Below are 72,089 nucleotides of genomic sequence, written 5' to 3'. Positions count from 1 at the left end.
AAGAATTTCCTTAGATGCTTCTCAGCAATTCGATATCACTTAATTGAGAATTCTTTGTTTAGCTCTGTACCCCATTTTTAATAGGAATGTTTGATTTTCGGGAGTCAAACTTCTTGTATTTGTTGTATATATTGGATATTAGACCACTATCAGATGTGGGAATGCTAAAGATCTTATCCCAATCTGTTGGCTGCCATTTTGTTGTCTTGAGAGTGTCCATAGCCTTACAGAAACTTTGCAATCTCATTAGATACCATTTCTTGATCCTTAGTCTTAGAGCACAAGAGATTGGGGTTCTGTTCAGGAAATTTTCCCCTATGCCTATATGTTCTAAGGTTTTCCCCACTTTCTCTTCTAATAGTTTCAGTGTACCTGGTTTTATGTGAAGATCTTTGATCCACTTCCACTTGAGCTTTGTATAAGAAGATAAGAAAGGGTCTATTTTCATTCTTCTACATGCTGAGTGCCAATTGAGCCAACAGTATTTGTTGAAGAGCCTGTCCTTTTTCCATTGAATGTTTTCAGCTCCTTTGTCAAAAATCAAGTGAACATATGTGTGAGAGTTCATTTCTGTATCTTCTATTCTGTTCTATTGATCGGCCTGCCTATCTCTGTACCAGTACCAAAAAGTTTTTAATACAGTTGTTTTGTCATATAACTTGAGGTCAGGGATGATGAATCCCACAGAATATTTCTTGTTGAGAATAGATTTCACTATTGAAATATATATATACACATACATATTGGTATTTCAGATAAATTTGCAAACTGCTCTTTCCAAGTCTATAAAAATTTTGATGGGGATTCTATTGAATCTGTAGATTGCATTTGGTAAGATAGCCATTTTTACAATGTTGATCTGTCCAATCTATGAGCATGGGAGATCTTTCCATTTTCTGAGATCTTCTTAGATTTCCTTCTTCAGGGATTTGAAGTTCCTGTCATCCAGGTCCTTCACTTGTTTAGTTAGGGCAAACAAAGGTATTTCATATTGCTTGTGACCATTGTGAACGGTATCTTTTGTTTGGCAATCCACTACTTGCTGTGGTGGGAGAGCTTGGTTCTGATGTTGCCAGGTTGTCTTGGTTTCCATTTGCTTACGTTCTTTTGTTTTCCTCTTGCCATCTTGTTATCTGTGATTATAAGTGGTCTTGTTGCTAATGACTGGCACCTGTCTCTCCTGTGTATCTGAGGGTCCATGGGCTCAGGAAGAAAATTGCTTCTGAGTGTTCGGCTTTTAGTGGGCAAGCAACCAGTTCTGGTAGCAGCAACTCAGCTCTGTCTTTGTGGGCTCAGGTGTGGAAGCTCTTGTGAGCCTGTTCTCAGAACTCAGCCTACTGCCCACAGGTTCTGAGTACTACTGGTGTGGACCTGGCTCTTTCTCTAGGCCAAAACAAACCATTTTCCAGAGAGCATAATAATCTCTGCTTTCTGAGAACTCCCAGTTTGCTCTCCCTGGGCCTGTGTGCCAGGTTCACTTCTGTTCCAGGTGTAGGGCCTGTGGATCTGATCTTCAAACACCTCATTTCCTGGTCAGACCCCGGTAACCTCTGACAAAGCCCTTGGCCTTACTGTGTGATGGAAAGGAATTCTTTCCCCAAGCACTGCCAAACCCTCTCTCTGCTCTGGTTACTCATGACTCAACCTCACCAGGCCTGTGCCCCAGGATATCTGCTGGTCCAGGTAGAAAAGAGTCTGTGTGTTTGTATTTTCAATTGATTAATCAATAGTAAAAATGTGTACATCATTATAAATACCCTAAATTATTTTCTAGCTTGCATGTAACATGTTAGAATTCCAATTTAAAAAAAATAAATAAATAAAACTACAGGGATTACAACATCTGAGGTTTATTATGCCTATCTTATTCAGAAAGCCTTATGAACATTCAAAGTGCAAAATTTAATTGAAATATATAATTCAAAGTAGTTATTCAATATAGGCAGTCTTAAGTATTCTACTGGAAGATTAAATGTGATCTATGCTATTAATTCAACTTAGTTATAATTTGGGTCATTTCGTTGAATCTCATTTTCTTTTGATACTTAGTTTACATTAACCTACTGACAATAATTAGCAAGTAAGACCTATAATTATTAAACCATACTCTTTCCTTTGTGTCTATTAAAAGCAATCCATCTACTTAAGGATAAATGCTACCTAAAAATTAAAACATGAATCTTTCAAATAAAATTCATCATTGGACAACTTAGGTACCAGGTGTATTTTTAATTTAAGCTATATCATTAATAAGTATGGATTATGTTATGGGTCAGAGCATTATTTTCTGTAATCCAAATGGAATGTCACCAAAATGTTACTTTTCTCCCATTGTTTTTACAATAAATGTGAATTATAAACATGCTATTTCTTATTCTAATCAGAGTATTACTTAAAGTACTTGAATTGTCATTGGGGATATCTTTTTTGTGATTCCCACATTTAATTTTTAAATTATCTCCCAGAGGAAATTAGTTTTATGGAATAACCATAGGTGTTCATAAAAATGTATACATATTTTCAAATATGAACTCGAAATTTTAATTACCAAATCGAAAGATTTAATAATATTAAAATTTATCAAAAGTTTAGAAAAAATAATTCATTTTCTGTGACTTTATATTTTGACACTTAATTGTCTATTCTACTTTAGAATTTAATTTTGATATGTATTATCTAGTCTACTATAATGGGAATGTTTGTCTTTTACTAAATTTGTATTGAAACATAATTGCTGTTATGACCATATTAAATGGTCGTAAATGTGAATTGTTTAATAGCTACTGTAAGGAAAGGATGACGGGGCACCAATGAAAAGAAAAGTCACTGAAAGCAAAAGTCACAGGGCACCAATGTGAAAAGATGACGTCTCGGGTTTCAGCACAAATGTTAGGGGAAGGATGAAGAGAGTGGAGGCATATGGCCCATGGAGGTGTGGCGAGGCCTGGGGGCAAGGGAGATGCCTTTGGGGGGTCCATGTTGGGAATCCCTTCCCCCTGAGGGACCAGCCACACAAAGGTAGAGTACAGAATAGAGTTTATTCAGGTCATGGGAGAGTTAAGAGGGTGGTAGAGGCAGAGAGAGAGAGAAGAGTAGAGAAGTAGAAGCCAGCCATGAGCACGTTGAGAGTGGGGGGATGGGAATGGGAATAGGAGGAATAGGGGTAGGAGAGCAAGAGAGCCAAGAGGCAAGAGAGGCCAAGAGAGAGAGGAGGGGGCAAGCAGCTCATTTTATAGTGTCAGGTGACTGGGGCGGAGCATACCTGGCTACTTCCAGGTAATTGAGGGGTGGAGTATACAGAATCCCAACAGCTACCAAGAACAGCATGTTCTTCATAGGCTAATGTCATTAGAAAATGGTGTGTTTAGACCCTCTAGCAACTCCTTTGTTTCCGCCTTTAACTTCTGCTCAGTAATGATACAGACTCTGGTCTTGCTAGGGTGTGGAATCCTAATATTAAATGTTTGGGCCTCCAGAATTATAAAACAAACAAAACACAATTCTCTTAGTTATAAATTACAGTTGCACAGGTACTCTGTTAAAACAGTATGGATAAACAAAAGTAGAAACTGTTACCAGAGACACAGTATTCTGTTGCAGCACATTCATGAAATTATGAACATGACTTTCAAACTAGATAATGCATGGGAACTAGAAGAATGTGCATAAAAGCAGGAAAGAAAAGGCCCAGATTACACACAATGTTTTTTTTTTTTTTTTTTTCTTGCATTTGAAGATGTGGGTTCTCAGCTCCTGATACTTTTTTAATAATTGGATATTTTCTTACATTTCAAATGTTATCTCCTTTCCCAGTTTCCCCACTAGAATCTCCCTATCCTATTTCCCCTTCCCCTACTTCCATGAGAGTGTTTCCCTACCCAGGGACCAATGCCCTCCTACCTCCCTGCCAAGGCATTCCTCTACACTGGAGCATTGAGTCTTCACAGGGCCAAGGACCTCTCCTTTCCCTGATGCCCAATAAGGCCATCCCCTGCTACACATGCCCCTAGAGCCATGAATCCTTTCAAGTGTACTCTTTGGCTGGTGGTTTAGTCTCTAGAAGCTCTGAGAGTCTGGTTAGTTAATGTTGTTCTTCCTATGGGATGGAAAACCCCTTCAGCTCCTTTAGTCCTTTTATTTTAACTTCTCCATTGGGGACCCCATTCTTAATCCAGTGGTTGGTTGAGAGCATCTGGACTCTATATCTCAAGATCTGGCAGAGCCTCTCAGGAGACAGCAATATCAGGCTCCTGTCAGTATGCACTTCTTGTTATCAGCAATATTGTCAAACCCAGAAGCTGTCAATGCCTTGTATCCTGCATGGTGCTATGTTTCTTTACAACACTAGACTTTATTCTCTTCAACTCTGAAAACAGGACTCTAATAAAAAACAATGCTATAATACAATACACTTCAAATTTCTGTTGAGACATCATTTTATTTATTTATATTAATCATTTCATTCATTTATATCTAATATTATATCCCACTTCCAGGTTTCCTCTCCACAAGCACTCCATCCCACATCCTCCCTCTCCTCTCTCCCCTTTGCCTCTATGAAAATGTTCCCCCACCCATCCCCTACCACCCTACTCCTTCAGTATCCTCCTACACTAGGGCAGCAAAACTCCACAGGACCCAGGACCTTCCCTCCCACTGATTTCAGACAAGGCAATTCTCTGCTATCTATGTATCTCGAGCCATGGATACCTCCCTGTGTACTTTTTGGTTGGTCTAGTTCCAGGGAGTACTGGTTAGTCTTGCCAGCTGATGCTGTTCTTCAGATGGGACTGCAATCCCCCTCAGCTCCTCCATTCCTTCTGCCAGTTTCCCCACCAGGGTCCCTGAGCTCTGTCTCCTGACTGGCTCGAAACAACCACATCAGTATTGGTCAATTGCTGGCTGAACCTCCCAAGAAGTCATACCAGGTTCCTGTCAGCAAGTGCCTCTTGGCAGCAGCAAAACAACAGTATTGTGTTTGGAATATGCAGACAAGATGAATCTCCAGTTATGGCAGACATCAGATGTCCCTTCCTTCAGTCTGTCCCATTTTGTTCCCGTTCTTTCTTTGGACAGTAACATTTCTGGGTTAAAAACTTTGAGATGGATGTGTGGCCCCATCCTACCACTGGGGGCCATGCCTATCTACTGGAAGTTGTCTGTACAGGTTTTATCTCCCCTTTTGTGCTAAAATCACCCCTGATGGGTCTTGGGAGTCATTCTTATATTACTAGTTGAAATAATTGACAAGTTCAGAATGTTGTAGAGGAATTATTTAAACTTCTTAATAGATAGGACTGTATGCAAAGAAAGGAAACACACAAAAATATTGTTTGGTGGGATAAATATATTGAAAACCATTTTAATTCAGGGGAAGAGTTGGACTGCCATTTTTTCCTATTGAATGTGTCCTCTGCCTTACAGAAATTTCTCAGTTTCACAAAGTCCCATTTATCAATTGTTAATCTTAGAACCTGAACCATTGGTATTCTGTTCTGGAAATTATCTCCTATATCAATTTGTTCAAGGCTATTCCCATTGTCTCTTATATGAGACTTAGGGTATCTTGTTTTCTATTGTGGTCCTTGATCTATGTGGATTACAGTTTTGTGCAAGAGGCTAAGTATTGATCTATTTTCATTCTACATGTAGGCATTCAGTTAGTCTAGCACCATTTATTGAAGATACTTTCATTTTTGCATTTTATGGTTTTGGTTTCTTCATCAAAAATCAAGTTTTTATAGGTGTGTATATTTATCTCTGGGTCTTCAATTTGATTTCATTTATCAATGTGTCTATTTTTGTACCAATGCATGTACAATGCAGTTTTGAAACTGAAAACAACTTAGATGTCCCTCAACTGATGAATAGATAAAGAAAAGGTGATGCATCTGCATGATGGAATAATATTCAGCTGTTTAAAACTAAACCAACCAAAGAGCACACATGGATGGACCCATGCCTCCAGCAACATATGAAGTAGAGGATGTCCTTATCAGGCCTCAAGGGGAGGAGAGGTCTTTGACTCTGTGAAGGTTCAATACTCCAGTGTAGAGGAATGCCAAGGTGGGGAGATGGGAGAGAGTGGGTGGGTGGAGGAACACTCTCATAGAGGTAGGGAGAGTGTAGATGGGATAGGGAGATTCCATAGAAAAAAAATAGGGAAAGGGAATAACATTTGAAATATAAGTAAAGAAAATACCCAATTAAAAAAAATATCAAAACAATAAAAACAAAGACACCATGAATTTCACAAGCAAATGGATGAAACTTGAGAATATCACCCTGAGTGAGGTAACCCAGCCCCAAAAGTACATGAATCACATATATTCATTTATAAGTGGATATTAGTCATAAAATGCTGGTGCAATTTTATACTCCATAGACCCAAAGAATCTAAACATAAAGGAATGCCCAAATGAAGAATCTTAAAGGGGAAATAAAATAGTTATAAGATCCAGATGGAGGGAGAAAAGGAGGACGAGGAGAATGGGGGTTTAGTATCAGATGTTAGGAAGGACAGGAGAGATTCATAGAGGACCTTGAAAATGAGTGGAAATCTGCAATTTACAAGGATGGGGAGGTGGGGGACATCTCTAGATGGAAAAAGAGAACTGGGATAAGGGAAGTACCCAAGCATCAATGAGGGTGAATGTAGCTATGTCTCACTATATTGAGGATATGGATCCTGAAGAGCCAATTCCTGTATTCAGGCAGGATCCCCAGTGGAGCAATAGAAATACCAACCCATGAACAAAACATTCACCCCAGAATTTATATTGTTGAAAATAAATGCACGTACAGGAATGGAGCAGAGACTGAGGTAAGGGCCAACCAACACCTAGTCCAAACTGAGACCTATCCCAAGGGCAAGCACCAGTCTCTAATACTATTAATGATACTTTGTTATGCTTGCACAAGGTGCATGTTGTCCTCTGAGAGGCTCCATCCAGCAGCTGACTGAGACAGATATAGACACCCAACCAAAGAAAACACAGGGAATGGACCTAGGTCTCCCCACACATATGTAGCAGATGTGCAGCTTGTTCATGTCGGTCAAGAACAACAGAAGCAACTGCTATTCCCAAAGCTGTTGCCTGCATGTGGGATATGTTCTTCTAACTGGGCTTCCTTATCTGGCCTTAATGGGAAAGGAAGCACCTAGCTTTGCAGAAACTTGAAGTGCCAGTCAGGGGTTACCCAGGTGGGCCCCATCTGCTCACTGGAGAACAGGATGGGGGATCCTAAAGGATGGTGAAAACTAGTGACCCAGGGGTGAGCAGTGAGCAGAATGCAAAGTAGATAAGTAAGTAAAAAATTAAATTAAATTTAAAAAGCAACTGTCAAAACACTAAAAATAACAAATTAAAATAACAGAAGCAAAAACAACAAACCTTTCATATTTTAGAAAGAAATGCGGAAATGTATAAAAAATTTTGAGAAACCAGACCATGGTATTCAAAGTGGAAATGTCCTTGGAAGGGATCTGCATTTCCCTCACACAGTGTGGCCTGCAATGTTTATTGTTATCTATTGTTTATGGATTGCTGCCATCTAGTGTACATGTAGAATGTGAGAGGTCAGTTCTAGAAATTTTCAGCCTTTTTGATTTTGTTTGTTTTAACAGTTAAAAACCAAAACCAGTAAGTACTAGAGAAGGAGCGCAGGACCTGACACTAAGCAGACAAGCAGCACATTGAAGCTTATACCCTGAGTGAAAGGACCATATCTTTAAAAGATTCTTCTGTAGATTTTCTCTTAGAGACTAAGGCTCCAGGGAAAATGCTTAAGTTAAAATATAGTGTAATTCCTTTCCTTTAAGAGAAATTCTTTTTAAAAACACATATATTTTTAGTCTATTTTATCTGAAATTTGAATTCAGACAACTCATTTAGCTTTTACTTATATACCTGTGACTGTTGATTTATAGGTTTTGGCTGATTTGAATGCCATAATACACATGAAAATACATTTTTCAGTTTATCTTGCTATTAAGTTTACGATATCCTTACATTTGTTTCATCGGATGCATTACATGTGATTATATACCAAAAACATTGTGTTTTCCAGAGACTTTCATTATCTTTATAGTGATCGAATATACCTACCTAGTGCATCCATAGTTAAGGAATTATGTTTAAGGTGCAGTCTCTTTAGCATAGCATATTTTAGATGTTGTGATCCTAGATTTTGAGATAATTCTATAGTTAGGCTACATAAAAAAATTTGAGGGTATTAGTACATGTACATATAGATGAAACAATTCATTTTTTACAAGTAAAGGTATACTTTGATAGTTTTAGGATACATCAGCAAATTCTCTAATATTCCTGTTTAGAGATGCATACTGACTTTTTTCCTCTTCACTGTAGCTTGAATTTAATAATTCATTTCTAAGGAATACAATAGAAGTGGCTTAAGAGACTTAGTAATAAAAGACACTGCAATTTACTTCTCATTCTTTCTTATATCACTCACCCTGGGGAAGTTAGGGACTGTGTTTCAATAGAAAGTCCTCTTTGAAAGGAATGTGGCCTCTTGTCTGAAACCCCAAAGGAACTGAAGCTTTGTGAAAATAGTTCCGCTAATGAATGAATAAATCATTTTAGAAGCAGATAGTCTAGACACAGGTAAGATTTTTGATGACAGAAGGTTGAACTGACATACTGACTCTGACGTCTTAGGTGACTTTGAGATAGAAGGGAGTTAAATTACTTGGAGATTCTTGACCTTCAGCACCTATGTGATATGGTTCGTTATTTTTTCAAGCTACTAACATCAAGGTGATTTTATATAGAAAAATACTGCCTACTTTTTACTTTAAGAGAATTGTTCATTATCTGTCTGCTTTGTGTGACAGTGACTGATTAGCTTTATAGCCTAGGTGTTTGGCAAAAAGTCCACCCTGTATAAATTAGGTCTGTTCATTGAGATTGAGTCATAGATCTTGAATTACTGTATAAATCTATAGGTTTATACTTAATTGACTGACTTAATATTTCTCCTGAAATCTAATTTTTCAAGTAGTTATTGCATTTGTATTATAGAATGTTTAAGAGTATGTGTTTGTGTTCATCATTACAGTTTCAATCAATGTTTATTGTTATTCTAGACTTCTAAGCAAGACTACTTCACAGTATTTGTAATAGATATATTCTTTGTATGATATGAAATTACTATTATCTTCCATTGTTAAATTTACCAATTAATGACTACATAATACTGACATCATAATCTACTCATCATTAATAATTTATTATCTTAAGTATTTCTAGAAAGAGGACATTCCTTTCTTTTACAAGTGCTTAATTTTTTTTGCATGTTGAAAATAATAACTTTCTTTAGTATAAATCATACATGTCATTGATGCATCTTGTATGTTCTATCATTATAAAATCATATCTTAAAATCTACTACAGTATTTATTTTTGTTACCACTGAAGAAGTTCTGTCATTCACCGGTGAAATTTGTGTCAGGTACATTCCTGATTCCTTTAAAATTAAGTTTTAGTTCTCTGATAATTTGTTTTTAGCATACAAATTATTTCATAATCCTAAATCTTCTTCTTGAGTTTGGGTGATTGTAACTATGTTTAGATGATAGACATATATCAAGAGCTAAAGGGGAAAACCCACATTCAATTTGTTCTTTCATATACTCAGGTTCCCTTAGAAATCATGTGATAGTTTGAATGAACACTGCAGGTCTAGCTATTTGAATACTTGGTTGTCAGTTGATGTAACTGTTCCTAAAGGACTAGGATGTATGACCTTGTTATAGTATATATGTCAGGGAGAACAGCCTCTGAGGTTTTAAAAACACAGGCCCCACTCCTCCTTTTGCCTGCTATTTGAAGATTAAATTGAAAGCTCTGAGACATTTACCCAGTACTATGTTGGCCTGTATCATCATGATATCCATAGACAATACTTCTGAAACTGTTACCTCCAAATAAACTCATCTTTAAGTTGCCTTATTCATATTGGTATAGAAGAACAATAGAAAACTAACTAAGACAGAAATTGGTACCAGAAAGTGGACTGTTGATCTGCCAGGCATTATAGTGTTGTTTTTTAAGTAATATAGATGACATTTTAGCTTTGGTCTAGGAAAGCATTTGGATGCTTTAAGTGAGACTTAATTGGTCATCCTAGTAGGAACTTGGAAGAAAATAGTTCTAAGAGCAATGGGGACTACAGAGTCCAAACTCAAGAGGTTTCAGAGGGGGGCTACTAATAGCAACTGGACTGGAGACAAATCTTGTAATATTTTTTCAAAAAAAAATCACTTCCTACTGTTTATAACCAAAGAAACTGCCTAAGGTATAATTGAAAAATAATATATTAATTTTATTGGTAGAAAATTAGTCATTTGTCTATCTTAGGGTTTCTACTGCTGCAATTAAATACTATAACCAAAAAGAAATTTGGTTAAGCAAAGGATTATTTGCCTTACACTTCATGCTGTAGTCTATCACTGAAGGAAGCCATGAAACAAAGCAGGAACCTGGGGGCAGGAGCTAATGAAGAGGCCATGAAAAGGTGTTTTTCCAATTAGCTTGCTCAGAATGGCTTTGCTCAACCTACTTTTTGATAAAATAAAATCTAGGTCCACCAGCCCAGGGATGGTACCACCCACAATTAGCTAGAGCTTCCCCATCACTAATTAAGAAAATGCTGCATATACTGTTTTGTAGCCTGGTTTTATAGAGGTATTTTCTCAATTGATGTTCGCTCCTCTCAGGACTTTGCCTTCTGTAAATTTAGCATGGAGCTACCATCCAAGCACATATCCAGGGTTCTGAGTTGGCCCACCCTAAAATCTGTATCATCTGTGAATGTTTGGGGCAAATGAAAGTCCCAGTACTGTTGATCCAAAGTTCTAGGACCTCCTGTGTTGACACAGGGAAACAGTTGAATAACTGGGAGGAATCCTGGTGAGTATCCAATATTGAAACAGACCAGTGACTCATTGCAATTAACATTTGAAGGTAAAAATGTTTGGACCTAGAGGTGTATTGTGGGATACATTGTGATACACTACACTTTCCACCCTGAGGTGCTTTTCTATATTTTGTTTTCTTTATTTGTACTCATTCTTCCTCTCCCCACTCTCATGTGTGTGTGTGTGTGTGTGTGTGTGTGTGCGCTCGCCTGTGCATGTGTGCACGTGTCCATTTTATGTGAAGGTGGAGGTTATCAGAGCAAAGTGGGGAATAGATGGGACAAGAAGATGAGAGGGACTAGAGTTAATGATGTGCAACTCACAAAGAATCAAAGAATCAATGAACAGTGGTGTGTAGCATGGCAATGGGGAATGGGGAACTTGGTTTAGCTTCTAGTAAGTCCCTCATGCCAGGAAAGCAAAAGGCTGCCAGTACCCAAAAGAGATGAGATTAGCTGAAATGGCCAAAAAAGGGGAGGGAGAACCTGTAGAGACCATATGCAGGCAAGGCTCCCAGTTGGGAGATAGGACACTCACTCATCTCCAAATTTTTAACCCAGAATTGCTCCTGCCTAAAGGAAATGCGGAGACGAAGTGTGAAGCAGAGACTGAAGGAAAGGCCATCCAGAGATTGACCCACCTGGGGATTCATCCCATCCACAGCCACCAAACCCAGACACTATTGCTGTTGCCAAGAAGTGCTTGCTGACAGGAGCCTAGTATGGATGTCTCCAGAGAGACTCTGCCAAAGCCTTACTGATACAAATTAACATGTTTGCAGCTAACCATCAGATTGAGCATGGGGACCCCAATGGAGAAGTTAGTGGAAGGACTGAAGGAGCTGAAGAGTTTTGCAACCCAGAGGAAGAACAACAATATCAACCAACCAGACCACCCAGAGCTACCAGGGACTAAAACCCAACTGAAGCGTACACATGGAGAGACCCATGGCTCCACCCGAATATGTAGCAGAGGATGGCCTTTTTGGGCATGAGTGGGAGAAGAAGGCCCCTGGTTCTGTGAAGGCTCAGTGCCCCAGTATAGGGGAATGCCAGGGCAAGGAACTGGGTGGGTAGGGGAACACCCTCATAGAAGCAGGGGGAGGAGGGATGGGATACAGGATTTCTGGATGGAAAACCTGGAAAGGGGATAACATCTGAAATGTAAATAAAATATACCCAATTAAAAATACATATTTAGTCCAACTTCAAAAATCTACATAATCTTTCAGTCTCATTACAGTTTAAAGGGTCGAAAATCTGTTCTGAGAACCAAGGAAATATCTTAACTATCAATCATTTTAAAATCAAAGCACAAATTTTGCGCTTCCAACATTCAATAACACAGAATATAAATAACCATTCATAATGAGAGGAATGGGGCATAGTAATGAAAGACTGGACCAAAGCTTTATCAAAATACAGCAGGGCAAACATCAATTCCTGTCTGATGTCAAAGGGCTTGTCTTTTCCCTTCTAGCTTTGCTAACTACAACACATTACTTTGGTTGGGCTAGATCTACCCTCTGTCTACAGCTCTTTTTGGCAAATGTCTCATGACGTTGTGATAGCTAACAGCCTGAGGTATCCAATGTCCTACATATTTCACTGTCACAGCTTAGGCAATTGCATCTCAGAGAATCCATGCAGGGACAATCTGGGTACATGCTTGGACTAGGTAGATATCCTTTACCACATATTAAGTCTCATAACCTTTTCATTCACATATTCTTCATGACTCTAAACCTAGAAACATGGGGATAGTGTGGCTGCTCACTTGGGATGGAGCCTGGCCTCCTTCAGTTATTAAAAAAACAAAACAAAACAAACACTTACCTTGTCATTACTCTTATTTTTTGGAGTGGAGAATTCCACAGCCATTGTAGTTGTAAGCTTAGCTCTCTGGGATCTTGCCTAAAGAAGCCCCTGCATTCCATTTTAGGGCAGGCCTTAATCATCAGATCTCCGTTAGTGGAAGTATTGCCTCTGACATTAAATTTCTTGGTGCTATTTTTCCTGATAAACTGTATATTTTGTAGTTATTTCTGCTCCATATAATTTTTATAATTGGAGACTTTCATAAAAGTGATTACTACTAATAAAGATAATGTGGTGGATATATATTTATTAATTCTTTTACTACACAGTCAGCCTTTGCACAGCTAATTTTAAGAATCTAGCATGCAGAATTTTGAACCACTAGTTGCTGCCACAATATTAATTCATCAAAGCAAAGTAGAAAACATCAGTTAGGAAGGAGTTTTGTATGAGTTATAATGACTCACAAAGTTTCCATTAACAAAACAGAGCATGGATATAACATTTAATAATGAGTGCATTTTGTCCAGTGGCCTGCTGATAAACAAGATAGGCAATTTCCAAAATTAACATTCATCTATTATATAAGTAATTACAGAGTGCCTAAGGACTGGGATATACTGACACAGAACCAATATAAATTCAGTGAACATTTGCATGACAACTGCCTCCTTAGTGGATCAACAATTTTAATGTAAATAATAACAGTTGTGATTACATACTGGAGTACTCTGGAAGAAAATAATGTAAACTATAGCTTAGATTATAGAACCTGGAAATGCTTCTCTGAGACTATCATAAAAATTGATTTCCAATAATAAAAATGAATCAGTTAATTGTATAAGGAGCTCCATTTACAAAGGTCTTTCAGGTGGAGTGGTGCTTACTTAATATGACTGGGGAACATAAGCAGGCTATTGTGTCTTAAATTTGGTGATACAGCAAAAAGTGGTGAAACAAAATGAGATTTGTCTTAATTTCTTTTCTATTGCTGTGCTAATAGACCATGAGCAAGGCAACTTATAGATGAACGAATTTATGAGGAGCTTATAGTTCAGAAAGTTAGAATCCATAACCACCATGGCAGCAATGGCACTCTGCCAGCAGATGAGAACTCCCATCTTTCTTTCTTTCTTTCTTTCTTTCTTTCTTTCTTTCTTTCTTTCTTTCTTTCTTTCTTTCTTTCTTTCTTTCTTTCTTTCTTCTTGTATAGTTCTAACATTTTATTGGATATTCTCTGCATTTACACTTCAGATGTTATCCCCTTCCTCCATCCCCTCCCCCTCCCCCTCACATTGCTTCCATGAAGGTACTCCTTCCCACAACCACCATCTCCCTCCTCAGCTCCTTGACATTATACTACACTGGGAAAACAAGCGTTTACTGGACAAAAGGCCTCTAGTCCCATTGATGCCAGAAAATGCTATCCTCTGCTGCATTTGCACCTGGAGCCATGGTGTGCTCATTGGTTGGTGTTTTAGTCCCTGGGAGCTGTGGTGGGTTTGGGAGAACTCCCATCTTGATTTACAAGTAGCAAGCAGGAAAAAGAGACAGAGACAGGGAGTAGCATGGTACTTTTAAAACCTCAAAGCCTGTCCTCAGTAATTCACTTCCTCCAAGAAGACCACATCTCTCAATTTTCCCCTAATATCTCCAATAACTGTGGACAAAAGTATTCAAACATATGAGCCAATGGGAGCCATTCTTATTCAAACATTACATGCCACTTTTACTTCCAAAGGCTTCTGGCCACTACCAGGCTCTGCTGGATCATGACAAACATAGAGGCAGATGCTTACAGCCAAACACTGAACTGAAAATACAGTGCTTCCCTAACGAATATCAAGTTCTAGATATAATTTAATAACCCATAAAAATTTAAAAGGCAAATGAGTGAAATAAAAGTACTACTTCTTTCAACTTTGTTTATAAAGTTGTGTCTAATTCTTTCTACTCTGGAAACTGGTCTTTTGGTATTTATATTGTCTATCTATCTAGGCTTGAACTGTATTTCTATAATAATTTTCTTATAACTCTGTAAACTTTCACCATTAAACTTATCTCCTTAAAACTTGAAACCTGGGACATATTGGCTACTACATATACAGTTTTTATGTCTTCTATATTTGTTTCACTGTAGATATATGTATAGCAACTATCAAATCATAAAAATAGGAAAAATATATCTATTCACATATCACCATTTTGGGCATCATTGGATAAAACATAATGTGACTACTGCTTGAGTATTTTTTGTGTTGCATTATGTCTTACAAGCAAAATATCATACCATTTCATATTAGTATTTTAAGTGTTCACAGATTTTGTTGTCCATGGGAATCTTAGAACCAGTTTCATAGAGATACCATGGGATGACTGTGCATTTAGCTCCATTTCACAGAACTCTATAATGGATCTGTATTCCTGCACAAGTACTCCTGCTATCATTTTTAGTCATTACTAAATCCGAGGGTATTAGAACAGAAAAATAAAACATTGTTTCACTCTTGCTCCTAAATCTTAACATTCATTGTCACTGTTTCAAATGCCATGGTGTGAACAGTTATTTCTTGATGTTTTCATATTTCATGATGGTTAACATAAGTGTATACTAACTTAAAATATTAAGAATGTCTGAGACTATGGGAGAAACAGTATATGTTCAAGAGGAAATTTGATTACATTTTAAAAAATATGTTCCTGGAAGTGGGGCTAGATCTAAGGGCTAATAGTGTTCTGTGTTCATTAACTTGAGCTGTGTTCATCTTTTCCTGTGTGAATACTTTTATTTCTCAAGTTGTTCAAGTGTTACAGAAATGACTAAATTTAGCAAACCAATATATTACTTTTCTTCTCCAATAGGGAACACACCTGAATTTTCCCTTTTAATCCTCTAAACCATGAACCTTTGTTTAAAACATACAATTATTAAAACCTCTTTTTGGAGTCATTTTTGTTAGCTTTTTAATATTTTTTATATTAAAAGTGACATATTTGAAGTTATCTTTCGATCTACCCAGAGGCAATTTAATAACCCTGTCACTATTTTTACCTGACATTTTTCACTATGACTCAAGCTCAAATATGAATCATAGGAGAAATAAAAATCCTATTTCTATTAAATTCTCTTGTATGTTAGAGATCCCTAAAACTCAAATCATTGTCAGTCAGTCATTCATTTATTAATTCAATACATATTTATTTGGTGGATATGATGTTTCCTGTACTTTGGGGATATGACAAAAATAGAAGTGAGCAAAACAGACACTATGGTGAATAAAATTCTTTTTTATTTGAAAAGCAAGTGTCCTTTACTTTTGTATAATAGCACAGAAAATATTGGATTTTTTTTCTAGGACCACATTAAATATAAGTTTAATATAATTATCATCTTTGCTTCTCTGTAATATTTTCAGAAAATATTGGATTTTCTACATTTTGATAGTATGCTTAGCTAAGTTGTTCTGTCTACTAATGATCCCATCAAAACTGTACTTTTAAATCTGTTGTAGTCTTTCTCATTCAATTTCTGGCACTTACTTGTAATTATTTTTCCAATTTCTTTCTCTAGTTTTTTTTTCATATTCTATACTATTTCAAATAAAGCAGTTCACATATTAACTTTATTTAGAAATTATTGTTTGTCAAGGCCCAGCTCTGCCACTCCTGGACATTTATCCAAATGGTACTCTATCTTACCAGAAGGCCTGTTGCTTTACTATGTTCATAGTAGCTTTATTTGCAATAAACAGAAACTGGAAACAACCTAGATTACCTTTAACTGAAGAATGGGTAAAGAAAATGTGGTACATTTACACCGTGGCATATTACTCAGAGGTTAGAAAAAGAAAATATGAAATTTGTAGACAAATGAGTTGGACTAGAAAATATCACCCTTAATATGGCACCCCACCCCAGAATAACAAACATGGTATGTGTTCACTTATAAATGGTTATTATCTATAAATTAAAGGATAATCATGCTACAATCCACATATCCAGAGAGGTCACATAATAGGAAAGTTTCAAGGGAACAAGATGAATTTCCTTGGGAATGGAGACATAGAATAAATATCACAGCTGGAGAGGGGACTGGTGGTTGTGTGAACAGACGGATCTGGTGGTGGGAAACATAGTTAAATGGAGTCTCCCAGGAATCAATGTGGGTGACCCTGGTCAAGAATCTTAGAACATGGAAAGACAGAGCTTGAATCAGCCCTCTTCTGCAACCAGGCAAGATTTCTAGTGGAGGGAATGAGATACCAACCCAGCTTCAAAACTTTTGACTTACAAATGTCCTTTCTATAAGATATGCTGTGGTAATGGTGGTCCAGAACTTGTGAAAGTGGCAGCTAATGACAGGACCAACTTGAAACCAATGCTATGACAGGCAGCCTACCCTTGACACTGATCTGGAGGGCCAGGAAATACTAGAGGTTGAATATCACAGAGACTTAAGGTAGAATCAAACAACACCAGCAATAAAAGCCGGTAAAATGATTCTTAATCTCTTACTGGGTTACCTTGCCCAGCTTTAATAAAAGGGGATGTGCCTAGTATCACTGCAACTTGATATGCCATGTTTGGTTGATAGTCCTGATATTCTCAGCCCTATTTTTGAAGAGAACTGGAGGGAGGGGTTGGACAGAGAGGAGGTGGGGGAGAGAGGAATTTGGAGGATGTAAGGGAGAAGAAACTGTGGTAGGTATGTAATATATGAGAGAAAAATCTATAAAAATAAATAACTTATGATCTGAAAATTTTTCATGCCTATCCTTATGTATCTCATTCTGATGTTTGTTAGTTTTATTAAAACTTGGTTTCTTACAGATATATTTAGTGGATTTTGTTTGAATGATGGACACAGTGTGCTTCATAAGTAGAACTATATGAATAATGGTTTTATAATGTATTTATTGAGGTGTGAAGAAATGGGGAATGAAGAAATGTATATATACCCATGTAAAAATAAATTATCAAAAAGTTTTAAAAATGAAAAAAATCATCTGTGGGAAACATTGTTGAAAATGTCAAGATATAATTTTTTTACAGTATATATTGTAAGGTCCTAAGATAAATGTAAAATCAGAGAAGAGTTTTTCCACAGTTAGAATGCCCTGGCGAGTTTAACTATCATACTTCCCTACCCACACCTACAACTGACTCATCAATATCAATCACATCTTGATCCTTCTCTAGGCATGGGTTCCCATGGAAGTTCTTTATTTCTAATTGCATTTCCATAATACATTTACCTATATGAATTTTTAATGTTAGTTAGATCAAATTTACCTATGTTCTCTGATGGATATAAGGTTAAAATTTGCTATTTCATGTAGTTCATTCTCCTTTTTATTTATGTGGGTAATAGAACGGTGATTTCTTTTGTATTTCTGTGTATATACCTTTTTACATATGTATGCTTATGTGCAAATATACATGTGTAGGCCAGATTTCAATGGCTTGTATCGTTCTTAGTAACTTGCCATCCTAGTTGTTATTTTTGTCTCTTTAATTTTCCTTAACAAAACCTTCCACTGAATCTGCAGCTCATTAGATTTGATAGACTTCTTAGCTAGCAAGTTCTAATAATTTGCATGTTTCTGTCTCCCCAGTTCTGCAATTCCATTCATACAATTCTGGCCTAACTTGCCTTCTGTTGGTATGATAAAACATTGACCAAGAGCAACTTGTGAGAGGGAGGGGTTTATTTGGATACAAGTTAGAGTTGAGAGAAAACAAGGAAGAAATTCAAGGCCAGAATTTGGAGATCCGAAACCAAAGCAGATATCTTAAAGGAATGAAGGTTAACTCTCCATGGTTGGCTCCGCTCCACAGGCTCAGACAGCTCAGGCAAGACTAATATTAGATGACTCTGTCTATGTCAATTAGAAGTAAAGAAAATGTCCCATAGGCATACCCAGAGACCAGTTGATGTAGGAAAGTTCTTAATTGAGATCCCCTCTTCCTAGATATGTTGAGCTTTGTGTCAAGTTGACAAAAACTGACATAAACACCATGCCCAACTCTGATGAGCACTGAAGATTTGAACTCAGGCTCTCATGCTAATGGCAAGCACTTTAATGGCTGAATAATCTCACCGGTTCCCTAGAGGAGTGATTTTTTTTTTATTTTAACCTTAAGTGTTTTTATCTGTCCATAGCTTCTGTTATGGCTTTTCTGACTCTTAAAGACTAAATATTAAATAAAATTGAATGTGGTAGCACATTCTTCTACTCATAACCCTTCAGAGGCTGAGGTGTGTAGATCAGGAGGATGATATGTAAGTTCTTTCCTTGCCAGAGAGGAAACATGAAGTGAGACTGTAGAATCATGATTTCAAGTTCTGAGGAAATAAGCTGTTACAAACTATAAATCTTCACCCTTCTTTAACATTTTGACATGAGTAATTTACACGTGAAATTGCACACAATTGAATTGCTAATGAACTAATGTAAGAAAAAGTGAACTTTGTCCAAGGATATTATTTGCTGTATCTGACTTCATTGCACAATATCTACATTCATACTTTGCCGAGAACTCTTAGTGACTTGAGGAAAATTAAAATTTACTAATAAATTTGTAAGTTAGTATCTCAGACCTATAGCAAATCTAACAGAAATTAAAATTAAGCATCATTTCCTTTTTTTCCCCAGTTTTTAGTCTGAATCTTAACACTAGTGATATTGATGATTGGTTTAAATTTGGAAAAGGTATTAAAAGAATATTAAAGTATCACACTGTTCCTCGTATCACATTTAGTGGTAATTATTGATATAAATTCCAGAAGACTGTATTACTACCCTACAGATAAAAATGTCATCATGATATGAGACAGCAGCATAAAACTTGTTTCCCTTATAGTGGCTGGTGTCAGAAGCAAAATGTTTTTAACACCAAGCTATTGAATTGCTATGTTAAAAAAAAAAAAAGGTAGAACTAAGATTACTCCCATAGTACAAATTGAGATCAGAAGTGCCTTTAAAAGACATTTTTACTTATTTATTTATTTATGTATTTATTTATTTATTTATACCATTATTAATCTCAGAAGCCTTTATTTTGTCTGGATTCTGAAATTTCTAAATAATTTTGGAACAAATTTCAGTTTGTAGTTTATTGCACATCAGATTCTTAGCTCCATCTGTATAGATATGAAAAATAAAGATGAAAAAAAACATTTAAGTTAAAAACTCCAAAATGTAATATTAATATGTAAGTTTTTATTATCAGAACCAAAATAATCCATTGTTTACTCATTATTTTATTTAACTTTTGTGTGTTCATTTTGTTTATACATGTAGGATTTTTTTCATCTGGTAGAGCTGAGATTGTGAGAGGGCACAGCATGCATGGGGAAGTCAGAGGATAATCTCAGAGGCCAGACTTTATCTTCCATCTCCCTTGCTTGCAGCAGAGTCTCTTTTATTATCCACTGCCTTTGTCAGCTGGGCTTTCTGTATCTGCCCTCCATCTTCCTTTAGAATGCACTGGGATTGTAGATACTTAATTACTGTATAGGACTTTTAAATGGATGTTAGGGATTAGTGCTCATGCCACCAAGCTGTGTGTACTTTGCGCACTAAGCTATCTCTTAAGACATGTATAAGAAACTTAGAAAGTACATTGAAATAACTAGTCTTATTTTACAGGATTGTTTGTTTTTATGTTTTATTCATTAGTACATATATTTATGATGGTGTGTGTATATAAAATATAAAATAATGTGAGTAAATAAAGTATAAACAATGTTGTATATCAATATATAATATATTGATATCTAAGAGACAAAAACTCAATGACTATAAAGATACATGCATTTGGCATAGCCAAGACTTTGTTAATGATTCAGATTAAAGTTTATCTTAAATAGGAAAGAAATCAGAGATGAGCAATCAGTCATCAAAGACTGCTATACATAGAAATAAGCAATACTGTAAGTATAAATATACTCTTATATATGAATCATAGACTTGATAGATAAATAGACTTGATAAACTGGTATGTTTTTTTCTTGCTGAAAGGGAACTACAGGCTTTACCTTAGGTCCCTAGGATATTTAGTTTTATGTTCTTGGTCACCCAAGCACTATCTTGTATTTGTTCCATATGGTTGAGTTTCATCCAAATCAGTTATTGGCTGGTTAATCACACAAGCTTTGTGCTACCACTGTTACTTTTAGATTAATATATGAATGGATGTAAACCTGGCAACTAAGGCAAAGGTTAACAACTAAATTTCACTTACACCTGCTGGGAGAAGGAAAATAGTTCCAACATATGATGGACGCTACAGTGTTTTGTGAGGTTTATTTTGTTATGTTTCTCTGCTGTACTTTTGTTTTCGTTTTTTTACCCACTTGCATGTTATTTTTTTTCATGTTTTGGGGGAATTATTTGTTGTTGTTGCACTCGGTTTTTGTTTTCAGAGAAAGAACTTTGAGTTGAGTGGTTAAAGAGAGAGAGAGGAACTGGAAGAAACTGATGTGTGGGTGGGAGAATGTGTAAATTTAAATTTTGTTTTAAAAAACAGAGAATTTTCTTAATTTTAGGGCATCCTTGAACAAATTATTATGTACAGAGCTCCAGGCAATTTAATTCAAAACATTTAAACTCAGATACTTCATAGATAGCTACATTTGTATACATTTTGATACATGATTTAACTTAACTAAGCTTCATTTCCTGTAAATTACAGGCAATGCACATACCCACAATGCTTTATGAATTATTATAATATTTCATTTCTTTAAATAATATGTTAAATTACTTTGTAAAGTGCTTAATGTATTATACAAACAAGATTATATTGCTATTAAGTTTGCTGTTAGGAAGCAAATAAAAATACATAATGTCTAGTTAAATTTTAATTTCTTCAATAACTATTCAAATTGTTTTGATATAAGTCTTGCAATGCACTTGATTTAATTAGCAGTTCCAATTAGTCTTTTAAAATGCAATATATTGTTATTTATTTGAGCCCATTATGCAATATATTTTGGTCATATTTACTCCCAACTACTCTTTGTAACTCCTCCAAAATTCACCCCCTCCACAAATGCTCCTAATTGCAGGGCCACTGTAGAAAATTTTAATCCAGCAACATGGCTGTTCTGATAAGGGATAACATCTGAAAGTGCATGTAGATTGTCCTAAAGCTGTTTGTATTTTAATGCTAATTCCACTTCCTAGTGAGGGGTTGGCTGCCTATTGAACATTCCGTTTTAATTAGTAAAATAAAGGAAAGCCTGTGACTGTGCTGGTCCAGGAAGGTGGAGAGCGCTGAGAGGTTTGAGGAGGTCAGAAGACAGAAGGTGAAGGGCGTGACAAGATGGAGGTTCCCAAGGACCAGCTAGATCCAGGTGATATTAATTGACATTAAATAGCTATGGACATTAAGGATTTTATAGGTCTGGTATCTCATACAGAAGGGCAGTTTGTATCTTTGTCTATTTGATGTAATCTTGTTGTGTAGAGGGCTTGTGGATTGAAAGTTGAACATATAAACCTGTATGAAAGCTATTGGGCTGTAGATTTGTATTCATGTGGGATTTTGGGGTAGAGAAATACCCCGGGACTGAGGCAGAAAAAATGTCATAGAAAACCACCAGGGAATGGAATTGCACAGACAATTTGGGCAGTGGTGGCAACTCAGACCGGGTGCCAGAGGTGCATGTGGCTCAGTATCAGAGTCAGGTCTGAGAATTGAGACCTCAGGGACTCATTTTTATTTTTTAATATTTATTGCAACAGATGCAGGTCTTTGTGATCCAGCTAGAAGGCAGACACACTATACACTTTTAATCCTTCTGGCTGGAATACAGTTAGAGCCTTAATACACACCTCTAAGGTAAAACTAGTTTGTAGAAGGAAGCATTCATGTTTGAAAGTGACATCTAATAGAGGACCAAAGTAACCAATCAGAGAACGATTTGACAGAATTAGTCAGAGATAGGATATGCCCATTTCTCACAGGAACCTCAAAGGAAAGAGAAGCTATTTAAGAGCATTGCAAGGAGAGAGAGAGAAAGAGAGTCATTCAGGTGGAGTCAGTGTGGTGAATGCAATGCAGTTTAGGGCATTCTTGAGTTTGTGCATTTCATTGATGGTCAGCAGAGGAAGTTGAAAGAAGAAAATAAGAAGAATACAGAGAATTAGAATAAATTGCCAGAGTTAGTTGGAGACCAAGCAGAGCAATTCAGTGAAAAGCTAAGAGAAGCCAGGTTGAATCTGTCATCTTAGAGAGGTGTTTGAGCCAGAACAACTGAGTTGAATCATCCAGAGTTCAGAAAAAAAGGGGGGGGGGATGAGCAGAAGTAAGCCTTCATGAAGTCAATTACATCAGGTTAATAAAAAGTTACTTTAAAGGCTTCATTGTTTTATTTTTAAAAACTCATTTTGTTTTTAATAACTCAGTGAGTTCAACTTATGATGCCTATACAGTAATAAATAGGTTTGGGCTGTCCATCTAAAATATTCCTGACCATCAACTAAAGGTAAAGTATACCAAATTTTGCTTTGGTATTTTTATTTGAAAACCTCTGGCTTCAAGCAACATAATCTCATGGATATATTAGTTTTAAAGTTTTGTCATATCTCCTTTGGTTTATTTTATTCTTCTCCAAACATTATCTTGTGCCCTAGTTTCTCTTGCCCCTCTCTACCTCCTTCCCCTTCTTCATCATTCTCTTTCTCCCTTCACACCATTTGTTTTCTACCATCTCCTCTTCCTTAATAGTCAACTTAACTCTACCTTCTTGAAGTCTACAGATCTCTCAACCCTTGTTAATCTAAAATTGGATAAGAAAGTAAACTAATGATATCAACTTCATTCTTCTTTATATTACATATTGTTAAGTGTTTCAAATCTATATTTTCACTAGATATTAACAAAATTGGTAGACCAGTGGTGATGGCTTATATTATATATACATAATGAAATAGAGCAGAAAATGAAGCTAAGAGAAATTAGATAATTTGCCTCAGATCGAAGAGCAGAAGAAGTAATTAGATTTGAAGCCTAATAAATTTATTTTGTCTAAGTTTTTCAATCATAAGACTGTGTTATTTAAATTATTGTTAATTTGTAGCTAGCCAGTCTTTTTTTCACAATGCAATTATTTTATTTGTTTTGTTCCTTTTTGAAAACTTTATGAATGCATTCAGTGTTGAGATTGTTTTTGCACACTGTCACCCTTTTTTTTTTAAAAATCTCCCTCACTCTTCTGCTGATGTCCTTCTTTCCACATAGTTCCACTCCTACTTTCATGTCTATTTTATTGTCCAGGACTTAGGAAAGTAGCCTCAGTTGCTGTACATTCACAATGGAAAAGGCCATGTTATACTCACAAGACAGCCTTTCACAGGACTCCTCTGTAAACTTCAGCTCTGATATGCTTTCTGTTCCCTTTATGCGATGCTCTCTGGGCTACAGATGTCTCATTTAAAGTTAGGCACCCGATTATTACTCACCCATGTAACTAGTTATGATTCTCTATATTAAGCTCAGCAAATTATAAACAAAAGCTTCATTACCATGTGGTAAGATTAGTACTAATCTGAAGGTACAGACAAAAATATTTAGAAGTTTGACATCATTTTCATTTAGCAAAATTTTGTAGTAAATTCCTCTGAAAAGTCTATGGCCTACACAGACATTGTAGACTTGTGACCAGATTTATAATACCAGGCATGAATTTCCTCCTGTACTACAATAATTTATTATTGTTTCTGGACAGTCAAACACAGAATTGATGAAGTGTAACTATAATTTAGAGCTTTTGTATATGATAGTAAATAAGGACTTTTAAAAAACTGTTTTACTCATGTAATTTCTTTAAGCCTGTAAAAAAAATCAGAACTGAGATAACACAAGATAGGAGATGTGTTTTGTATTTTGATTATCATGTTATTTTGAGAACAAAGTTTCTCTAAAATTTATAAAATATGTTCCCTTAACAAATTCAGTTTTTGAGGATTTCAATGTGCTTTAGAACATTTACTTATACAATTAAATTTACTTAAGCATAAGTTACATACTATAAAATCTATTTCAGAATTCTACCAGACTTTGAATGAGCATCTGCAACTAAAATTTTTTTAAATTATTGTGGAAAAATAAAACATAAGGAGCACTTCCAAATTCCTTCTATGAAGCCAGCATAATTCTAATATCAAAACCAGTTAAAAAGATAAGAGAAGAAAACTGCATGCCAATATTCTTGATAAATATAGATAAAATATTTTAAATATTTGCCAGCTGAAGACAAATGATTAAACAGTATCATACAACATAATCACATTGACATTATCTCAAATATTCATATAATAAGTGTACTAAATTATATAAATGGGTTTGAAAAAAAATCAAAATCTTTGGTCATCTTAATATGTGAAGGAAGAGCCTTTGAGCAACATAAGTGTGCTTTCATGATAAAAGTTCTAGATTAGGACCATGGGGAACATGCCTAAGCATTATGAAAACTATATATGATATATTCACAGTGATCATTATTCTAAATACATAAAAACTGAAAAAAATCCCATTGATAATCAGGATTAAGATATGTGTGTGCACTGCTGTTAATCATTTTCAATATAGCACTAGATCCACTAACCAGAGCAACATAGAAAGAGTAGAAAATGATACAAATAGGAAAATAAGATGAAATATTTCTATTCACTATCACTGCAGTGTTGAGTTAAAAACCTTTGATTTCTGATAGCAGAGCAACCTTTCATTCTGTAAATTAAAATTTACTGTGTGTTTGTTTGTATGCATGTGACTGTGTACTGTATTTCCTTGAGAATACCAAAACAAAATCTTATTTTATTTACAGAAAAAAAACACTAAAATTCAAAAGATGGCATAATGGAAAGATCACTTAATCTTATCATTATTTTAAATTCTTTAATCTTTTTTTTTTTTTTTTTTTTTTTTACAATCCAGACTTGCTCCCCTCCCTGACCACCCTTCAACTGTTCCAGATTCCATGTGTTCTTTCCTTCATGTCTCCAAGAGAATGTCTCCATACCTCCCACACCTCACAAGACCCCTCCACTCCCTGGAGCTCCAAGTCTCTCCAGGGTTAGGTGCATCTTCTCTCACTGAGGCCAGACCCAGCAGTCCTCTGCTGTATATGTGTGGGGGTCCTAACATCAGGTGGTGTATGCTGCCTGGTTGGTGGCTCAGTGTCTGAGAGACCCAGGGAGTCCAGGTTAGTAGAGACTGCTGGTCTTCCTATATGGCTGACCTCCTCCTCAGCTTCTTCTAGCTTTTCCCTAATTCAACCACAGGCGTCACCAACTTCTGTCCATTGGTTGGGTGTAAATATCTGCACCAGGTTCTTTCAGGGGCTTTCTGGGCCTTTTGGAGGGCAGTTATGCTAGGCCCCTGCTTGTTAGCACACCATAACATCAGTAGTAGTGCCGCCCTCCCACTCCCCCAAGCTGGATCCTAATTTGGGCCTGTTGTTGGACCTCTTTTAAATCAGGCTCTTCTTCATTTAGTTCTGCAGTTCATTCCAAGAAGAACAATACTGGTTCAGAATTTTTGACTGAAGTATGGCAACCCCATCCCTCACTTGATGCCCTGCCTTTCTACCGGAGGTGGGCACTTACAAGTTCCCTCTCCCCACTGTAGGGCATTTCATCTAAGGTCACTTTGAGTCCTGTTCATTTCCCAGGTCTCTGTTACATTCTGGACTCCCCCCCCCCCGGCCCCCACCTTCCAAAGTTGCCTCTTTCAATACTTTCTGCTGGCACTCAGAGCTTCAGTCCTGTTTAATAGATAATGAGTCAGTTTTAGAACAGGAAATGGCTCAGGGTAATCTTTGATAAATGTTTTCTTTAATTATAAGATAGAAAGTATCAACACAAAGCAAGTTACTGGAACTTAAATAGGGAGTTGATTCGTAGAAAAGTCTCATATAGTGATAAATTAAATCATGTAAAGCAGAATGGATTATTTACATTTCTTTACAGAAATAATATTCATGCAATTACATTGGAGTTCCTGACTCCAATTACATGGCAACTCAGCATAATCCTAGATTATTGCTATTAGCATCGAATCCTGTGTTATTTTTCTACCGCTTTCCTCAGAAATAAATTTTGTAAAAATTTTGCCTACCTGGTATCTTATCCTCAATACCAGTTCAGTTATAAGATGACACTTTTAACTTATTTTCTCCATTGTTACTCATTGTTTAAAAGCTAGAAGAAACATTCTTTTACTCCTATAATAATAGTAATTTCTGTTTTTATCACTACTTATTTTATTGAAAATGAATTAATTTTTACATATTAAGGTAAATAAATGAATAACAAGCAAATATTTTCTATGTTTTTAATGTTTTTTTGAAAAATTCAGAGACAATTTAAAAATCCTTCAATGTGAATTAAAGTTCTTCAAAAATACTATTTCCAATGTGACTCATTATGGTAGCTAGATCATTCTGAATTAATTTTCATTGTATATTTACACAGCAGGTAGTACAATATCAACTTAAAAAGCAGGGCCATTTCTATGACTTCACAGCTTTCACTGTGACTAGTTAGACAATGCTAGTTGAGCTGCTCATACTTTTGACTTAATTGTAATTTATGGCACCAGAAAATCTACATTAACACAGTGAGCTACTCCCAAGTGCTAAGGTCAGTTGTACATTTCATACTTCAGCTGCACAGAAAGAATTTTATTGCTTTTCATAGTCATGCTGCAATGAAAAAGGTTCTTTATGATGCCACAGACAATTAATTGAGGTATATTACCTAGAAATTTAAAAAGGTCATATGTGGAACATAATTGACACCTCATAACCTCTATCACTGATTACTAAAATGCAAATCAAATCTCCTTATTTTTCTGAGTAGCTCTATCCTTTAGATAGGAATTATATTTCTATTTGCTTTCATTCCTCAAACTTAAGTTTTTAATTCATACTTTCCAAGAATGTCAAATTTTAAATTGTCAACTTTAAAAAATTAAATGAATGCATTCATGTAAACTTATTTTGTATTGTGTTGTAATTATAATTACATAATTTATACATGGAATTTAAATCATAGTGGGAATTTATTTATTAGATGAATATGTCAAATTACTATGTTTATAGATACTCATGCACTGTAATAGGGAATACTGTAAGAACAGGTTGAAGAATGTGAGATATCCTTTTTCTTTCTGACATGCATGAAATAAAATCACCCCCAAGTATATACTGAGAGGTTAATCCGTGGTGACAACAAATGTTTTTTAGTGTAATCAGATCCCTTGAATAAAGTGAAAATATCAGATTAAATTCATTCTCAGCGTATGTCATTTTCAGGTGGAATGACATGGCTGTTTTACACATAGATGAAATGGTAACAAGGATTATGTGGGTGAATTCTGTCACACTGTGTTATCCGGGAAAGGCAGAAATTCTGATTTTGGTTTAATATCCTGAAGTTGCTTGTCTGGCCTGACACAGTCTTGAAAGACAGAGTGATATTTAATAGGTAACCTTCACATATACATAGAAATGATAGAGATAGGTAGATAGATAGACAGAACAAAAACTATTTTGCATTATGTATATTCGCTTTATTCTAGTATTCTGGGAGAAAAGACTGACAGGATTTCTTTCAACCACATCAATCCTTTTGCCTGTTCAGTTATACTCCTATTTTAACAAATGTAAAATCATTTACAGACTCGTTAAATGAAAACAGAAACAAAAACAAAATAATTCATTAGATCCAGAAGTTAGTGAAAATTTTGGATTTCTCAATTGAGTACCAATATTTTCTACTTTATGAACATGAATTTCTACTCGAAGCAGTGGTTTATGAACCTACTTTCACAACATAATTTGCACTGAATTTTTTTCATACATAGTCAAGCTTCAGTTTCAAAAATAATAAAACTTCCTACTACAGAAGTTCAGCCAAGTTCTACCTCCCAGCTCCATGCTTTCAGAAATAAAACCCAGACTCAAAATATATTTACAAATACCTTGGCCATATAGCTAGGCTTTCTCTGACTAGAACCATAACTTAAGGAAACCCCATTTATTTTAATCTACATTTTGCCACATGGATTTTGCCTCTGCTCAGGTACCATGATTTTATTTCCTCTTACCTTACCTGGGTAGATCTCCTGGACCTGGCTCAATCCCAGAATCCTTCCTGTGTCCTGAGTGTTCCACCTCTATTTCCTGCCCAACCCAAAGGCTATAGGCTTATTTTTTTTGTTTCTTTTTTTTTTTTTTTTTTTTTTTGTTTTAATTGACCGGTGATACATCCATACAATACACAAAATATTCTCTGTACATTCTGCCTTTTTTATTAATTTTATTCTTATATATGTACATGTTTCTGTCTTAATGTGTACATGGATCATGTATATAAGTGTCTGTAGAGGCCAGAGGATGGTATTGGATCTCCTGGAGCTGAAAATATAAGTAACTTTGAGACAACAATGTGAATATTTTATGTCTAGAAGACAACCAAACTCTTGTCTTCTAGAAAAGCAGTAGTAAGTCCTCTTATTGCTGAGTCAGCTTACCAGCAGCTTTTATCTTCTTTTTAAAGAAGCTCCCCAAATGTTGTATGTGCCCATGTAGCTTTGAGTGACTTAGACATAACACTTATGATTAAAAGCAAACAGATAGTGTATAAATTCCAGGTAAAAGATGACAAAGGTTCCTGGTGTATGGTAATGTTAATGATATAATGATATGGATGAATATTAGCAACATTCTAATATATTCTAATGTATTTTTGTGTAGCATAGGTCAACATATGACATGGAATAACAATTTCCTGCTCTATAGCCTTGAGAAAACTTCATATACTCTGATGCATGGAAGGTTTCAAATTCTCCTTTTAATAGAAACTCAATACTTCCACTCAAGTGTATATAGCTGAAAATCCTGTACAAGGTAACATATTTTGTATAAAATGTTAATATTAATAAAAGGAATGTTCCCTTTATCTGAAGACCTTGGCATTTTAAAGTCCATTGAATTTCTCAGTTACAAGAATATATTGTCATCCAAATATTCATATATAAGCCTTAGAAAAACACTTGAAATACAATGATGAAAGGTTTGGGATGAATAAAAGGTCACAATACTATTTCAGGAAATATTTGATTTGAAGACCTTCTGAAAGCACATAATGAGCTTTCTCATAAATGCAATGGATATTTGCAGTCATGGCATGACAGTGCTTCTACAGCAAGTAATTTTAATTACACTTGTAGACAGACTTCTTCTTTTCTATTTTCCATGTGTATATATGTATGTATGTATATATATATATACATATACACAGATATACATGTATATATATATATATATATATATATATATATATATATATATATATATATATATATATATGAATTTTGAGGAGTGGAAATTAAGATACTAATACTAATTAAATACTAATTCTTCTATACCATCTTTATAAGTTTGACAGTGACTGACTAAATTAGAAATGAAAACTAATATTTGTCTTAATGAATTTTCAGCTTCTCATTTGAATTTCTATAAGATGTGTGCAGATTTTTTTTTGAATCCCGAGTATAAAACTTAAGCCATGGCATATACAAAGCATGAGCTCTCTCACCACATTGCATATCCAGCTTATATGTCTAATTTTTATCCTAGTTATGGAATGCCACACTTTTTTAAATCAACTTCTGATGTTTAGCTTTATTTAAAGAGTATTTCAAATATATAACCTGATTTTTAAAAATTATTTATATTTTATTCCTTGAAACTACATTTTGTATTTCTGTATTATTGCTTCACCAAGAAATTGTGTACAGTTCTTTCTTCCTTCTTATGACATAAAAGTAAAATTTGGGTTAGACATTAATATAGCTCTCTAAATTTTAGATTATGTAATTTCCACGAATGTAAAACTTTTAAAGCTTGAGAGAAATGGCTCACCAGTTAAAAGCACTTGCTGATCTTGCAGGGGACCCGAATTCAGTTTCCTGTAGAGCCAGCCATCTATTGTCAGAAGCCATCAAGGAAAGGAAGGATAAGTCATGCAAGTGAGTTTCTTAGAGATGGCCCACCACCTTGCATAGCAACACTGGATGTACTGTGAATATGCAAGTTCTTTAGAGACTTCATCCTAGAATTGTTTCTTGCTAATGATCTACCTTTTCTGTTATGCTATATAGCCTAATGATTCCTGGGCATCAGATCACACTATTGGGTTCATTTCTTATAGAATTAATATGAAGATGTACAGCATATAGTAAATACTGTGTCAATGAACTTATAATTTCATAATTCCTGATAATTTTATAGAACTCCTAAATTGATACAAGTAATTTCAAGCCTCCTATATAATAAAATCTGCAGAGCTCTGTAAAATTCATATGTCATAGGCTAATTGCATGAGGAAAATAAAGCAGGTTTGGAACATATTTATGATCAGGGAAATCACTCCTAGGTTAGGAACAATGCCACTTTCTGGTAACTAAGAGTCATAAACTGGGAATGGGCAATTTAGGAATTTGCACCTGTAAGTGCAAGGAGATGAAATAAATGATGGACTAGACTATATATAAAGACTTCAAAATAACAATACATATAGATGATCTGTCTCTTGAAAAAAAAACATGCTAACTTATAACATAAAATTGTAGTTTTAAACTTTTTTGAAAATTATATTAACATTTTTATAGTGACCATATGCAGGCTAAATTAAGTTATAATTTTAATCTCATGGTAATTATGCTTGTATTTTTACCCTTTACAACAAGCTCAGTTTATGCCTAAAGTATTTCTTATTTAATAAGAAGTCATAAAATTAATTCATAGCAGTTCCCTCAGAATTGACCATCAGACTGGACAGCAACAAACACTTCTCCTAATATTCCCACACACTTCTAATATCCCCACACATATATGTGGGAAAAGCATATATGTGAAAAGCATATATATGAAAACACATATATATGAAAAATGTATATATAAATGAAAAATGTATATATATGTGGAAAACATGAAGACATATAAAACAAATAAATAGTCAAAAATCAGAAATGTTTGATTAGGTAGTGTGTTTCTTCTATTATTGTTATTTTTATTCTTCTTATGGTGGTTTGAATAGATATGGCCCCATGGACTCATATATTTGATATTTGAATGCTTGGCCAATGGAGAATGGCACTATTAGAAGGTGTGGCCTTTTGGGAGTAGGAATGGCATGTTGGAAGAAATTTTTCACTGTCAGGGTGGGCTTTCATGTCTCCTGTACTGAAGCTCTACCCAGTGTGAAACACATTCTCTTCCTTGCTGCATGAAAATCAAGATGTAGAATTCTCAACTCCTTCTCTAGCAGATGTCTACCTGGACACTGCCATGCGTTCTGCCATAATAATAATGGACTAAACCTCAGAAACTATAATTAAATATTATTCTTTATAAGACTGGTCATCAGAATGATATATCTTTACAGCAATGAAAACCCTAACCAAGACAACCCCCATTCCTAATCATTCCAAATGTGAATGTTCATTTAAATATGAAAAACACAACACTCACAATTCCCACGTCACATTTTACCAATGCTGGTCATTAACTATCAGTCTATGAGAAACAAAACCTCTAATGATACCTTGATTTCTGTGTGGTGTCCAATACCAGCAAACTTTAAGAATGCCCCACTGTTACCCTTTTATAGACACTGTCCACAACTTTTCATTTTATCAGAATTATCTTGGTACTTCTTTCTTCCTTCAGGACAATGGCATAATAGGAAACCAGTTTGATTAAGTATTGTCTATACAACAAACCAGTGAATAATAACCAGTTCTGTATAAATTCTCACAATAATATGATGCCATGTGGAAATCTAATTACACTTTCACAAGGGTTGTATATCAGATGCCCTATGTATGATCTATGTATGACCATTCACAAAAATAGTAAAGGTAAAATTAAGAAGTAGCAAGAAAGTAACTTCTTATTTTTTAGGTTACCAGAACATGAAAAAGTATTAGGGACAATGAGGATCTAAACTGAAACAATTGACAGCAACTGACCTGAGGAATATATTCCAAAGATGTTTGAGAGATATTATTTCTACATCATAGAGGTTATGTGATGGTGTATCATACTGAATACAAAACAGTATATACAGTACATATTTTACAGTGTTCTGAATTCACAAGTTTCAACATATTCCAGAACTACAAAGCTGAAAACCCCTAATATAGTGTCTGATGAGTAGAAAGGGGATGAGTGCTGCGAAGCATGCACTCATGGCCACATTGGCATTGGCCATCCATGTATCTGCTTCAACATGGAAAGAAAAATACATCATTAAGATGATAAACATTATATAAAGAGCCACAAAGCTGCTCATTAGGGTAAAAATTCTTTATGTGGCTTTCTTCTCAGGGAATTACCCAGTAGACAGAGATCTGTGGATATGGTTGACCCTCTGTTTATGTCTGAACAAGACAATACCATGGGTCCACTGGCCCACACCACACAGTTCTGTAATTTGTGCCTGTGAAACAACTGGAAACTAACTGGTGTCTGTGGAAACTACTAGAAATAGACTGACCCATAGAAAAGGTTTTGGTCAAAAACAGATCTTAGAGACTTTGAAGAAGACTTATCTGGGTTAAGATCACTGCTCTGGCATAGAATTCAACTTATTTTCAAGCTCTCACATCTGGCAGTTCACCACTGACTGTAATACCTCTGGCTACAGAGGCACATGCACTGAAGTGAATATACTCAGATAAAAACACAGATACATACACATAGTTAAAAATGTAGAAACTATAAAATATATTTTATTTGTTTATCTGAGTGGAAAGCAGTGGTTACTGGTTACTGGTTAGCATGAATTTAAGGTACAATGAAGATAATAGTCCTCCATGTCTATAACAAGATCTCAGGATCTGATAGTAAGTGACATTCCTTATAATGTAAGAAAATGGCATCCAGGCATTTGACTATGGAGGTCTTCTTCTTGGGCCAGACTGCACTGAAAATGTTGGGAAACTCAGCTGTGCTGTATTGTTTTATCACTGGTATCAGGGCAAGGCCACTAACCAAATTACCAAAAACCTGATGTTGACCAACATCATGGTTCTTCTCTGCAAAGGAATCCCTCAGTCAATGACTACATTTGGTCATACATATCTGTTAGATGACATTGCATATAAATTTTTCTTTAATTTTCATAGAATTACCAAGGGAGAATCCCTTTGTTCTACAACCCTGATGAGTGCTTTTCAGGTTATCACTATCAGCCCCAGTAATTCCAAGTGGGGAAAGCTCAAGGTTTGATCCCCAAAGTTCATTTCTCCTTTCTTGGCCCATTTTGGGTCCTGTGCCTACTTTTAAATAGCTTCATGATTATGATAGTGACTGACATGAGAGATAAAAGCAATCTTACTGAATTTTAACCATATATGTACTATTTAATAGTAAAGCATCCCAAACACTCTTATACCTAATATGCAATCTTATTGACCTCCTGCGATAGCACATATTTGGAACTCATGACACGGGCCAGTGGATCCATGGTATTGATCTTGCTCATACATGAGCAGAGGATCAAACATATCCACAGATCTCTGACTATTAAGTCATTCCCCGAGAAGAAAGCCACACACACACACACACACACACGAAATTTCTACCCCTATGAGCAACTTTGTGGCTCTTTATATAACATCTGTCATCTTTTTAAAGAATCTCAGATATTTTTATGTATTTACATTTCAAATGTCATCCCCTTCCACCCCTCTCCTGTCCCAATTTGCCCACCTCTTGCTTCCATGAAAATGCTCCCACTGCCAACCACCCACTCCCACCTCATTGTTGTGGCATTCCCCTACACTGGGAAAACAAACCTTCACAGGAACAAAGTTTTCTCCTCCTATTGATGCCAGACAATGCCATCCTCTGCTACATATGTGGCTGGACCCATAGGTCTCTCCATGTGTACTCCTTGATTGGTGTTTTAGTCCTTGGGAACTCTGGGGGGGGGGGGTTGGTTGGTTGATATTGTTGTTTTTCCCATGGGGTCGCAGACACTTTCTGTTCCTTCAGTCCTTTCTCTAACTCCTTCACTAGGGTCCCCATACTTAAGCTGATGGTTAGCTGCAAGCATCCTGTGTGCCTTGCTTATCTTCTCTATATCTCTGTATGTATTGTTTGTCTGCTATGTATGTGTCTGTGACTGTCTGTTGTATATCTCTGTATATATGCTGTGTATTTGTATGTGTCTGTCTGTCTGCCAAGTATCTGTATGTGACTGTCTGTTATGTGACTGTAATGTTTCTGTCTATAGCAAATGGTACTGTTTTCCCTTTTATTGAACAGCACAGAGAACATCACACAGGGGAAGAGATCAAAATATTTGTAAGAGGATGGGATCTAGAATGTTTTCAAATTTTGGTTAATATATATTATGGGAGCAACAATGAACATTGATGAGTTATAATCATGAGAGTAACATGTTGCATATTTTTGTTGGTATTTCTTCTATGCTACAGTTACTTGGCAAAAGCCAGATAGGTCTGTCTTGCTATAAGAGCGCTATTTGCCTCCTTCACTCTCTTTTCCCCTTCTCTCTCTAACACTTTTCTCTCCCTAATGCTTTCTCTACCTCTCCCCTTCCTCTGCCCCCCCCCACCATGTGTTCCTGGCCAGATTCTCCTCTTCTCATGTCTTCTCTCTATCTCTCTGCCTCTCTCTGTTTCTCTCTGTCTCTGTCTTTCTCTCTCTCTCTCTCTCTCTCTCTCTCTCTCTCTGCTTCTATCTTAACTCCTCTTCCCATTCCCTAAATAAACTCTATGCTTTAACTGTAGTATGGCTGGTACCTCAAGGGGAAGGGAAATCCTTAGCATAGGCATGCAAAGGCACCCCTCCCACCTCACGGTAACACACTCTATAAACATATACTGTTCTTTCATAAAACAGAACACCTTGAATATATGCCTAAGATAGATGTAGCTAGATATTTGTGGTATTTCCTTAGTTTTACCAGGACTCTTATTGTAGAAAAAAAAAAAAAGTTGGATTTTGTCAAATGCCTTTGATTGTTCTAATTATGTTATCATGTGTTTTTGTCTTTCAGTATGTTTATGTAGTAAATTCTATTTATTAATTTATATATGTTATACCATCCCAACATTTCAAGGATTGAATGAAAATAAGGACATGACCACTCCTAGGTATGGTTGAGGAAAACATTTATTGTACCTATGAGAGAGAGAGAATAGCAAGAGGCATCTGGACGGGTTGAGATTGAACATGATCAGTAGATTAGACTGGCCAGGAGAGGAACCAAGAAAATCAAGACAGGAGCCAAGCAAGGAGTCAGGATTATGTAGCAGATACTTTCTATATTGAGAGAACCACAGTTTGATATGTTAATAGTCACCTCAGACATTTGTTTTAAGTTTCCTTGAGACCTAACAGGAATGAAGGCAACTTCATCATGGTGAATGATCATTTGAATGTGTTCTTAGATTCAGTTTGTAACTATTTTAATAGAGAGAGTGTTGAACCATAAGAGATGTTATTTTATAAGTTCACACCTTAGGTATATAAATGAAATATAGTCTATGAAGTACATGTGCACACATGTAGACATTTCTGACTATGCAATATATAATTCAGTAATAATTTACATATATGTTAGGGCTCAAACCTGGGATGAATAGCTAAGTCAGGTGCCTATTGACATATCAAGCAGACACTATTCGTGAGTGTCTCTCAGCATCACTAGCACTTGTTGTGCAGACATCCTGGCTGGCATACCTTGTGTCCTACCCTAAACTTTTCAGGCCCTAACTGGCCTGAATTTTTTTTCTCCCAGCTTCTTTGATTTCTATGCCACCTAACCATTATTGACTGCTCTGATATTTATCTCTTGGTCTCTTGCCTTTTGTCCATTGTTTTGGTTCCCATTCTCCTTGCATCTTACCTTCTGGCTCTGCACCTCCACTTCACCCCAGCCCCCTTTCTTTACATACCTCCATTTATTATGTCAGCCAGGCTTACTGTGGACTCTCCTAGATATCTCTGTCTCTAACTACTGTCATTTATATCTATAATAAGAACCTCAACTCCATATGAACAGTCTTGTTCTTTTATTTTCTTTTTGCCTTCAATATACATATTGCTTATAGAACATTGACTTTCTTTTATATTTCAATAACTGTGAGAAGCTAAAATAGTTCACTATTCATTTTATGTATTATCTTTTTAACTGTTTTAATAAACTTAGTTACATAAAAGTATTATCATAAAACCACATAAGGTACTTTACACATAACTCTTATTTTCTTTTAACTTCGCCTTTATCTCTTCTTTATCCACATTAATCTATTAATTACATTTGTTCTCTTATAATTTGTTTGGTTTTATAGATATTTGATTTGATAAACATAAATGTAGAGCTCACAAATAAAAGAAAAATTAATTTTGTTTCTCTAATACCAATTTAATTAGTTGAACCTGATTATCTCCTGTGACACCAGTTTTTATGCAACTGATAACTTCATCTGGATTCTTCCAGAAAACTCTGCTGTTCTATATTAGTATATATACAGTATGAAAGCTGGTTTTTATGGAGGCAGATCTCAGATGAGATCACTGGTCAAGGACCAAGAAAAAGAGAGCATGCAAGAGGAATGAAGGGGGCAGGGGTCTGGGTCGACTGGAAGGGTCCTTTTATTAGACCAACAGCACAAACAAACCTGGAACATCTGGTGAAGGCAGGGATGACTACTTACACAGTTACTAGGACCCTGAAAACAGGACAGTGGAATTACATGTATATTAACAGGGTTAAGGTTAGGGGACTCAGGTTTGAAATCTGACAAATAGTATTGGTTTTAAGTTATACTGTAGAGTTACAGCAAGGGAAATAGTGTAGTCAGTATAAAATCCTACTATAATCATTAAAACAGAATAAGGGTTCCAAATATTTTGTCTCTTTTATTGAAATTTTGTTGTTGTTATCGGTGGTGGTGATAGTGGTATTTGCTGTTGGTGTTTGTATAAGGCCTAACTATTTATCACAGGTTTGTCTGAAACTCTTTATATTCTCTGTACTGGACTTGAACTTGGGATCTGCTTCTTATATACATTGACAATATGACTGGTCCATAGTAGAGTTTAAGGGGAGTTTTTTATTATAGATATGAGAAAAAGAGAACACCCAGAGTCATCTGTAAGAATCCATAGCAAGAGAGAGTAAGAAGTAGCCAGAGCAACACTCCCCACACTGGATCTATTCAGGAGACAAGCAGAGTAGAGTAAGTGAAAGAAGTAAAATATTCTCTACCCCCCACTTGTATAGAAACAATGGCCTAGTGGTCCACCCTGCCTTGACCTAAGGGACTTCCTTGAGTAAGAAATTCTCAGGAGAATCATAAAATGTGCTGACTGTTAGCCATCTGTCCCTCTAGAGAGTTCCAATTAGGGTCCTGACACATATGCTCACTAACCAATAGGTTTAAAGTTCAGTATGCTTAGCCAATCAATTTAAATTCTAACTTTGCTAATGTAGTGCACCCCAGTGCACTGGACAAATAAACCTCTTGCTTTTGCATCAATTCCTAATCTCTCATCTCATTCATGGGAGCCTCAAATAGTTAAAACTCAACTTGGGTCTTACTTAGGAACTAGAGCTAGAGTGAGCAAAGCAGACAAAGGGAACATATTTAAAATTGTGGTTGTAAGGACAATAAATAGTTGGGGAAAGAGAAGTCTATGACCTTCCATTTTTTGGTTAGTGAACACCTGAGAAAATCTACAGGTACTTGTAATACTGAGACAACCTAGAGGCCAGTTTGACCTTTGGTATGCTAATAAGCATAACAGATAGCCTTTTGTTCTCTTTGATAAGGGAGACTCTCTTCAGTAAAGGGGAACTGGATTTACAAGTTCCTGAGGAATGCTGGGTTTTAACTAGCTGCCAGAAATCTACCTAGAGTCCAGGACTATCTTTTGGAGTTTGGGAAAATAGAGTTGCTTTTAGACCTGGTGCCTTACTTCAGTCTACTGAGAGCTAGAAATAAATGTCTTCAGTTTACTGTCAATTTGAATTTTCACTGTAGTATAGAGATTTTCCCAATTGTTAACAAAACAGTGAAAACTGGAAGGTTGCCTTGGGAGGCAGTTTTGTGAGTCAAGATATAACTAGCTACACATATTCTCCTTATAAAGAATAGAAATGGTAATTGGTCTTTTGCTTTTTTTGAAGACAGATAATTTAACAGAAAAGCCAAAAACATAATTGTATATAGACAAATCTGTTCTTTGTGGAAATATAAAACTTCCATGAATTTCTACAAAGTGATATTTGGGGCAATTTTGGCAATTCCTCAGGCTCTGTCTCTGTTACATAACATGTAAGAATGGTAAAAGAAATTCTGAGACCAGTCAGGAGATATGGTACAATCAGAAAGCTCAATGTAGTGCTTAGAATAACATGCTCACTTTATAAGTGGTGAACATTTTATTTATAACTCATCAAGTGTAACTGCAACTGTAACCTCTAAAACCATTTTTATTCAAAGTATGCTAGGCAGACCTACATTTGAAGCCTGGACTTTATAAAAGATGAGTTTTTGTCTTTGGCATAGAAATACTATGACTTTTCAAGATTCATACATGACTCATGTGCATAATAAATATTGAAAAGTGTAAGCCTAAATAAATTTAATTTCCACATAGATTTCATTTATGCACATGCAAATTTTAACTCTATTTACTATTTGTACTTTACTTATTCTTTCCTCACAAATGAAAGAGAAAATTGAACTTATAGTATTAATAAAAAAGAAAAATGTACTTTGGGGAAGAAAGTTTCACCAGGTCTTTTAAGAAATTTTGACAAATGAAATGAAATTTGATACAAACTGAAGAAACTGAGTAAATTCAGTAACTATTTTAAAAGGGAGAATCAATACTGTTAGCATCCCTTCTAGGCTCCTCCCCATGTTGCCAGATATGCCTGACTCACTACAAGAGGCTGCTTGCCCCCTATTCACTCTGTTACTCTGTTCTTTCTTGCCCTCTTTCCCCTCTGTCACTTCTTTTCCCTTCCCCCCCTTCTCTCTCCAAGTGTTTATTGTCAGCCTCTATAATCCTCTATTCCTCTACTCATCTTCTCTCACTCCGCCCCCTACCCCGGCCTTTCTGTCTCTACTACCCCCTCAAATCCCGTCTCCATTCTCAAAATAAACTCTATTTTATACTGTACTTTTCATATTGTTGGTACCTCATGGGGATGGGATGACTCAGAATGGGCCCACAGAGGCACCCAGTTTCCCAGCACTATACTGTGTACCTCTACCAAACACATCCTGGGTTTAATTTTATTTTTCATAAAACACAATAAATATGCTTATTAAGGAATTTGAGGAGGGAGGTTAAAGAATTTAGTATAAATATTTTCAATAGTACATTGATTAATTAAGTATTTTATCTCATTCTTCTTAACTGGACTTTGAATTAAAAAAGATAGATTATTATTACTTGCTTAAGTAACTCATAGAAAAAGTATTACCTACCCATACTCCAAGACTTTTTTTTAACAACCTTATTTTAAAAAAGAAAGATAAATGTACACATTTTAACCATTTATGCATAAAAGTATATGAATACATTTTTGTCAGTATTTGATTTTGTTAAAGGTTTGATAGTATGCATTAAAATCTTACAAGTTACAATAAGCATAAAGTACATGGAAAATAAGATGTAACCTGGAAATAGTCAGTTATTTTGGTGTGTAAAGATTAAGCATAATGGTTTTTCATTTTCTTTTCTTTTCTTTTTTTCTTTTTCTTTTTTTTTTTTTTTTTTGGCCTTTGTTTTTTCTTGAACTTCATATAGCATGTGTGTTCTTTCTGGGGTATTCAGAGCTTTCTGGAGTTAGTATCCAATTATCAGTGACTGCATATTATGTCTGTTCTTTTGTTACTGGGTTATCTCACTCAGGATGATATTCTCTAGATGCATCCATTTTCTTAAGAATTTCATAAAGTCATTGTTTCTGATAGCTGAGTAGTACTCCACTGTGTAAATAAACCACAATTTTTGTATCCATTCACATACTGAAGGACATCTGGGTATTATCCACCTTATGGCTATTATAAATAAGGCTGCTGAACAATGTGGTGCATGTGTCTTTGTTGTATGTTGGAGCTTCTCTGCGGAATATGCCCAGAAGTGGAATAACTGGTTCTTCAGGTAGTACTATGTCCAATTTTCTGAGGAATCGCCAGACTGATTTCCAGAGTAGTTCTACCAGTTTACAACCCCATCAAGAGTGGAGAAATGTTCCTCTTTCTCCGTATCCTTGCCAGCATCTGATATCATCTGAAATTTTGGTTGTAACCATTCTGATTGGTGTGAGGAATCTCAGGGTTGTTTTCATTTTCATTTCCCTGATGGCTAATGATGTCGAGCACTTCCTTAGATGCTTCTCAGCCATTCAAAATTCCTCAATTGAGAACTTTTTGTTTAGCTCTGTACGCCATTTTTAATAGGGTTTTTGATTCTATGGTGTCTAACTTCTTGAGTTCTTTGTATACCTTGGATATTAGGCCTCTATCAGATGTGGGGTTGGTAAAGATATTTTTCCATTCTGTTGGCTGCAGTTTTGTTTTCTTGACAGTGTCCTTAGCCATACAGAGACTTTGCAATCTCATTAAATCCCATTTGTCGATGTTTGACCTTAAAGCATGAGCCATTGGTGTTCAGGAAATGTTCTCCTGTGTCTATGTGTTTTAAGGTTTTCCCTAATTTATCTTCTAATAATTTCAGTGTACTTGGTTTAATGTGGAGATCTTTGATTCACTTGAAGTTGAGCTTTGTACAAGGAGATAAGAAAGGGTCTATTTTCATTCTTCTGCATGCTGAGTGCCAGTTGGACCAACACCATTTTTTGAAGGGGCTGTCCATTTTCCATTGAATGTTTACAGCTCCTTTGTCAAAAACCATGTATGTGAAGGCTCCTTTCTGGATCTTAAATTCTATTCCACTGATCCACATGCCTATCTCTGTACCAGTACCATGCAGTTTTTAAAACAATTGCCTTGTAATATAGCTTGAGGTCAGGGATAGTGATTCCTGCAGATGTTTTCTTGTTGTTCAGGAAAAATTTCACTATTCAAGATCTTTTGTTATTCCAGATGAAATTGCAAATTGCTCTTTCCAACTTCATGGAGAATTCGGTTGGAATTTTGATGGGGATTGCACGGAATCTTTAGATTGCTTTTGGTAAGATGGCCATTTTTACAATGTTGATTCTTGAATCCATGAATGGTTCTTTTTGTTTCTGTTTGGTCAATTTCTGCTCTGAGTTTGATTATTTCTTTCTGTCTACTCTTCTTGGGTTTAACTGCTTCCTTTTGTTCTAGAGCTTTCAACTGTGCTGTCAAGTGGCTAGTGTATGCTCTCTCCAGTTTCTTTTTGGAAGCACGCAAAGCTTTGAGTTTTCCTCTCAGTACTGCTTTCATTGCATCCCATAGGTTTGGTAATGTTGTGTTTTCGTTTTCATTAAATTCTTGAAAATCCTTAATTTCTTTCTTTGTTTCTTATTTGACCATGCTATAGTTTAATAATGCATTGTTAAGTTTCCACGTGTATATGGGCTCTTTGTTGTCTTTGTTGTTATTAAAGACAAGCCTTAGACCATGATGATCTGATAGAATGCATGGGAGTATTTCAATCTTCTTATATCTATTTAGGCTTTAACAAGAATTTTGTCAAATGCTTTCTCAGCATCTAGAAAGATAATCACATGTTTTTTTTTTTTTTTTTTCTTTGAGTTTTTTCACACTGATGGATTTCCATATATTTAACCATACTTGCATCCTTGGAATGAAGCCTACTTGCTCATGGTGAATAATCATTTTGATGTGTTCTTGAATTTTGTTTGCAAGAATTTTATTGAGTATTTTTGCATCAATATGCATGAGAAAAATTGGTATGAATTTCTTTTTGTAGGAATGAGCATAATTGTGTCTTCAAAGAATGAGTTGGGTAGTATTCCCTCTGTTTCTATTTTGTAGCAAAGTTTGAAGAGTATTGGAATTAGGTCTTCTATGAAAGTCCAATAGAATTTTTCATTAAACCCATTAGGTCCAGGGCTTTTTTAGTTGGGAGGCTTTTGATGACTGCTTCTATTTCTTTAGGGGTTATAGAACTTTTTAGATGATTTATCTAAACCTGATTGAACTTTGGTACCTGGTATCTGTCTAGAAATTTTACCATTTCCTCTATATTTTCCAGTATTATTAAGTATAGGCTTTTGTAGTAGGATCTGATGATATCTTGAATTTCCTCAGTTTCTGTTGTTATTTCTCTGCTTTCATTTCTAATTTTGTTAATTTGGATGCTCTCGTTGTGCCCTCTAGTTACTCTCCATAAGAGTTTATAGATATATTTACACAATGGAGTACTACTCAGCTATCAGAAACAATGACTTTATGAAATTCTTAAGAAAATGGCTGCATCTAGAGAATATATCCTGAGTGAGATAACCCAGTCACAAAAGAACAGACATAATATGCCATCACTGATAATTGGATACTAACCCCAGAAAGCTCTGAACACCCCAGAAACAACTCACAGACTGTATGAAGTTCAAGAAAAAAAAAAGAAAAACCATTATGCTTAATCTTTATACACCAAGAAAACTTTGACTATTTCCAGGTTACTTCTTGTTTCACATGTTCTTTATGCTCATTGTAACTAGTAAGATCTTAATGCACACTATCAAACCTTTAAAAAAAAACCCAAGTACTGACAAAAATGTATTTGTATGCTTTTATGCAAAAATACTTAAAATCTGTACATTTATCTTTCTTTTTTAAAACAAAGTTGTTTATTTAAAAAATAAAGAAGCACTCAAATAGCACCAAGTTAAAAAATAAAGTTGTAAGGAAAAAAAAAAGAGTTTATAGATCTTGTTGATTTTCTCAAAGCACCAGCTCTTTTGTTGATTCTTTGTATAGTTCTTTCTGTTTCTACTTAGTTATTTCTGCTCTGTGATTGATTATATCCTGCCGTCTACACCTCTTGTGTGTATCTGCTTCTTTTTGTTCTAGAAAGTTCAGTTGTGTTGTCAACTGTTAGTATATGCTCACTCCAATTTCTTTTTTGGAGATACACAAATCTATGAGTTTTCCTCTTAGTACTGCTTTCATTGTATCCCATAAGTTTGGTTATGTTGTGCCTTAATTTTCATTAAATTCTAAAAAATGCTTAATTTCTTACTTTCTTTCTTCTTTGACCATTTTATTGTTGAATAATAAATAGAGCATTGTTCAGGGTCCATGTGTATGTGGGTTTTTTTGTCATTTTTGTTGTCATCAAAGATCATCCTTAGTCTATAGTGATCTGATAGGATTCATGGGAGTATTTTTGATCTTGTATCTTTTGAGGGCTGCTTTGTGACTGACTATATAGTCAGTTTTCGAGAAGGTGATGTAAGTTGCTGAGAAGAAGGTATATCTTTTGTTTGGGGATGAAAAGTTCTATAGATGTCTGTTAAATCTAATTGGTTTATAACCTCTTCTAGTTTTGCTGTGTCTCTGTTCAATTTCTGCTTCCATAATGTGTCCATTGATGAGAGTGTCGTGTTGAAGTTTCCTACTATTATTGTGTGTGGTATAGTATATGTGTTGTACTTTATAGTAAGGTTTCTTTTATGTTTGTGGGTACCCTTGTATATGGAGCATAGATGTTCAGAATTGAGAATTTGTCTTGATTGGTTTTTCCTGTTATGAGTAAAAAAGTGTTTTTCCTTATCTTTTTTGTTAGTTTAAGTTTTGTTTGAAATATCTTTTTTTTTTCCTTTCTTTCTTTCTTTCCTTTTTTTTTTTTTTTTTTTTTTTTTTTTGATATTAGGATGGCTACTTCTTTGGACCATTTTCGTGGATGTTTTTTTCCCCAGCCTTTTACTCTGAGGTAGTGTCTGTCTTTGTCTCTGAGATGAGTTTCTTGTATGCGCATAATGCTGGATCCTGTTTATGTTTCCACTCTGATAGTCTATATCTTTTTATTGGGGAATTTAGTCTAGTGATATTAAGAGATATTAAGAAATAGTTATTGTTGTTTCCTGTTATTTTTGTTGTTAGGACTATAATTATGTTTGTGTTCTTTTATTCTTTTGGTTTGTAGCAAGATTCTTTTCTTGTTTTTCCTAGTGTGTAATTTTTTCCTTGTGTTATATTTTTCTATCTATTATCCTTTGTAGGGCTGGATTTATAGACAAATATTGTATAAATTTGTTTTTGTCCTGGAATATCTTGGTTTCTCCATCTATGGTGATTGAGAGTTTTGCTTGACACAGTAACCTAGGCTAATATTTGTGTTCTCTTAGGGTCTGATGTCTTTCCAGGATCTTCTAAGTTTCATAGGTCTCTGTTGAGATGTCTGTTGTAATTCTGATTTTTCTGCCTTTATATGGTACTTGCCCTTTTTCCCTTACAGCTTTTAGGATTTTTTTCTTTGTTTCAAATATTTTTTTCTTTGTTTCAAATATTTGGTGTTTTGTCTATTATGTGTCAGGAGTTTCTTTTCTGGTTCAATTTATTTGGGGTTCTGTAGGCTTCCTGTATGTTCATAGTCATCCTGTTCTTAAGGTTAGGGAAGTTTTAATTCTATGATTTTGTTGAAGATATTTATTGTGCCTTTTATTTCGGAGTCCTCCCTATCTTCTACCCCTATTATCCTTAGGTTTGTGTTCTGGATACCCTGGATGTTTTGGATTAGGATCTTTTTGATTTTTCATTTTCTCTGATTGTTTTGACAATGTTTGCTTTGTTGTCTTCGGCCCCAGTGATCCTCTCTTCCATCTTTTGTAGTCTGTTGGTGATGCTTGCATCTATGACTCCTGATACTCTTCTTAGGTTTTCTGTATTCAGGGTTGTCTTCTTTTCTGACTCTCTATTGTTTCTCTTCTCATTTTCAATTCCTTTACCTGGTTGTGTTTTCCTGTAGCACTTTGAATGATTTTGTGTTTTTTTTTTTAAATTGCTTTTATTTATTTACATGTGCTCTCCTAGTTTGCTTCTAATTGTTTAAGGGAGTTATTCATGCACTTCTTGAGGACCTCCATGATCATCATGAAGTATGATTTTAAGTCTAAATCATGTTTTTCTGGTGTGTTAGGAAATCCATTGCTTGCTAAGGTGGGAGAACTGGGCTCTGATGTTGCCAGGTTTTCTTGTTTTTCATTGCTTAGGTTCTTGCACTTTCCATCTTGTTATTGGTGATATTACATGATTTTGTTGTCTCTGACTGAAGCTTGTCTCTCCTGTGGGTCTGAGGGCCTGTGGGCTCAGGAGGGAGTTTATTCCTTGGTGTTTGTCTCTTTGTGGGCAAGCAGTGAGTTCTGATGAAGGTGACTTGGCTGTCTCCATGGTCTTGGGGGGGAGAGCACTTCTGAGGCTCTTGTGGTTATTAGCAGGCTGTGGGTAATCCCTAAGTCTAAGTGGTGGTCACCAGACTCTATCTCTCTGAAACATTTATATAAAATCAAATATTTATTTTAATTGTATTTTCTATATAATGTAAAGTTTTATTCTAAGTGCTTAAGGTTTTCAATAAAACATTTAATGCATTATTTATTTATTCTTATATAATATTTCCTGATATGCTCTTTGAAAACTTACTACATTGATAAACTTTAAGGATTTTACCACTTATGTCAAAGTAAATAACTAAAAATAAATCTGTTCATTCTTAACACAGGGATATTACTCGTTTACTTTACAAAAAACCTTCCCCCTATATTTGAGATTTTTAAATGAATGTTTAATTCCACTTGAATTTTTTTATTTATCCTTATATTATCTTGTTCCTCCAGATTCATAATTTGATTTGATTTTGAAATTGTGATTCAATTCCATCATTTGATGAACTGATATATATTTAAGTGGTTTAAAGTGTTATAGACATACTATTCAGAGAAACAACTGAACCAAAATTCATTTAATCTAACTACACACAGAAGGAATATGTAGTTCCCTTTTTCAAAAAAAAAACTATATTATGGAATCTAATTAGAGTATCTAAAATTTCAGATGTAAAGGCTTTAAATTGCATAGACTAAAATGATATGTTTGTTGAAAAAGACACTTGTATAGCACAATGGAGAAAAAATTGAATAAAGTGATGAAAGAGAATTTGATAGTAGATATAAAAAAATCCTGGGACAGTAATTGGAAAATTGAATCCTTACCAGTACTCAATATAAAGTGAGCAAAATGTGGCATGCATGAATTGAGATGCTACTTTACTTGTGATTTATCACTCAAAGAAAATCTGTTTCAGTCCATTTATTTTCACTTTAATAGTGTCTTCCCTTTCCCTTTTCTTATTCACCCTAATCTTGAAGCCACAGACATGCTTTCTTCTCTTTGCTTTATTCCTTACTCCTTTCACTCACTGCATTCTGAATCAGTCAGTCCACTTTAAACTTCACATTTAAATAAAAGTTTAAAATGTTATATATTTGACTCTACAAGTAATTTTTTAATGAGGAGAAAGAAGAAAACAAATATCTGTCATTGTTCTTCAAAAACAGACAATAATTGTTAGTATTTTTATGGATATTTCTAGGTGCTTTGTGCAGACAGCATTGTGGAGTGAAGATCATGTTATACACATAGTTTCAAGTTTTCCTAGCTCAGTATTACAATTTAATACTTTTCTACTATTTCCCTCAGTTCTGTTCTATTCTCCCATATGAATATATTCTAATTTGTTTGAAAAACTATTTATATTGCATTTTATTGTATAATATAGCATGGTAATAATTGAAACTAAAATGAGTACATTTGCCTAATTAAATAAAATGAATAGAAGAAAAATTGTTAGTTTACTGCTTTAAAAAGAAAATTAAAGCTGGTTAATATTCTCCTAATTTACCTCACATCAATAAAGTACTATTTCACTTCCTGATTAGAAAATTTCTGATACTTATTTCATCTTTTTGGGAATAAAACACACACTGTGTTGCTTTTTCTGGAAGTTGAACTAAATAGAAAGATTACATCTGTGCTAAATGTGGGGAATTTTTTTTTAATTTCTTGCATTTGAACAGGTCAATATACATACTCTGGCTTTCAAAAGGAATATTGAATGGCTGAAAAGAATCTAAGGAAGTGCCCGACATCATTAGCCATCAGGGAAATGCAAATCAAACCAACCCTGAGATTCCACCTCACACCAGTCAGATTGGCCAAGATCCAAAACTCAGATGACAACATATGGTGGCGAGGATGTGGAGAAAGAGAAACACTTCTCCACTGTTGGTGGGGTTGTAAACTGATACAACCACTCTGGAAATCAGTCTGGTGGTTCCTCAGAAAATTAGACATAGTACTACCTAAAGACTCATAACTCGAACATACAACAAAGACGCATGCACCACAATGTTCATAGCAACCCTATTTATAATAGCCAGAAGCTGGAAAGAACCCAGATGTCCTTCAGTACAAGAATGGATACAAAAATTGTAGTATATTTACACAATAAAGCAATACTCAACTATCAGAAACAATGACTTTATGAAATTCTTAAGAAAGTGGATACATCTAGAGAATATCATCCTGAGTGAGATCACCCAGTCACAAAAGAACAGACATAATATGCAGTCACAGATAATGGGATACTAACCCCACAAAGCCCTGAATACTCCAGAAACAACTCACAGACTATATAAAGTTCAAGAAAAAACAAAGGCCAAAAAAAGAAAGAAAATGAAAAAACATGCTTAATCTTTACACACCAAGAAAACTTTGAGTATTTCCATGTTACATCTTGTTTTACATGTACTTCATGCTCATTGTAACTAGTAAGATTTTAATGCATACTATCAAACCTTTAAAAAATCAAGTATTGACAAAAATGTATTCACATACTTTTATGCATAAATGCTTAAAATCTGTACATTTATCTTTGTTTTTGAAAATAATGTTCAATTTAAAAAAAGGAAGCATAACAAAATCTTATGAGTATGAAGAAAAGCATTCTTTCTTGTGATTGTTTTCTCGAGGGTGTAGATAACTCAAGTAAATCTTGTGTAAACTGAAGAGAGATTTTCCAACTGGACACACACTTATTATTAAAAATCATGACTGCTGCGGCGCGCTCCTCGACCAGCGAGGAAAGATGACCACCACCAGAGGATTCTTCTCAGATTATGCTTTATTATGGGAGCCTCTTGGTTGAAGGGGAGAGCAGGAAGCGAGGGGCCCGAACTACCCTAGCTGTCCGCTTATATAGGGAGAAGCGCATACTGGCTTGCCATGATTGGTTGTCACCAGTCTGCTGACATCAGAGGCCTCGAGATTGGCCGGAGATAGGTTATGTATTGTGCATGCTCAGGGTGTAGCGCCTTAGCTGACAAAAGCATTACTATATATGGAGTTGTTTACCTCAAACTGTGAGGGAGCCAGTGCCATCTTGTAATGACATCTGCATTCGGCTCCCCACAGACTGCTTAACAGCAACTTGAACAGTGTTTATTCCTTTGACATGTTATCCATACTGTGATCTTTTAATACTTATTTTGTTTAAAAATATATACATTTATATAGACTGGTCTCACTATTTAATTGCCTTCCATTTAAAGTTAGTTTTGTATATACCCTTAAGAAGAGAAATCATAAAATAGTCAGCATATTTTCACTTTTGTGTTTTGCAGAGTACAAAAAAGGCTAATTGAAAGTGTATTTGAGGTCAATTCTAGGGAGAGTAGAATTTCTATTAAAAACAATAAAAGCAGAAATATGTGTAAAATACCTCTACATATATTTGTTAATGTACTTTTTATTCACCTGATATAATTGTCATACAGGAGGCTTACTGATTAATAAAATAAACTTTTTTTTTATTCTTTCTGAACTCTGAACTCTGGCAGACTGGTTCAAATCAGCTGTTTTGGCTCAAACTCCTCTGCAAGTTGACTGATTCAATCTTGTTTCTTTTGCTTTCTCAAGTTTCTTTACTTGGCTTTAAACTAACTCTGGAAATTTATTCTAATTTTCTGCCCCCTTCTTACTTTCCGCCTTCAACTGCCTTTGATGAACTACATAGAACTTTATGAACACTCAAAGGCACTCAACTCCACCGTACTACACTCATTGCACTGACTCCTAACTGACCCTCTCCCTGTAATGTTCTTAAATAGCTTTTCTTTCCTCTGCTGTTCTCATGAGAGTTAGACATATCCAATCTCTGACTGACTCATTCGGTCAAATCTTTATCAGATTCATCACTTTGTCAGCTCTTCAATTAGATGTTACTTTCAAACATGGCTGCTTCCTTCAACAAACTCACTTTATCTTAAAGTTCTGTACTAAAGGTATGTCTATTTTCCAGCCACATGACACAGACCTAGGATTTGCCAGAGTAGCCATGTTCCTGGAATGCAATTTCTCTACATAAATTCAATATATAATGTATGTATTCACAGTATTATTCTGATAACACTTAGTCTGTTGAGAAATATTTTTACTGAAAACAAATCTTTGTATCCATGTTAGACCCGTAGTGAGTAATTTTTAAGGTCCCTTTTCAACAGGTACACATCATCTCATTGTTTGAGAAACCCTTAGAACATGTTTCATTTCAAAATTTAAGTAGAAAGATATAAATCAAAATAATATATTATATTACACATATTGAAAAACCTTTAAAATCCTAATTATAACTGCCAGAATAGTAGCAAGCAGAAAAGTCACCTTAGTTCCTGTACCTATTCTAGTTCCTTAGTCCCACAGGAAAACAGAAAGCTCCAAATGTTGCTCCTGGGTGCAGTGAGTTCATATCACAAGACAGGACTGCTGACATACCTGACTATCTACCCCTCTGGAGAGAGTAAGTACTAAAATTAAAATATATATGAATTCTTCCAACTAGGCGGAAGTGGAGATCTCCAGATTTACTACTTCAGTATGGAAGCAAATACAAGCCAAGATTTCCAATGACTCCAAAGTGGTAAGCCATCTCTGACATTAAAGAAACTTTTTCTATTAAATAAGTTCATCAGTATCTTTTGCTCAAAGGGTCTGGATTATGTAACATGATTATGATATTATTGTCTACCAAATTAAGAAAGATTGAGTCAGGAAATCTGTCTTGTTATGAAGAAGCCTACTATTGCACATTCCTAAGAAACTAACTTTTGCTTTAGCTTTTTTAGGGAGGGAGACTGGTCATAAGCCAACATTATTCTTTATATATTATATTACCTTTAGAGTTATGCCAATACTTAGCATCATAAAAAAATGTCCTGTATTTAATCTCAATTAGTTATCATACCCATTTGACAATATCTTTGCTAATGTTGCTATTAGTAATAATTATAATCCCAGAGGTTTGCAAAGAAAGCTTCAGAGATTTATTCCAATTTACCCAGGCATTTAAAACCTAATGTATTTAATAAACTAAGAGATACATATGCATAAGTAAAATGGGTAGTTCTCTTTCTTACTATCACTACTTAGTGCATGGAGACATAGATACAGTTGTACTTTGTACCTGATTTTAGGAGCTTTGGAAAAATCATATTAATATGTATTTGCCCAAGCTATTTGACACATAAAATTCTATAATATTCTTAAGTTTTAAATGTCATTTCCTCTTTGTTGATACTTTCCCTAATAACTGTGGGAGTTATGATACGTAAATTTGCTCTTCTTATGTTTAGACCTCTATCATAATTTTTAAATGACCTTTGAAAGTTCTGGGACACTCAAATCTCTTCTTTGTAATTCAGAGCTGCGTGAGTTTATAGACCTTCTCTGCCCTGTTAGCATTCTCTATACTAAGGAATGTTAGAAATCAGGGAATGTACATGAACATAAACCTGCCAGTTTTGGTTCATCAAACATAGAATTGCACTCAATACATCTTTTAGGCTGGTAATTGTGAAATATCTGAAAGAACTATGACTCCATAAAACAATAGGGTTATATTTCCCCCTACATGTATAAGGTTTTTCTTTTTTCTCTATCTCTGATAAAGGATCTCATTTAACACATCGCTGAGATTCACTCCGGTGTAAATACATATGAAATATCATCCTTTCATTTTCTTTCACTGTAGTTTTATCAAAATCTGCTCACAGAAGTAATTTTGAATTTTGCAGAGTTTTTATAATAGGTAGAAATCCAATCAGAATAAAACAATAGCATTTTGTACACTTGTTAAAATATATCAGATTGCATCTTAAGTGCTACTGATCTTTTCATACTAACACAATATAGCAAGTTAAATTTCACTGAATTACTTTCATATCAACTAGATTAGAAGAATCATAGTTACAGCTTCAGTGTGCTTTCGTGAGCCCTTGAAAAATATTCCTTCATAGAGTAATAGATATAACCACTCAAATGATAATGACCTAGAAATATAGTCAGGAACTCTCGAACATGTTTGGCTTTTATTGATTTCAACGTGTCCTCAAATTCAGCTTTAATATGACTTGCCAACAGTTTCCCAATGAGAATTCTTGCCTTCATCTAAGTAAAATATAAAAAATATTTAATCTAGTTAATGCTTGCAGATAGTTTATATAACTAAGAAAGTTATTATTTGCCATTTCCTTTTGTTTGTATGTTTTTTTTTTCTATTCATTATGGTACAAATGACTTCATCAAAGATAACTTTGCTTCCAAATTCCACTTTTATCTTTGTTGCCATTGATTGTATAATTTTATTTTAGGTTTTGCTTTCATCTCAGTTTACATACCTAACATTGTGATCCTGCCATTGTAATTGGTGACCATGAAGCAATAAATTATTTATTTTCATTTACAGTTTTGTTGACCTTATTAGAATAGCTATTTTGCTGAATCAATAAAATCTTACTAATGCATGCTGACACATTTCAACTTCATTTAAAAAATAATTAGTTTCTTTAATGTAAAGCCAATAGAGAAAAGTAAACAGATACTATTAAAGAAAATGGTCTTGATTCAACTATACTGACCAAGATGAATGTGATTCAGTGACCATGTTAGCAACATTATTTGCATACAAACTTGAGTCATTTTCAAATACCCATCTTATTTTAACAGTCAAAAGCATAATTGTTCATATTTAGTTTTATAATACTTTGTCACAAGCTAAAGTATGTAAATTAAAATAATTTATTTCACTATTAATTATAGATGCTTAAATTCAAGGATCCTGTGGCCTCATCTATATCTTTTCTGGCAATACTTTCCTAGCAGATAGTTTCAGAAGGATGGAGAATGTTCAGAAGAGTGTGCATCATATTGTATTAGTCAGGGTCCGCTAGAGTCACAGAACTTATGGTAATCACTATATAGTAAAAAAATTTGTTGGTGACTTACAATCACTAGTCCATCTCCCCAACAATGGTTGGTAGCAGCTGTGAGTGGAAGTCTAAGGATCTAGGAGATGCTCAGTCCCCACAAAACAAGCAGGCTAAGAGAGCTTGCTTTCCTTCATTCAATGTCCTTATGGAGGTTTCCAACAAAAGGAGTGTCCCAGATTAAAGGTGTGTATCATACACCCAGATGACCTTGAGCTCAGAGATCTCCTTGTGTTAGTGTCCTAAGATTCATAGCCTCTATGCCTTAAGATTAGGGTCAAAAGTGAGCCTCCCAATTCTGGATTGTGGTTCATTACAGATATAGGCAAGTTGAACACCAGGAACAGGCACTACAAGCCAGGAATCTAGATATTGAAAAGGGGCCAGTCAAAGTCTGTTAAAATAAACTAATATCCCAGGAATGTACACTGTAAAATACCACTGACTTTTTTTGAGATTAGGATATTGTTGTCTAGAAACCTTCCTATAAGTCCCACCTCTCTAAAGTTCTCTCTCATCCCATCCTCAATCAGAATGGAAAACATTCTTCCAGCACATGAAACACTGGCATGCACACTAATTTCATATATGTATAATAGCAGGAGTTAACAACCATGAAAAAAATAAAAGAATAATTGTTGCATTTTTTGCTTTTTTGTAAAATGGCATTCAACACCAATTTAGAAATGTAGTAAAGCAAGGCTATAGTAGCCTCAGACGTGGAGTGTAAATAGACAAGAGACAGAGTGAGATGTTACATCATCAACAAAACCTTACTTATGCTATTTAAACAAACAGTGTACTTTTATTACATACATATTTCATGAACATCTATTAAGAGTCCCTTCTTGAGTTAATATTTCTTACATAAGAAAACTAAAATGATTCTATCATTTATTTTGAACTTCCATGTAAACTACTTACAAGTCAACGTAAACAATGTTATCTCTTACATTATAATTGGATAAGGGGGGTGGCATATTTTGAGCTTGGCCATAAATTATTTTTTTCCTTAGAAGAGATATCTATATAAGTTTTAATCTTTTAAGAACCATTTAAAACACTGCATGAAAAAAATGATGTCATCAACAACAGTATAAACAGTTGATTTCAATTCACAGCCTCTTGGAAATAAAGGTTGATTTCTGAAGAAAACGCATACAAACATTAGTACTTGCATTTAAAGTATTTTTTGTATTATTATGATATATCATTCTGAATCAGGTGATTGAGATTTAGTAAGAGGTATAATAAAACTCTGGAAAATTTAGATTTCTGATAAAAATTAAAATAATTACTCTGTTGACATCCATATTCTGTAATTGAAATTAAAGGAGGGCAGGCCTGGGACCTGCCACTTGACAAGAAGGAAGGGAAGAGAGCACAAAGTTTTAGAAAGAAGAAGATAGGAGAAGTGAAAATGAAAGAAGATGCAGATGATTATCTAGGTGTGTCTCTACATAGATACAGGTTGTTATGAATACTTTATAAAGGATGGATTTGTACAAGATGATTTATCTTGTCTAGATGGGAAAAATATATCATATAATTTGCCTCAGAGTTTATTGTGTGGACATTTTGTGTAGTATAAACTTTACTGAATAAATCTGAGATAAAACCCTTATAAATAAGACGTTTCTAGAATTTTGAATTTGTTGGGCTGGTTGGAGTATGAGTGAAGTTCATGGCTAGCAGAGAAAAAGCCAGGAGAGATATGAACCAGTGGGCAACTGCAACTGAGGTAATATACCAGAGTTCTATATGGCCTGTCCCTGAGATAAATTAATATTAGTTACATATGGACCTTGGGTACTGGAACTAAATCCAGGGCGGTAAGATGCCATGCTGGAATGGCTTTCAGACAACCTGGGGTCAGAAAGTACCTGATAGCAGCATGGAGCCTTAGAGATGAATTAATGTGAATTCTGTATCTCCCTCTGGTGTGGGAACTAACTTGGGTGAAACTACCCGAGTCAGAGAGTAGCTGGGGGCAGTGTGGACCAGTGATACTCTGGAATCAAATGGTCACTGTTTTTAATATTTACCATAACAGGACTAAGAGATTAATTTAAACTTTATTATCCACTGTAGAAAAGTTTAGAGGACAAAACCTTCTACTTATTCCATTCAATATTTTCAAAATAAATTTGTTTTGTCTCTTTTTTGAAAATTTATATTGTCTTACTAGTTTCTCCATTTGTGTGTTTAATGAAAACATAACCTGTTCCTTTCAAATTTGTATAGACTTTATTTATCTTTTGTGAAAATTATCATTTAACAATATAAACAAATCAGTATTGTAAATGACTCTTAAAGTATAATGCTGCTAAATAAAGAATGGAAGAAAGCCGCTATGCACACTAGTTCACATTTATAATTAAAACCCTCAAGAATCTAAAGCAAGAGGATCATAAATTGGAGGCCCACCTGTGCTACAGACAGTTATAGGAGGCCTCGAGCTAAATAATGAGACTGTCTTAAAAAGAAAAAATATGAAATACTAAAAATTCATGGTCTTTGAAGATATTGAAGAAAAATGTTGTAAGTCCAATGTTTGGAATGCTTGCATATGTGACCTGGGAAGTGAGATATATAAGTCATTGAACTGAGAATTGAATTATGGAAAATTTAGAGTGAAGACCATACAGAGGTGTGTGTATGGGAAAGGTGTAGGGTTTCCTTGATGATAATGCTTCATTTTTTATAGAAAATGTTAGAACTAACAATTCATTTTGTGTGTGACATTAAGTCTGTTATTTAAGAAAAAAACTTCTGTATACTTACTAAGTTTTTAAAGCCCACTCAACAATTTATATGAGCCAAAATTACAGTGAAACAAAAAATTACTTATTGTTTTAAGATTTGTAATTTCATTTAAAATAATTAATATTTTAATATATAATCAAGGGTTTAAAATCTCTGAATAGTATATGAATTTATGCTATGAAGGATAACTAAGGTCCTTATCTCTTGGATGTCTTATTAGAGAAAAAATTGAAGCTTTCTATTTTTTTCATTGCTTTATATGAATTTATTGGAAGAAAACATTACCTTAAATCAGATAGCTTAATCATATTTCTGAATATTAATATGACTCACACTCCATAGTCTAGATACCTGATACCCAACTTTGCACAGTCTGGGCACAGTTTGCTATTAGTCAGATTGAAACAAGATTATATTGTCAATTATCAAATGAACTATATTAGTTTATGGCTTTACAAGCCACAGAGGTGGTTTAAGCTATGATTTGCTCCCTGATTCAGTGTGGAGTTCTGAAGAAGCTACTTTACATTTCAGTGCTTTCTCATTAGTAAATGAGAAGATGTGAGACTGATTCTCAGCTTCATCACAATTATAGATGAGAGTCTTTATCTTTGAATATGAGTCAACTTTTAATATAATTTAAACATTGGTAAAAATGGCTTTAGATAGTAGTATAAAAGGAGTTCAAGCAAAAAAAAAAAAAAAAAAAAAAAGGAGATCCATAACCTGACAGATACTTAATTTACTAATCTTTGAAGAATTATTCATTCATAAGTACATGGGTAATAAACCTATTTAAAGTATTATATAGATCCTCCCTATACATTTTCATTTTTCTTATTGCCCCACTCATCCAGTTCTATCTGTCCTTATATGTATTCATCTTTCTTAGATATGGTATATCAAGGAAAATGTACAGTTTAATTTTAATCATTGTAGGGTTGATTTTCTTTTTCTTTCTTTCCTTTTTTTTTTTTACAACATAGGCTCCATTGAATTAGGTAAATTTGGGTATGGGGCAACCCACTGGAATATAGTGGATTTCAGTGTGAATCTTTCCTTAACTTGGAGTAAGAATCATATCCACCCCTACTTTTCTTCCTCTAATTTTGTGTGTATTTAGCTTTCCAGGTTTTGTGTGTGCTTTCCCAACTGTTGTGTGTTCATATGTGCAACCACCCTGATGTATCTGGGAAACACTCTTTCCATGAAGTCATCAATTACCTGTGGCTCTTCCCTACCGCTGATGGCTCCTTAGGTTAGGGAAGAAGATATATGATATAGATGTCTGTTTAAATCTTTGTACTCTACAGTCTCTTTTCTACAACTTGATTAATAGTGGGTCTCTATGATAATATCTGTCTATAGCACAAAGCAACTTCTCTGATGATGGTTGAGTAATAAACTAATCAATCAATAAAGTAATAAGTGATAACTTATTAGGATTCAAATCATGCACTGGTAATGGATGAATTATCTTTAAGTTTGACAGTATTTTGACTCCCTGATACTTATGCTGAGCATTTGTTCTTTATATTTTATGCTATATCTTCTCATTGTGTCATGTAATTGTGAATATGAAATTAAACTCAGTGCCTAGTTAAATATTGTTCATGCATTCTCATCTCAACATCTTTGTGCAAATTATTCTTATATTAACATATATATATGAACTCTTACATGAATGTGAAAATGTAATATAGATATAATATGAAATATTGTACTGATATCTCAGATTCAAAATGTGTGAAACTAAAGGCAAGATCAACAAAATTAAAAATAAAATGCTAGCCTCCTTGCTACTTAGATTATTATATCTTATCACTTAGTTTCTATAGGTGAAAAATTGAAGTTATATTATTTCTTTAGCTTTAAAAATCATTCCTCATTGAATTATGACTTTTTTCTATTTTTTCAGTGTGTATGGGTGTTTTGACTGTATATATCAGTACCACACATATATGCAGTGCTCACAGAGGCCAAAAAAGATGTCCGATCATTTAGATATGAACTTACACATTGTTGTGCCATGATGGTCTCAGGAATTGAACCATGGTTCTCTAAAAACAATGGCATTATTTGGCAACCATAGAAGTCTTTATTCCTGTGAACATTACCTTCCCTCGTGTATCAGAGGAATGCCAGGAAGTTGAGGTGGGAGTGGGTGGGTGGGGGGGGAGAGCAGCTTCATAGAAGCAGAGGAAGGGGGAATGGGAGAGGGAAGAAGTGGGAAAGGGGATAACATTTGAAATGTAAATACATAAAATATCCAATAAAATGCATAAAAATAAACCACAGCCCATGCTTTTAACTGTTACAATTCACTTCAATGTTTAAATTATCTATTTAACACATTTTTCTTTACTGCTTTAGCTATACATTGTTTTACAAATGTTAGTAAATTTTAAGAGATTTCACACCCATAATTTTCTTCCTGTTTGCTGTGTTCCATCTATCTGTACTGCCCAAGTTCTTTCCAAACTGTCATTTTCATTTTGACAGGTCTGTTATAAATATTTAGTGAATGATTTTACTTTTCTTTGTTCTTTAAAATGTAACATTCTTCACAAAATTGAATATGAAAGAAAAATAAAATGATATGAATTAATAAAAATCTTTTTTAATTGAACATCTTTATTTCAAAAAACAGATAAATGTATAGGTTTTAAACACATTTTTGCATAAAAGTATATGAATATATTTTTGTATTGATTTTTTTAAAGTTTTGATAGTATGTCTTAAAATCTTATTAGTTACAATGAGCATGAAGTACATGTAAAACAAGATGTAACCTGGAAATTGTCAAAGTTTTCTTGGTGTGTAAGGATTAAGCATAATGATTTTTCATTCTTTTTTTGTCTCTGTTTTTCTTGAAATTCATATAGTCTGTGAGTTATTTCTGGGGTGTTCAGAGCTTTCTGGGGTTAGTATCCAATTATCAGTGCCTGCATATTATGTCTGTTCTTCTGTGACTGGGTTACCTCACTCAGGATGATATTCTTTAAATGCATTCATTTTCTTAAGAATTTCATAAAGTCATTGTTTCAGATAGCTGAGTAGTACTCCATTCTGTAAATATACCACAATTTTTGTTTCCATTCATCTACTGAAGGACATCTAGGTTCTATCCAGATTATGGCTATTATAAATAGAGCTGCTATAAACATTGTGGTGCATGTGTCTTTGGTGTCTTTGTAGTATGTTGGAGCTTTTCTCAGGTATATACCCAGAAGTGGAATAACTGGGTCTTCAGGTACTATTACTTCTAATTTTCTGAGGAACCACCAGAATGATTTCCAGAGTGGTTGTACCAGTCTACAACCCCAACCAACTGTGGAGAAGTGTTCCTCTTTCTCCCCATCCTCACCAGCATCTGTTGTCATCTGAATATTTGATCTTAGCCATTCTGACTGGTGTGAGGTGGAATCTCAGTGTTATTTTGATTTGCATTTCTCTGATAATAAGGATGTCAAGCACTTCCTTAGATGCTTCTTAGCCATTCCATATTCCTCAATTAAGAACTTTTTGTTTAGCTCTGTACCCCATGTTTTAATAGGGTTGTTTGATTCTCTTGTGTCTAACTTCTTGAGTTCTTTGTATACCCTGGATATTAGGTCTCTATCTGATGTGAGGTTGGTAAAGATCTTTTCCCACTCTGTTGGCTGCCATTTTGTTTTCTTGACAGTGTCCTTAGCCATACAGAAACTTTGCAATCTCATTAAGTTCTATTTCTCAATCTTTGACCTTAGAGCAGGAGCCTTTGGTGTTGTGTTAAGGAAATTTTCTCCTGTGCCTATGTGTTCTAAAGTGTTCCCTATTTTCTCTTCTAATAGTTTCAGTGTACCTGGTTTAATGTGGAGATCTTTGATCCACTTGCACTTGAGCTTTGTACAAGGAGATAAGAAAGGGTCTATTTTCATTCTTCTGCATGCTAGGTGCCAGTTGGACCAACACCATTTGTTGAAGAGGCTTCCCTTTTTCCAATGAATGTTTACAGCTCCTTCATGAAAAATCAAGTGACCATGTACGTGAGGGCTTTCTATTGATCGACATGCCTATCTTTGTACCAGTACCATGCAGTTTTTAACACAATTCCCTTCTAATATAGCTTGAGGTCAGTGATGGTGATTCCTACCAATGTCTTCTTGTTGTTGAGGATGGATTTCATTATTCTAGTTATTTTGTTATTCCAGATGAAATTGTACATTGCTCTTTCCAACTCTATGAAGAATAGGGTGGGGATTTTGATGGGGATTGCATTGAATCTGTAGATTACTTTTGGTAAGATGTCCCATTTTACAAGGTAGATCCTTGAATCCATTATAATTTAAGATCTTTCCATTTACTGAGATATTCCTTGATTTCTTTCTTCAGAGTTCTGAAGTTCTTGTCATACAGATCCTTCACTTGCTGTGTTAGAGTCACACCAAGGTATTTCTTTTTTTTTTGTGACTATTCTAAAGGGTATCTTTTCCCTAATTTCTTTCTCCACTTGTTTGTCCTTTGAATAGAGGAAGGCTACCGATTTTTTTGAGTTAATTTTATATCCAGCCACTTTGCTGAATTTGTTTATCAACTAAAGTTCTCTGGTGGAATTTTTGACATCACTTACAGACACTATCATGTCATCTGCAAACAGTGATACTTTTACTTCTTCCTTTCCAATTTGTATCCCTTTGATTTCATTTTGCTGTCTAATTATTATGGCCAGAAATTCCAGCACTATGTTTAATAGTAAGAGGGAGAGTGGGCAGCCTTGATTAGTCCCTGATTTTAGTGGGATTGCTTCAAATTTCTGACGATTAATTTTGATGTTGGCTATTCATTTGCTGCATATTGCTTTAATTGTGCTTAGGCATGGGCCTTGGATTCCTGTTCTTTCCAAGACTTTTAACATGAAGGGGTATTGAATATTGTCAAATGCTTTTTCAGCATAAAGTGAGATGACCATGTGGTTTTTTAATTTTAATTTGAGTTTGTTTATATGGTGGATTACACTGATGGATTTTCATATATTAAACCATCCCTGCATCCCAGGGATGAAGCCTACTTGATAATTGTGAATGATGGTTTTGATGTGTTCTTCGATTCGGTTTGCAAGGATTTTGTTGAGTATTTTTGCATCATTGTTCATAAGTGATATTGGTCTGACGTTCTCTTTCCTTGTAGGGTCATTGTGTGGTTTAGGAAAAAGGGTTATTGTGGCCTTGAAAAATAAGTTAGGTCGTATTCCATCTGACTCTATTTTGTGGAATAGTTTGGAGAGTATTGGTCTTAGGTCCTCAATAAATGTCTGATAGAATCCTGCACTGAACCCATCTGGACCTGGCTTTTTTGGTTGGAAGGCTTTTGATGCCTATGTTGTGTTTTCATTTTCATTAAATTCTTGAAAATCCTCAATGTCTTTTTTTCTTTCTTCTTTCACCATGCTATTGTTAATAGAGCATTTGCTACATTGTAATTTTTTTCTTTGTTTTTGTATGCTTTACTACTTTTATTTCCAATGATGTTTTAAAGATTATGTACATCAAACATTATCAGCAATTGAAAATATGTCTAAAGGAATTGTACTTCATTCCAGTTCTGTTCTGAAATGTTCTCTGGACAGTTGGAAGCTGGTAACTAGCAAAGCATTTTCAGCTCTTGGGCAGAGGAGAATATCCACATGCCCACTCTGTTATCAAAAATGTATAGATTTTATAGCTTAACATTTGGCAAATTAGTTTTGACAATTGTCTATTTCCATCAATTTATAGCAACAGCTTGTCCCTCTCACATCACTGTCTTTTCTTTATACCATGCTAGGATATGCCATTCCCTGTGTGACAATATATCCCTGAATATAAGAATTTCAATGACAAGAAGGGTCCATTTGTGTTATATTCAGCAGAATTTAATTTGAATATATCCAATTATATCTTGATAATGAGACTACTAAATTTTAATGTCCTCTTTAATGAACAATAAAATACAACCAAAAAACAAACTGAATAAGTAAGTCAGTCACAAAGATCTTTGGGAATCAATGCAGTTAATTGACTTATATAAGGACATATGTGCATTATTCAACTGATTGCCAAAAAACCTCTAAAGTATACATGATATTTATAATATAGTTGAAAACATTTCTGATCACCCGAGAAAGTCAGATTGAATAAGGTATTTCTGTCTGCCTGAAAGATTTTCTATAAGGACAAAAATATCTCACTGTTGTGTGTGCACTCTGTTCAAAATGGACACAAATAAGTACATACTTTATAACTTCCTATCATTTTTTAATTAAAATGGCATATTACATACTTTTTGTTTGGATGAATTATTCATTTTCAAAGCAAAATAATGATACATATTAGCTAATTTTTCTTGTTTGGACATAAATGGAATTTAGTTCTTCTAGTCAACTCATACAATTTTTATACATAGGAGAAATCCACCAAACAAAAAGTTATATTTTGAAGTGATATTTAAGCACACAGAAGAGCTGAAGAATTAGATAAGAAGTCTAATAACTTGTAGAGTTAATTTAGAATGTGCACTGGTATATTGTATTACAAGATTTTTTTTTTTTTTACTTAAGAACATTAGATTTTATCAGCTTTATTTGTCAGTAAGCATTATAGCTCTTTACTATTTTATAATTTATCAAGATTTGGGAAGTATAAACTAAAAAATATTGAAATACTTTCTGCATCCAATTTGCTACATATGATAGGTAATAACTGAGTGTATACGATTTATATAAGAATAAGGTATATGAGCACAGCCCATCTGCCATGCGGACTGCCAGCTCCTAAGGTTGAGACACTGGTGAGTAGGAGATCTGGACGGCCGGGGAGCAGAGAGATCTCTGCGGAGTGCGCACGCAGGGCGCATCCTCCGACCTGCCTGATCCAGAGACCAGGAACAGAACTTTGGAACCTCTGTTCCCACCCGGCTACCCTGAGGCATAGAACAGGGCTGGGCCCATCTGCCACCTGGACCAGTGGAGATCCAGGGACACAGACCAGATACAAGGGAAAGGCGAGAACATATCACTGACAACAAAATGGCAAGAGGAAAGCGAAAGAGTATATCCCAAGGAAACCAAGACAACCTGGCAACACCAGAACCCAGCTCTCCCATAAGAGCAAACATCGGAATTCCAAACACTCCAGAAAAAGAAGACGCAGACCTGAAATCATACCTCAAGATGCTGATAGAGATACTTAAACAAGATTGGGAGGAAAAGCAAAAAGATTCAGAAGCTTTTAAAGAGGAAACAAGAAAAACACTCAAAGAACTCAAATAACTAGAGGAAAACAGAACCAAAGAAATAAAGGAATGGAAGAGAAAAATTAAAATGGAAATTGACACAATAAAGAAAACACTAAAAGAGATAACCCTAGAGGCAGAACACCAAAAAAAAAGAAATCAGGAGTCACAGAAGTAATCATTTCCAATAGATTACAAGAGATCGAAGAGAGAATCTCGGGGGCAGAAGACAACATTGCAAACATAGACAAAACAGCCAGAGAAGATGCAAAAAACAAAAAGCTCCTAACTCAAAATGTCCAGGAAATCCAGGACACAATGAGAAGACCAAACCTAAGGATAATAGGAATAGAAGAGGGAGAAGAGTATCAACTAAGAGGCACAATAAATATCTTCAACAAAATCATAGAAGAAAACTTCCCTATCCTCAAGAATGAGATGACCACGAGCATAAAAGAAGCCTTCAGAACTCCAAGTAGGTTGGACCAGAAAAGAAATACCTCCTGACACATAATAGTCAAAACACCAAGTGCCCAAAGCAAAGAAAGAATACTAAAAGCAATAAGGGAGAAAGGTCAGGTAACTTCTAAAGGCAGGCCAATCAGAATCACACCCGACTTTTCAACAGAGACTACGAGAGCTAGAAGAGCCTGGATAGACATCATACAGACCCTAAGAGAGCACAAGTGCCAGCCCAAGCTGCTATACCCAGCAAAACTATCAATCACCATAGATGAAGAGATGAAGATATTTCAAGATAAATCTAAATTTACACAATATCTGACCACAAACCCAGCACTACAACGAATTATAGGTGGAAAACCCAATACAATGAGGGAAAATACAGCCTAGTAAAAACAAGAAAACTCCTAAACAAGAAAACTAAAAGAAGAAAAAGACTCAGACACAACTCAACCCACAAAAGCAATAATGGCAGGAAACAGAAACAACTATTCCTTGATATCTACTAACATAAATGGACTCAGCTCCCCAATAAAGAGACATAGGCTATCGGATTGGATACATAAACAAAATCCAGCCTTTTGCTGCATACAGGAAACTCATCTCAGAGACAAAGACAGACACTATCTCAGAGTAAAAGGGTGGGAAAAAAAACTTCCAAGCAAACAGCTCCAAGAAGCAAACTGGAGTCGCTATTCTAATATCAAATAAAGTAAATTTCCAACCAAAAGTTATCAAAAAAGATAAGGAAGGACACTTTTTACTCATTATTGGGGAAATCTGTCAGGAGGAACTCTCAATCCTTAACATATATGCTCCAAATAAAAAAGCACCCACATTCATAAAAAAAACCCTACTAAAGCTCAAAAAATACATTTCACCCCACACAATAATAGTGGGAGACTTTAATACCCCATTCTCACCAATGGACATATCATGGAAACAGAAACTGAACAAGGACACTGCAAAACTAGCAGAGACCTTGAACCAACTAGAATTAATAGATATATACAGAACATACCATCCTAAAGTAAAAGAATACACCTTCTTCTCAGCACCCCATGGCACCTTCTCGAAAATTGACCACATAATTGGACACAGAGTTTTATGTAAAAATTATTTTAAAATCTGAAAATAAAGTACTGACAAAAATGTATTATATAATTTTATGCAAAAATGCTTAAAATCTGTACATTTATCTTTGTTTTGTAAAATAAATTTGTTAAAAATAGCAATTGATAAAAACAGTAAAATGTCTACTACTGTGATAGGCAAATGTGGTAAGATCTGCGGAGTTTTCCACTCTGGACTACTTCCCTAATCATTAGAGTCACTTGAGTTTCTCTGGCTCTGTCCCAAACCCAGTCATTTTTGATCTTCAGGGAAAATGCCTGGGAATGTGTGTTTTCAAGTGGCTCCCCCAGGTGACTTTGATAATTAGCCAATGTTAGGAAACCTTGAACTGCCCCTGGAAGTAAAAGGAGGTTACTTTGTGTTTAGTGTGTTGAAAACAAACTGTTTCTATTGCAGAATTGACCCAATCCAGTTACTCTCCCTTTCCAAACAAGAAAGATAGGTTTCACAAGTGGGCAAACTGCCAAATAGCACCTATATTTCTGGGTCAGAGACAGATTGGAAATCCACCAAGAGGAACTGTGCATTCATACTTGTCTATTTCCATGGCAGGGGCAAAACAATTCTAATCTCATTGATCTTTTCATTAAAGAATAAAGCAGTCTCAGAGAATTAACCGTTGACAGCAAAGTCTAGCATAGATTTCATGGATTAACTAAACCACAAACAACCTAGAACATGCCCACAGAACAATTCTTTGTTTGTGTAGCAAAGGAGGCAAAAAAGAGCCAATATTCTGACTTCAACTGTAGACTTTGATTACTCAATATAACACGTACCATTGAAATGTCCATACTCTCAGCATTGTAACAGCTTCACAAAAATGATTTGGTGACATAATACAACATGCAAATTAATTGCCAACTTCAAAGTCTCCCATATATATTGTTAATATTTATCCTCACTTGTTCCCCTTGAATTATATATGAATACGTGGAAAGTTGAAAGGACTTTTGTAAGTGAAGCGTGTTGTTTGAAAGCAAATATACCGAACTGTCTCTAGACTACTTTTGGTATTACAGAAAATACAATGTATGCCCTCCATTATAATCTGAGAAAAATTTAAATTGTAAAACATTCAGTACATTAAAGTAAAACAATATATGACATGGTAAAAAAAAAAAGAATAAAGTATATAATTTGACAAATAAAATAGCCCTTCTGAATACTAGTTTTTTTTTTGTTTGTTTTGTTTTTTTGTTTTGTTTTAGTTTTTTTTTTTTTTTTTTTTTTTTGAAAAAGCAAACCTCAAAAACTCACTTTAATCATAACCTAACAGCACCAGGTGCAATGTCTGGAGACAGACTCTGGGTACAATGCTATGTGGCAACCACATACTCACACCGGGCTCTGAGAAGGCCCCCAAGTGGGACTTACCTTCCGGGACTGAACCAAGGGTAGGGGGAAGGGGCAGCCCCTGAATGGGGACTGGGCCATTCCGGAGGGGAAGGCAAAAGAGATCTTCATAACATTGTTCTGTGTGATCTTAAACCCTCGTGCTGCCCCAGCCTGCACTTCATTTTCAAACTCCACGAAGGCGATGTCATGGCACCCAGGGACCAGACGCACCTCCTTGAAGCCAGGGAACTGGTTGAAAAGCATGGAGAGCTCATTGGTCTCCTCAGTCAGGTTGGTGAGGAACAGGATGTGATTGAGTGGATTCTCGGAGAGAGGCTGAGCAAGTAGCATCTGCCCAGGCATTAGCTACTGTGGGGACATGGCCCTGGAGGGATCTGGCCAGGAGCAAGGCCTGCTAGCGGGATCATACCAGGTGGTGGCATGTAGGGAGGCTGTCTTGGCATGTGATGAATGATGTGGGGTGCCTGAGTCATCCCTGGCATGCGGGGTACAGGCTGGATAGCGCCTACCACCGGGGCAACTGCCACACCCTGAACAGCCATTTTGGCAACAGGTGTCTCCTGACTCTTGGGCTTCCTCTTCTCTTGTTTATCTCTCTCACCAAAGGTGACCTTCATCTTGGCAATGATGTCTGAGTCAGTCCTTGCTTACTGGTTACACTTGGGCTTGTCATAGAAAGGGAAGCCCTGCATGGAACACAAAGCTTTGGTGGTGCTGCTGACTTCCTGGAAGATGACGAAGGCCTGGCCCCTCACCTTCAGGCTCTGAGACACCAGGATATCCAAGATATGGCCAATCTGGGAGAAGATGGCATACACGGACTTCTTGAGCTCATCTTTCTTGATCTACTCATTGAGATTGTTGATATAAATAGTGTGGTTGGGACGGGTCTCGGGAACTGTCATGGTGTGAGATATTCAGGAATGGCTTAAAGAGGGAAAAGTGAGTTTAGCCCTAAGTTTCCCAAATTCTTTGTTCCAAAGGGCTGATGAGCTCTGATCAGGGATCTTTCTCCCAAGAGGAGGTTCCGAAAGAACCCCCGAATACTAGTTTTAAACTATTTAGACATACTCAATTTAGAAATTTGTTTTAAAGAGGTTTTAATTTTTGTATTTATATATGTATTTATTTATTTATTTATTTAATTTTGTTAATATTTATTTATGTTATTTTATGTGTCTGATTGTTTTGCCTCAATGTTAAATGTGCAGAATTTGCATACCTGGTACCCGTAGAGGTCAAAAAGGAAATTGTTTTTCTCAGAACCATAGTAATAAATGCTTGTGAGCTGCAATGTGCTTGGAACCCTAGTACTATAAAAGAATAAGTGTCTTGAACTACTAAATCATCTCTTCATCTCTCCTTTGAGAACCTTATATTGCCAGAATTAAAGATCATCTGTCAATAAGTATACTGAGTTTCCTTAGCATGGGAAAAATAATAAATGGAAAATTAATATACTATTAAACATAGGCATGGACTTTCAATATAAAATTGCCTTAGGACAAAAAGTAGATGTAAACATTCAACAAATTGGAAATCATAAAGTTCAAAGAATCTAGACAGTAATGTCAATGACTGAGTGAAAAGACAACCCCATAGAATGAGAGAAAAGCTTTGCCAGTTCTATATCTGTCAGATAATTGGTGATTAAAGTATACAATGTACTAAAAATTTAAAAAGTAAGAAAACAAATAATTAAATTAAAAGAAAATGAACTGTAGTACTATAATTTTTTTAAATAAGAAATACAAATGGCTGCTAAACATTTTTCATACAGAGAGAGAGAGAGAGAGAGAGAGAGAGAGAGAATCTTATTATGTAGTCCTGGTTTGCTAAGACCTCACAATGCAGTCCAGGCAAGCCTTGAACTCATAATATCCTCACCCACTCCTGCTGCTGTTCTTAGAATAAAGAAATCTAAGAACTCACAAGTTCTTAGAATAAAGGCTTTTATCGTCATGTCAGATCTGCTAGTAAATGCATCTTTAAAGTGTTCAGCACTCTTAGCCATCAGAGAAATGAAGATTAAATAACTTTAATTACATCTCATTGGAGGACAGACTTTTTGGGGTGGGTAGGGCAAGTTCACAGGATCTCTTTGTCCCTCTTCCCAGTGGGATTACACTGAAGAAATATTTTTCTGCTTTCTATGTTTTTTTTTTTTTTTTCCTTTAACTCAAATTCTTTTCCTTAGAATCTGTTGCTGGGCCTGGCTTGGGGGAACAAGATGTGACTTTCAGTTTATATAACAAAATGTCAGCCACTGTTGATACAAGATACATAGGTCTCATCTTGATATGTAAAACAAGGTGATTTCACATTAATATCTAATTTAAATTGATATAAAGCAATGTATTTATATTATTTTAACTTTATCTCAACTTCCTTTTTTATTGAATATACAATCTTCTCTCACATATTATATTCTGATTATAGTGCCCCCATTCTTTATTCCTAGTTCTTCCTCTACTCCCTTCCCAACCAAATGACATGCTTCACTTTTGGGTTGGTAGAAGCTACTGGTCTGCCAAATTAATAGATTCTGTTTTTATCTATTAGTAGCAATATAATAGATCTGACACAGACAAGGGCAAGGAATAGATGTTTTGGAGGAATGAGCCAAGGTTAAGTCCAATGGCCTCTGGACTTGAAACATCTCACTTTCTCCATGATACTTATATTGCAATCAATCAGAACTGAAGGCACAGCTTCTTTTTCTGAGTTTCTACTCACACCAGGAAAGGACAAAGAATTTCAGGGTGTCTGATACTCAAGGTGAACTGATCTGGACAGGAAAGACATTAAGTCCCAAGGAGTTCCTGGAATCATTTACCTTATGTCCTCTTCAGTAGCCCCCAGCTGCTTTATGCCTCTATTTATGAAACACAAAAATGAGTTGGGAGTTTGTTTGGGATTCCTTAGAAAACTGACAATAGATTTTAGCTGATTAATCTTTTAAAGGACTGCAAGTGATTCCTAAGATATTAATAAGCAAAAGGTAATCTCTGCCCCTGAAAACAAAACTCTGCCCACTTCAGTCAGTTTTGCATTTCTTTGTTTAACATATTTTGTATTGAAAATCATGACTAACATGTCTTCAATAAATATGTGGAAATGAGTGTTGTGCATATAAAAAGATAAAGAAAGGGGGGATATGTTTTATGGAGGTGTGGTGAGATATTGGGGAAGGGGGACACCTCTGGTGGACCCATGTTAAGCATCCCTTTCCTCTGCGGGACTAGCCACATGACAGTATATTATAGAATAGTTTATTTTGGACATGGGGAGGGGAGGGAAGAGGGTAGTTGAGGCAGAGAGAAAGAGAAGAGGAATAGAGAGGAGGAGTAGAGGAGTAGAGGGCAGCCAGGAGTTCATGGAGAGAGAGGGGGGAAGGGAATGGGGAATGAAGGGACAAAGTGAGAAGAGTTTAAAAGAACAAGAGGGCAAGAGAAATAAGAGAGTGAGGAGAGGACAAGCAGCCTCTTATAGTGCCACATGTACCCGGCTGTTGCCAGGTAATTGTGGGGTGGAGCTTAGACAGAGTGCTAACAAATTAGGATAATTTTAGACTGCAAAAAAGAGTTGCTTCTCCATATTTTTTAAAGCTAAAATGAAAGAATTAGAAAATTAAATTTAAGGAAAAATAAAAGCAGGTTTTTGACCTTTATCTCTAGAAGCCTTTTCTAAAATGTTAATTTAGTACACTGATTATTATTTATGGAAAATCAAGTTTTGAGAAAGTCAGAATACAGACTTTGGACAGTATAACCTAAAAATAACTATAAAATATTTTTTATTATTAAGTGCTAAAATAATATCAAAACTTCTTTCCCTAGAAAACATGAGATAAAACTTAAAAAGTTAACTTCAGGATTAACCTAAACAGGGATACATTTGCCATGATCCATTTAAAAATGTACATACACTGACAATGTTCACATGAGCTAAATTTTGCCTTGCGAATGTTTCTGAGAGATAATATATAGTTTTGTAACATATGCATTTCAATATCTTAATATCGGTTTTGTTTTCCTTTCCTGGTCTCTTCAGTGTGGAATCTGGAAGTGGAGTAAACCAGAGCAGGGATGCTACCTGGACTTGGCATTCCTAGTACCTGCTACCTCTGGAGAAAAGCAGCAGGAGACCGTAACTGATAGCTTTGAGAAAATGAAGTAGAAATTACATGCCCCACACAAAGGCAGTCACCTGTTTTGAAGGGAAAAACATCTCAGAGGCTTTTACAAGGCAATAGATGATAATTTCTCCTACAAGACAAATTCCTTTTTTTTTTTCTATAGGAAGTTTCTTGAAGGTTAAACAAATTGCTCTTTCATGACATTTTATACTATGCTAAAACTTGTATTCTTCTCAAGGTATTCACAAAGAAAGGGTAACTGAGGGAAGAGAATGCACTGTTGAGGAACGGTAGGTTTGCCGGGGAATAGTGGAGGTGGGTGGGTGCGTAGGTGAGCCTGCCAGGGCTTCATTTATTCTGCGTATCAGTGGTTAGTTAAGTCAATATACTTTGTTCTCCAGAAGACATATCTTTTTCTTTAGAATTTGTTGTTTGCCTTTTGTAATTGTACTCTGCTGTTACAATAACCAGACATTTACTTTCAGTCAATATCCAAAATCCAATGCAAAGTTTTTTGTTTTTTTTTTTGTTTTTTTTTTTTTTTTTTAAAAGTTTGAGATCAAATGTTCCAACTAGCCTAGTAGAAAAGACATGTTTAAAAAATCCTACATTAGGGAGGGAACAAATCAGTTTGGTATAAATGGGAATTTTTAATAACCTTACTTCACCATAATATAGGATGGAATTTATTTATCAATATCAGACAAAATGGATAAACAACATATGCATGCTCTCTCTCTCTCTCTCTCTCTCTCTCTCTCTCTCTCTCTCTCACACACACACACACACACACACAGAGGCACACGCACATACATGCACATATATATTTGCCTGTAGCACATGACATTTTCATTAAGTAGTCAGTTTGAAAGTCAGCTTTTCCTCTTAAACCATCTTTTAACTATGAAATATGTTTTATTTAAATAACTGAATGGAATGTAGTGGTTACTGGTTACTAATAAAAGACATTTGGCTCCCTCTAATTCCTAAGATAAGAAGAAATCTCCAAATCTTCATGGCCAAACTAATCAAAGCAAGCAATTAATTAAAGCAAGCTTTTCTGGTCATGTATATGGCTGGCTGTCTCCCCACCAACAAGGATGGAGATGTCAGAAGTGAAGAAACAAAGCTTTTTTTGGCTCAGAAGTTGAGGGTTTCCAAATTGAGGGTTTCACCAACAAAATGGGCGTGGTTACAGGAGTTTAACATAACAAATGGTTCAGAACAAGGTAATAAAAACAAGGTAGTCAAAGCAACTTTTTTTTTTTTTTTTTTTTTTTTTTTTTGAAATAAAGGTAGGTTACAAGATCATTGTTTGAAAACAAAGACATGGTTGTTGTTTCCTGGAACAGGCAATTAGGGAACTGTTGTAGTTAAGGTTATAGGTGGGTCATGACTCAGTCCTTGAAAATCAGAGGTTTAATTGTTGCCTGTGCCTTAGACTATTTCTACTTCACCCTACCTGCCCTTGGGGTTGGGGGTGAGGGGGCACAGAGTCGGAGACACAGACTCCAGGAGCAAATGAGAAATGCTGCAGCAAGCTCTCTGAAGACTGCTCCAAGCTCCTTAATACCCTCCACCTGTGCCCCATTGTCCCAAGAAAGCATCTCTTATTGGTTGGCATTGTCTGCACCAGCAATCCTTGCTCTCTCCAGGTTTCCTTAGTTAGTTCCTCCTGCAGGAGATGCTTTTGCAGCTGAGCACCCCCAGCATTTCACATAGAGGCAGCCCTGTCATTCCTGCTACAGTTTAATCATAGAAAGGAATGAACCTAGTTTATCTTTCCTATAAGATGATTTTGAGACTAATATTGAGACAGTATGGTTCATCACTTCAACTGCATTTCTTCAAAATTCCATTTTTGT

The 72,089-nt window shown here is 35.2% G+C and overlaps 2 pseudogenes across 2 annotated transcripts; one reads left to right on the top strand and one right to left on the bottom strand.

Annotated features, from left to right (window-relative positions):
• Positions 1-33,719: 33,719 nt before the first annotated feature.
• Positions 33,720-34,194, top strand: LOC308415526 (vomeronasal type-1 receptor 4-like; annotated as a pseudogene). Its single transcript has one exon. The product of its transcript is annotated as a vomeronasal type-1 receptor 4-like (transcript).
• A 31,871-nt stretch (positions 34,195-66,065) lies between these two features.
• Positions 66,066-66,991, bottom strand: LOC308414974 (U1 small nuclear ribonucleoprotein A-like; annotated as a pseudogene). The gene has a single exon. The product of its transcript is annotated as a U1 small nuclear ribonucleoprotein A-like (transcript).
• Positions 66,992-72,089: the final 5,098 nt, after the last annotated feature.

Source organism: Micromys minutus, assembly GCF_963924665.1.
Source record: "Micromys minutus genome assembly, chromosome: X".
NCBI lineage: Eukaryota > Metazoa > Chordata > Mammalia > Rodentia > Muridae > Micromys > Micromys minutus.
Note: the sequence above shows the minus strand (reverse complement) of the source record. Positions and strands in the feature narration are given on the sequence as shown.